This window comes from Lepisma saccharinum, chromosome 23, assembly GCF_977018435.1.
Source record: "Lepisma saccharinum chromosome 23, izLepSacc3.1, whole genome shotgun sequence".
In the NCBI taxonomy this organism is placed as follows: domain Eukaryota; kingdom Metazoa; phylum Arthropoda; class Insecta; order Zygentoma; family Lepismatidae; genus Lepisma; species Lepisma saccharinum.
This window is the reverse complement of record NC_139251.1, coordinates 4,310,875-4,382,963: the sequence shown is the minus strand read 5'-3', so window position 1 is coordinate 4,382,963 and position 72,089 is coordinate 4,310,875. Positions and strand designations below refer to the sequence as shown.

The 72,089-nt window shown below is 39.2% G+C and overlaps 1 protein-coding gene across 1 annotated transcript; it reads right to left on the bottom strand.

The window, feature by feature from the left end:
- Positions 1–29,852: 29,852 nt before the first annotated feature.
- Positions 29,853–56,565, bottom strand: LOC145977843 (uncharacterized). Its single transcript, XM_083110167.1, has 4 exons — positions 56,477–56,565; positions 53,066–54,404; positions 38,600–38,897; positions 29,853–29,872 (listed from the first exon to the last, which is right to left on the bottom strand). Exons 2-4 carry the CDS (start codon positions 54,335–54,337, stop codon positions 29,853–29,855), a joined length of 1,590 nt encoding a protein of 529 aa, XP_082966293.1. The 5' UTR covers positions 54,338–54,404; positions 56,477–56,565.
- Positions 56,566–72,089: the final 15,524 nt, after the last annotated feature.

Genomic DNA, 72,089 nt, shown 5'->3' with positions numbered 1-72,089 from the left:
TACTTTCTTTGGCCGCAAGTGTGTTTCAATGCTTTTGCGTAGCTCACGTGTTTCGTATGTGAAGATTTCGTGTACATCAACAGGTTTGTGCCCACGGATGCTGTTGTATATTTTAGTGCATTTACATTTTCAAGCCCCGTGTGAGGTACGATGCTACGATTCTTCATTACGATATGGCATTACTTTGTCTGCTGTAGTGTGCCCCGCCTCTGGGGACATACTGTCTGTCGCGTTGCCATATTGACCATCGCTCGATGCTCCGCCCCGCAATATGCTTGGCCTCCAGAGTGTACTTTGTACTGTGCAAACAATCAACAAACGCACGTGTGTTGTGCAAAGTTCTTTTCGCTGTGTTATGGTCTGTGTTTCCGGCTGTTATAGTGTCCTTCGTGTTTTATTAAAAACTAGTTTATACTTTAATACTGCACGATTCATTTATATGCCTCAAGACTTCGCTCGTTAGGGCTCCAACTATTTGAATACACAAGAGGCTTTACCCTACAGTTTAAATTTTTCTACATGTTTTGTTACAACGGTGCTTGGTGATATGAATATTTGGTGAATATTTGTGGTGTATTGGTGTTCTGCAATTTTGGATTTTTAATAAATGATAATTTTAAATCTAACCCTCTCTGACAAGGTTGATCGACCATCGCAGAATAGATCTATTGACTTAACAAGGGGAATGGAAAGATATAGTGATTTAAAATACGAGAAAACCTCGTCAAGAAATTATTTTATGCTTGTTTATTCACTGGAGTTGTCCGACCAGCGAGCAATCTTAAGAATGCGCAAACTTCGTAACTTCCTCGAAGCATTGACTGAGAGGCAAATAAGTGATCCAGCGTGCTCGAAAGGTGTAATAACCTTTCGAGGCAGAAGATTATAAAAGCAAGCTCGTCCTGGAGCTAGCTCTCATTTCTCTTATTTTACTCATACACTTTACAACGAACAAACTACAACGACGGTGTACGAAGTTTACGGCTGCATCAGCCTGTAGCCATTCGTGCGGGAATGCTCGGAATAGTGAGTCAAGGGTCACACTTTCGAACGTTGACATCAGTCACAATTCGGTCTGAAAGAAGCATCTGGACAAGAACATCATTCACCTGCCAGGTATAAACAAGCGTAAATAACCTTAAATTCAATCTTCGATATCTCCTTTCTCTTAGTCGGAGAAGGTTCAACTCACAAATATATTTAAGCTCTACCTAAATGTGTTATTGAAGCATCCCTGTGACCTCAGATCACTGATAAGATGGGATTACAACAATAGAGAGAAGAGGAAAGAAGCAGATAAGACTTGTAGAGCTAATAAAAGACAGTTTGAGGGAAAGAGAATAGAAGAGTTAGATGAAATGAAATGTAGAAATTAGATACGAAAGTTTTATGAGAAAACAACAGATTTGAAGAGAGGATACCAACCTAGAGCAGTTTTCTTCAAGGATAAAGAAGAAAACCTCATTGGAGACAAAAAAGAAAAAGATGATGGAAAGTTGTCACGAGTATTTCTGTAAATTACTTAACGCAACCAATGAGGAGGATCGGGAAGAGGGAAAAAGTGATGAAGAAGAGGTAGAAATAATTGAGCAAGGGGAGGAAGGGATAATACCAAATTTAGAAGAAGTAAAAAATGCAATAAAGTCTCTAAAGAATAGTAAAGCGTCAGGAGAAGATGCCATAGAATCGGAGCTGTTGAAATATGGTAGAGAGGCAGTGAAGAAGGCCATATATGAAGTGATAAAAAACGTTTGAACAAAAAAATAACACAGAAAAGCACAAATGTATTTAAAATATGACAACCTTGTTTAGCGTATTAAATACAGCCTGTTTCTATCCTAAGCAAAATCTATATAATCTTTTCAATCCCTACCAACTTAATTTATGGTTATCTCAATATTATCCCACATGCTCCGTCTTGGTCTTTCTACTGGTCTCTTACCATCACGTTTCAAAAGAACAATCCTGTAAACTCTTCTTTCCTCTCCATTGTTGGCCACATGGCATTCCCATCTAAGTCTTCTTGATTTAAAAATTCTAATACTATCTGGACATGAATTAAAATTACGTAATTCTAAATTATGTAACCTTCTCCACTCACATGTCTCCACATCCCTTTTAAGCCCAAATATTTTCCCAAGGATCCTATTTTAAAATACTGTCAATGTACGTTCCTTTTTCAATGCAAGGGACCAAGTTTCGCATCCATATAATATTACAGGCAAAATTACTTTTTTATATATTTTCATCTTTAGTTTCTTAAATATGAAACTAAACGACCAAGGTTTATGAAGATAAAAGTAACATGCATTTTCTGAATTAAGCCTCCTAGTTATTTCCTTTTTAATATCATTTTTATTTGTTAGTATTATTCTTAAGTACGGTATGCGCCAAAATATACAGTACGCATGTGCGTTTGTCGATGGGGCATAGCTCCAGCCGCTCGTGTTCTCAGCAGTGAAAAGGAAATTATAACTCGCTAATACTGTGTATGTAGTGTTTCTTTCAGGATAAATAAACTCACAGATGACAACAATGTAATGCTCTTCTTTTAATTTCAGTACTGTACATTTTGGCGCATACTGTACTTGAATTTCGATTCTGGTTCAAACAAGCCGTTACCAATAGTTAGATTTTGATTATTACCTAACATTTGATTACGGCCTTTAAGCATATATTAATTATTATATTTGCTAACTTCCAATCCTATCTCTTTTGCTGCTTTGAAAAATATTTTAGCATTATTCTTCGCTCTATTTGCATCATCTCCCAGTAAACTACATCATCTGGATATACTAACAGCTGAATGTAATTTTAGTCCTTCGTTAGTTTATTTTACCTTCTTAACAGCGAGTTCTTAGGCATAGCCGGAGAAGGAAATTCAAGTAATAAAAAATATTAAAATGAAAAAGTGTCTATCATGGACATGATTAGCACGAAGCTCACTAATTTTATTGTGAACGATACGAAAGGCATGAGATTTTTTGTTGAAATTATAAACAGGCTTCCACCGAAAATCTGGAACGTGGCTAAAGGTAAAGGTTACCTCAATGAAGTTGCCAATAAATTGACATTTCAATTACATGTACCAGGATATCAGCATTGCGGTCGTGTCACCAAACTCGATAGAAGATTAGAGAGAGGAGATCAACGTGTGAATCCACTGGATGCAGCATGCAAAACAACATGACAGCGCTTAACCTTTAGACTACCGACCTGGTTTTCGAAAGTAACCCCTCTCAGGCCGCGGCCTATGTAAGTGATTTATAAAACTAATTTCAGAGACTATTTGAGCATTCTACTTCTGGTAACTTTTGTTTGTAAACAAAAACATCGGAGCACGCGATGCCCAAGTGAGAAAAAGGGGGTTGTGAGGGGTTAAGTCCCCAAATGTCGATGAAAAATAAAAATCTGGGATTCTCCTCCTCTTCTCCCGCTAGTTTGGGAAAAGGATGCAAACTTTTGATTTATTTTCAAAGAATAGACCTTTTGCAACAAAGTGAAAGTTGTTTCAAGTCCGTAGTCCGCACAGAGGCTGAAATATGACGCAATATGTACAATTCTGCATTTTGGCAAAAACATATAGCTAAGTTGCATATTAGAGAATAAATATGTATTACTCGGAGATTACTTGGGCAATATACTTCAAGTAACCTTTTTTTGTAAGCAAAAACATCCGAGCACGCGATCGTATACGATTCAGAATGGCCAAGTGAGAAAAAGGGGGTTGGGAGGGGCTAAATGAAATAAAAATAAAAGTCTGGCTTTCTCCCCCTCTTCTCCAGCTATTTTGGGGAAAGGGTGCAAACGTTTGCATTATTTTCAAAGAATGAACCTTTTGCAACAAAGTGAAACTTTTTTCATGGTCTTTGCTTCATAGAAAGTTTAGAATGACGCAATATTTGCAACAACACAATGTCAAAAATATCCCATTCGGTTACATATGCGAGCTAACAGTACGAAAAATAGAAATGGTAAATAATGTCGCACAGCAAAATAACTATTATTATGTAATATATGTATTCACCACCTAATCGCGCACGTGAAAAGCCTTGAAGCAAAGGTATAGACACAGTGCAACTTTGCAAACTCTGCACTCATAGGATGTTCTATTTGTTTTGTTGTTTCGGTAACAAACCTTGCACCTTTTTCGTGACGTAGTCAATATAGGCCAATGCCAGTTAGCCGAAGCTTCTCTTCTCACCAACTCGAGAGGTGGTGCGAGATCGGCAACATGGCAAAGGCCCAGATAGACCAGCCTGCTCCGCTTTCCTCCGTTCAGCCAGGTTCTCGATCAAACTTATACGGAAATGACGATGTGAGTGATTTCGGGAGAAGTGTTTGAGGAGGATGTTTGCGTTCAGGATGGACTGGTTTACAATATAGAAGAAGAGTGTGTTCGTCCACTTGATTGTCCGTCTGCCAGTCAAATATGTACATGTCATCCTCTCAGCTTTGCCCAAGTAACCCATATGTCTATTATAGTTGAGCATAATGGTCAATTATTTAGGTTATAATGGGTTACCTTGGTCGTCAATAAAACTTCCTTGTACGGGGGTTGTGGTAATTCGTCAGCACAAGGAAGTCACATTTGTCGCGCCACCGTTCATCTGTCAAGTATATCTTCGTACGTACGTCCAGCTCACCACATTTTGTCATGCTTGTCTTGAAGTCAATGGCCATGGAACGCCGATTCTTATTGACAGTCCCACAACATCGCACGTGCTTTGTTGCGAGATCATCAAAAAGGTTGGGGGATGTGATGTAATCGTCCATAAACAATTTATGGCCAAATACTTGCACTTTCCTAATTAGTTCCATGACCAGGGCATCGGTTGGTGTCACAGTTCCAGTCTGTCTTGCTGTGTCCTTTCCAAGATAAACTAGAATATCAAACGTATATCCAAAAGAGTCATAGAGCAAGTATAACTTGATGCCAAATCGCTTATGCTTCTTTGGAATATATTGTTTGAACAGCATTTCACCCTTTTAAAGAACAATAGCCTCGTCAATGGATACGTGTTCAGTAGGATGGAACAAGTCAAGATAACGTTGTCTGAAATGTTCTAAAACCTGTCTCAGTTTCCACGGTCGGCCCCTGTTATCTGTCGCAGGAAGAGGAGATGAATTGTTGGAAAAATGAAGGACACGAAGGATGTGATGGAAACGGTTCCGGAAAAGAAGATAGCCGACCCAGGGGCTTTGCAAAAGTTTTTTTCTGCCAGTAAGATGCAATATAATCATGACAATTGTGTCCAAAGTATAGCCAGAGGGAAAAGAAAAGGAAAAGTTCGACAAGGGTGATGAGGGGCTGTACCCTGGATGGATGACTATTGTCCACACAGTGCTGGTAGTATCTGTTAGATTCTACTAGAAGAATGTGGAAAAGAGCATCCGTCCAGAATAGTCGGAATGAATCAAAAGGCGAAGGGTTGGCAGTGAGATCAGCAGTTATGTGTCCAGGCCGGCCAGTTAAAGGGAAAGTAGTTGGAATCGGAACACGAGGGGTTCGCCGTCCCCAGGTTGACGAAGTTGAAGTCGATGCTGATGATGTTGACGGGGTAAGAGCATCATCTTCTTCCGAAGGAAAATAGGATAAATCCTCCTAATCAACATCATCAGCTCCGAACCCATCTTCGGCACCCTCTGGTCCTACAGTCTCATCTTCGTCATCCGTGTTGTCCACGAAATCACATATCTCCCTCTCGCTCATTCGCTTCTTTCCGGACATTTTGATCCAAGACCTGAATAAACAGAAGAAAGTGGAATTGCAGAATAAAAGATGCAAGGACTTACCAAAATAAAGAAAAGCACAATCAGCCAACGTGCAATGAACCAAGAACAATGCCACGAATCACGGAGCACACAGACACACAAGTTTCAACTGCTGCTAGAGACCTGCCTCAACATGTGCGACTGACAAATACGCTATTGAATACGCGAGAAGAGAAGGACAGGAATGCAGCATTTCATCAACAGAGACAGCAGAGCGCCACATTTCCTTTCCAGAATGCTCCTTCTTTTGTTGCAGTCAGGTGCGACCGTGCATTTTGGCGTCCCTGGTTCTATTTGTAGCCTACCGTCACCAACTTTGGCCTTTAAACACATCACCCAAGACGCTGAAGAAAGACAGCTGCGATTACCCACGCTGGGACACAGAAAACAAGTTCGTAAGTCTCATCTATTGCCTTGCATTTCCTTCCCAGCTGCCAAAACAATGCATGGAAAACGTGACAGGGAATGACAGAAAAGTGGGGGGGGGGGGTACTGGGTGGGTGGGTTTTCTTCCATATAAAATTTCAGTTTCATCTGTACATCTATCAGAGTTTAAAACTTCACATACAAGTATGAAGGCTCTAAAAGCACATGAATTGTTTAATTAGCACGATGGTCCGTGAGTGTGCCATCGGGCGACTCTGGCTATATTGTGGATGGAACACTCATAGACCATTGGGAAAGTAAAGCTTAAGATTAAATGAAGAGTTCGATAATAGACAAGGAGCAGATAAAATTTGAGAAAATGCAATATTTTGGAGTTTTGTCAATGGAAATTCGTCATTAGGTGAATGTGTAGCAATTCTGGGGACAACGAATGCAACAAATAACGAAGAAAAATTAGGATGGGTCTAGAAATAATTAATTCCTCCTTAAAAGAACATGAAACCGAAATGTATTTAGTATCACGTGCTTTATCAAAATCTGAAAGTTTTATTATTTTAAAATTTTACTCTAAAATAGCAGCCAGAAATAAAATAACAATGTATGCTCAACGGACATGGAATAAAGATACTATTAAGCACACACCAATAAATACGCTGGTAGAAAATAAGAAAGAATTTGTTACGGTTTTATTTTGTTACGGTGTTATTCTTATGCAAAATGTTGAAAAATGTAACGCGGTTGTATTTCGTATTTAATATTCCTCCAACCAGCGCTCATATGAAGAGAGCGTTTAACCTGTATATAATAAGATGCATCAACTGATAACTGGAACGTCCAAATTATAAATTTCTGCTCTTTGTGAAGCAAGATAAAATAAAGAAACATTTTATAACTCAAGTTTTAAAATTGTATAATGATCAATGAACATAAGTATAAAAAACTTAAAAACATGAAACTGTATTATGATTTGAAAAATATGTAATCGTCGGGGGTTCGAGAGTAATACCCTATGTACAAGAAAAGCGAGAAATTTGGGTAATACAGGAGCACTTCCTGTGTTGAATAGGAAGGAGACTACCTGTGTAGAAAAGGCTATAGGGACTACTCTTCCTATGTTGAATAAGAAAAAAAAACACTTGTTTTGAACAGGTTTTAGCTTTACTCTTCCTGTATTGAATAGGAAGAAGACAACCTGTGTTGAACAGGTTTAACTTTGCACTTCCTGTGTTGAACAGGTTTAACTTTGCACTTCCTGTGTTGAACAGGTTTAACTTTGCACTTCCTGTGTTGAACAGGTTTAACTTTGCACTTCCTGTGTTGAACAGGTTTAACTTTGCACTTCCTGTGTTGAATAGGAATGAGACCGTCGGTGTAGAACAGGATTCAGACAGATTTCCAAAAACTCGAAACACAAAATTTAGTAATTCCTGAACTTCAAAATTGAGGTTTACTGATCAATCCGGTCTTACTACAAACTGTATTAAATTTTGGCAATTTAACAGTCAAACCCATTAATGATGTTCAGTGTTTCCATGATACAGAGATGACTTCAGTGAAGGTCTGAAGAGTCTTAAGGTAAAAAGCATAGGGTACAACTATAAATACGAACGCAACAGTTGTTTTTAGCGCACTAACGTGGGGGCCGACAGTTTATGACTTTTGATCACCCTAGATCCATGACGCAGTAGTTTGACACACCAGTGTGCTGACACGACAAAGAAGCAGACGTGTGACGTAGTAGAGAATATTTATAAAAAATGTACAGAAGGTGTATCCAGCTAGGAAGCCGACAGAACAGTTAAAGCATTTACTGAGAAGTTCGTTTTAACGTCAGATTTGTGATTGTGCAAACAATACTAAAATAAATTTTACTTAATATCTGTTGGTTCCAAGATAAAATAAATATTGTATATTTTAAATTTTAATATGCGTCATTTAAGTTCATGTAGATTATACTTGATCTATTATTGGGGAAAAAAAGTCATAAGACTACGGTATGCGCCCAAATATACAGTACTGAAACGGTTGTTCATCTTTTCATTTCGTTACTGTATATTTTGGCGCATACTGTACTTATAGGTCTAGGTAGGAATAATAATGTCAAAGAAACGCAAAAAAGTGAACCTAAGAAATCCGCCATGTCTGACGTAACTTGTTCTTCAGATAGAAGTAAATCTAAAGATCAAATTCTAAAATGTATTGAATCCGAGAAACTGTTTCATATTGAATGCACGGAGTTAATAACTTCTATAACAGCGGGAATGGATACCAAATCTAACATTTGCTTTGGAAAAACGAGAATCTCCACAAATGTCAAATTGGTTCATGCTTTTCTTGCATGAAAGCAAGAAAGAGTGAAAGAGAAATTGGAGGAAGAAGATAAAATAAAGCAAGAGGAAATAGATGAAGGGGAAAAAGGAAGCAAGATAAATTTGAAGAAGAAGAGAGGAGATAGAAAGAAAAAAATGAGGAAGAAAGGATGATACTAGAAAGAGAGGAGAAGCTAGCGAAAGAGAGATTGGAGGAAGAAGAAAAAGAAATAACGAGACATTGGAGGAAGAAGACAGAAAAAGCAAGATAAATTGGAGGTGACAGGATGGATAGAAATGATGCAAGGAAAATAAAGATTTATTATATATTCTTATAGAATATATCGGTAAGAAAACACAAAATGAATTGGCTAAATTTGGGCAAGAGCTTCGAAAGAGGTAGAAGAACAAAAAAAAGTGGACCAAGATAGAGTACAGAAGGTGATAGAAAAGGCGATGAGACTTAGGGAAGCCAAAGGCGCAGAATTAGTTGGTCTGATCTGTAAATTTATTGTCGAAACCAACAAAATGCAAACAGAAATAGGAGAAGAAAACGAATTATGGATAAGAGGTAGACGATGAAATGAAGGAAGTACACAGGCAATTCCACAAAACAAATGAGAAATCGAATCTCTAAATTTGAAATTTGGACAACTAACCATGCAAAAAGACAGCCAAAGAGGAAGGGAGAGAGGAGATGTGCCTCTGATTTCAAGGCTGGAGCAAAAAAGAAGTTTCGAAGAAATATATAGTGTTTCGTCCTGTCGATCAGTTTCTTCTGACGAATCAGAACCGATCTCAAAAAAGAAATATAAGCGGATGAAAATAATTCTGAATAACTACAGTGGTCACTCGGATGATAACTACCAAGTAAATTTAGATAAGAAGAAATCTTCCGATACATTTACAGAAACTTAAGTATGTCTGATGTAAATTTTTTGGCCAAGTTTTCTTGTGAGATAAATACAGTTTTGGCAGAAAGATGTATTGAATATTTATGCAGTTATATGGACATGATGAATATTTCACCAACATACAGGCTTGTCATTTTGAAATATATGATATATAGAAAATTTCCTCCAATCCTCATTTTGTAAATTTATATTTGTTTTCTGCGAGGGAAACATATTACGGTTTTATTTTGTTAAGGCTTGAGTAGTGTAATTTGACCTATAACCATTTCGAGAAAGTATGAACCCCCCTCAAGCAGATTTGCCTACACTTAAAACAAGCTCATATGAGCTCAAGTGTGGAACCCTGTCTAATCCCAGATTTTTGTAAAAATGCCCTCGAGAATTTCCTGAGAAAGTATGACCCCCCTCAGATTGATTTGCCTACACTTATAAAAGGCACTTCTGTGAGATTGTTGTTAAAAAACTTGTCAAAAATATGCTCCTCTTGATATTTTTTTTTGGCCACACTTAAAACTAGGCCAAGATACACCCACCCACACCCACCCACACCCACACACACACCCACCCACACACACACACACACACACACACATATTGACCTTGACCTTGACCTTGATCTTGACCTTGACCCTGACGTTGACGTTGACGTTGACGTTGACGTTGACGTTGACGTTGACGTTGATCTTGACCTTGACCCTGACGTTGACGTTGACGTTGACGTTGACGTTGACGTTGACGTTGACGTTGACCTTGACCTTGACCTTGACCTTGACCACACCCACCCACATACACACCTATACCCACCTACACCCACCCACATACACACCTACACCCACCCACACCCACACAGATGTTTTCAATGCGGTCCGTGCTTAGGGTATATAAAGAGATTTTGTATTGCATATCAGCCAGTATTGTAAGAGCTGTTGAAGAGTAAGGTTGTATTGTTCCAGTGCTGCTTATATTTTTTAAACACAAAAATATTGCAGATTTGTATAAATTGAATTACAAATCTATTTAATTTAATTAACAACCTATCATAAATTTATTAAGCATAGAGTTTTGATTTGAACCCCAAGAAATTTTATATAAATACCAAAGCCAAAAATATTAACACACATACACACATACACACATACACACACACACACAAATCACACTGCTGAACCCAACTGATATTTTTTATTAAGCATAGAGTTTTGATTTGAACCCCAAGAAATTTTATATAAATACCAAAGCCAAAAATATTAACACACATACACACATACACATACACACACATACACACATACACACATACACACACACACACACACACACACAAATCACACTGCTGAACCCAACTGATATTTTTTATTAAGCATAGAGTTTTGATTTGAACCCCAAGAAATTTTATATAAATACCAAAGCCAAAAATATTAACACACATACACACATACACACATACACACACACACACACACACACAAATCACACTGCTGAACCCAACTGATATTTTTTATTAAGCATAGAATTTTGATTTGAATCCCAAGAAATTGTATATAATAAACAACAACAAAAATGAAAAGTCAAAAACATTGTAATCAATGCAATAAAAATATATCCAGCACCAATTGGGCTAAGCACCAAAAGATTTGTAATCCAGACAAATACAGAACTCCCACAAAAATATGCCCCAAATGCCATGGAAAATATAGCATGGAATATTTCACATATAAACATAAAGATACTTGCTCTGCACAGTCATCAACATTGCCCCCGCAACCATCTACATCTGGTCTGAAAAGGAAGCATGAAGCACCTCTTAATGCTGGACCTGCAAAGCAGCCACGCTATGCACCAATCCATAGCAGTTTTAATGCCCAACTTAGGGATTACCGGTTTGTATCAGAGCCAAGATGTGACATTAAGAATTTTTTGAACAGTGCAAATCCTGATGTGCAGGCAATTCTTAATGCACAAAATGGCTCTTATAAGCTCTCCCTCAAATTGTTTGCACAATATAAGAAACCAAATGGCACAAAATTTACACAGCCCCACATAACAGAAACTGTACCTGTATATTCAAATGCAAATTCAGACACAATAATAAGCAGGTTGATGGATCAATTGAATATTAAACACTCTGAATTTGCAGCAAAAGAGTCAGGATGGAGCCTATGCGGATCTCCACACAAGTTATATGTTAATATTTCTGAATTCAGCCCATTACAAGGATCTACATATCTGCCATTACCTGCCAATATTAAAAACAAAACATGCGTGGTTAATATAAAAAATAATGATGATAAATGCTTTTTGTGGTGTATTTTAGCTGCTTTGTTTCCAGTTTCAAGGAATCCTGAGAGAATAACTTATTACAAACAACATGAGCACGATTTTGATGAGGCAATGAAGGGTTTAGAATATCCAATGTCTATTCAGAATATTGATAAATTTGAAAAAAAGGCCAGGAATATCAATGATAAACAATTATCTATTAATGTATTTATTTGTTCCACTGGCCGAGGCAATTGCTTGATAGCACCTCTCAGAATCAGTACATTTGTTGATGATTCTGCTGTTCCGATTGATCTGCTCTTAATTGAAAGGGATGGCACATATCATTACACTCTGATACATAATCTTGAAGCTTTAGTGAGAACGCAACTAGACAAATCCAATACAATATTGAAGTTGTGCAGAAGATGTTTAAGTGTATTTGATGGTAGAAAAATGGTGAAAGGGGTTCCTGAAAAAAATACAGAAATTGCCAAAAACAAGTTAATTGAGCATCTGAAATACTGTGGCAACTATAAACCTGTTCATATGGTGATGCCAATGCCAAGTGAAAATGCAAAATTCAATAAGTTTGAAGCCTTGTTGGAACACCCAGCATATATTGTCTGTGATTTTGAATCAAATCTCAAACCTCTTGCATTCTGCAATCCAGATCCTGAAGAATCTTCAATTGCACCATACCAGCTACATGAACCTTCCAGCTTTTATTATGTGATTGTACAGGATGGTGTTGTTTCTAAAAAAGATTCATACTTGGGGCCAGATGCCATCAAAATATTTGCACATAGAATAGAAAATGAGTGCCATAACATAGCATGTAACATCTTATTAAAATCAAAACCCATGTTGCCTTTAACAGAGAAACAGATTGAAGATTTCAACAATGCAGAAAAATGCCCGGTATGTAAATCTGAATTTTCAGATACAAAAATCAAGGTGAAACACCATTCTCATACAGATGGTAAATTCAAAATGGCCCTGTGTAATAGCTGTAATATTAAGATCAAGAGACCAAAATTTGTCCCCATATTTTGCCATGGAGCATCCAATTATGATTTCCATCATCTGATCAGATATGAGGGGTTTGACAAGCAGAATTTAAATATTTTAGCTGAAAATGATGAAAAATATATTGCTATTAGCAAAATAATTAAAGTTAATGGTGTTCCTTTTCACATAAGGTTTCTTGATTCCTACAGAATTTTATCTGCTACCCTGGCCACACTGGCCACTCAATTATCTGATGATCAATTCAAAATCACATGTGCTTTGTTTCCAAATCAGGACCTGAAATTAATTAGGCGTGAGGGTGTATATCCATATGATTATGTTACAGATTTTTCTAAATTTGATGAGTGTTTTTTGCCACCACAAGAAGAGTTTTACAGCAAAATCAGAGGATCTGGAATCACTGATGATGATTATCACCATGCCCAATTGATGTGGAACAATTTAAAATGCCAGACATTTGGTGATTATCACATGGCATATTTAAAACTTGATGTGACCCTCTTAGCTGATATACTTCAAGCATTCAGAAAATCTTCAATGCAAAATTATGAACTGGATCCATTATATTTTTACAGTGCCCCAGGCCTAGCATGGGCTGCAATGTTTTTAAGCACTAACATACAATTGGATCTTATCCAAGATCAAGACATGTACCTGTTTATGGAGCAATGTATAAGAGGAGGCATGGTGCAATGTTCTCAGAGATATGCCAGAGCAAATAACAAATATATTCGTGATTATAATCCAGCACGGCCATCAAATTATATACTGTATGTGGATGCAAACAGCCTGTATGGTTATGCCATGAAGGATAAACTGCCATATGCAGGGCTTGAATGGGTTGAAGATTTCAATATTGAAGATCTTAAGGATTTTGATGACAGTGACTATGGCCTCTTCTTAGAGGTTGATCTGACAATTCCAGATAATTTACACAACATATTTTCTGATCTGCCTCCAATTCCTGAGGTTCAGTACTCACCTGTCTCTAAACAGAAGAAATTGATGATGACTCTGGAGCCAAAACAGGGTTATGTCATATATTACAAAAACCTCCAGTTCCTGATGCATCATGGTGTTCAAGTGACCAAAATTGGAAAAGTTTTCAGGTTCAGGCACTCAAGATGGTTGAATCCATATATTAATACAAATACAGTGCTTCGAACATCTGCAAACAGCCAATTTGATAAGGCCTTGTTTAAATTGATGGTCAATTCTGTGTATGGCAAAACTATTGAAAATGTCAGAAAACATACCGATGTTAAAATAATTACTGACCCCAGCCTGAGCAAAAAATTGGTTGCAAAGCCTAATTTCAATTATAGAAGAATTTATGATGAAAATATGGCACTTTTCAGCATGAAAAAAACAAAGATTAAGTTTGATAAACCTATTTATGTAGGGGCTGTGATATTGGAATTGGCCAAATTACACATGTTAAAATTGTATTATGATGTGTTGAAGCCTTTTTATAAGGATCGTGTAAAATTGATGTACATGGACACGGATAGTTTTGTTCTTGATATTAAAACAGAAAATGTTTATCAAGATATAGCACAGCCTGAATTGTTTAAATACTTTGATACCAGTGAACATACAGAGATTCAACACCACAACAAAAAGGTGCCTGGCAAGTTAAAAGATGAGACACTTGGTGATGTTATTGTGGCATTTGCTGGGTTAAGAGCCAAGATGTACAGTTTTGAAACACGTAGTGGTGTTGCTGCCAAAAAGGCCAAGGGCATTGGCAAAGTAACTGTGGAAAAAGAGCTTGAATTTGAAGATTATAAAAATTGCCTCAAATCATGTAGCACAATCAAAACATCAGAATCCAGAATTCAGAGTGTGGATCACTTATTGACTAGCAATATTGTAAGAAAAGTGGCTCTGGACCCACATGATAATAAGAGATGCATTTTATCATGTGGCATACATACTCTACCATGGGGTCATTGTGATTTGAAAAATGGCAATCAATGCCCAAACAAAGAGCATGATTTGAAATAAATAAACATGCCTATGAACTTATTTGGGTTCAAAAAACAGGCAATTATGGAGCTGCCAACACCACAACCCTCTTCTGATATGATATCTAAACTGAGTGGCTTGTTAATTATTCATCTGAACAGCATACTTACAGATATTGATGATGAAACAGGCAAAACATTGTACATATTTAACAATAATTTAAATCATTACCAATTACCTGTAGGTGGGCAATTGCAATTTATTACAACCCCTGAGGGCAATGTCAAGATTTCAATAGGGAGAAATATTTATAGAATTAAGCACTCAAACATGATTTCTGGCACTGTTTATACTGTTTCTGCTGGTGACTGCTTATATATTGAGGTCCCGGGATTCTATGACAAGCTTATACCCTTTTTTATAGAATTAAGAATCAGATACTCTATAATAAATAACCACTAAAACAAAAATGCCCAATGATATATTTGGCCATACAAGACATGAAGATCACAGTGATGAGATTCTGATGCTTGATGTCAGAGTCAAGAAATTAAGAAGTGATTTACAAGCTTTACAAACAACACTCAATGCCAGTCTTCAATTAGAAATTACAAATTTGCAATCACAATGCATGGACCCTCTTCTTAAAATTGATTCTGAACTCAAATTGCTGCTTCAGAAATATACTGACCTGGCCACATTGGATAATTTTCAAAGTTTAGAAGAAGCTGTAGTAGCTCTTCAAGCCAAATTTAAGACCCAGGCCACCAATTCTGAGCAATTGAAACAGCAATTGGAATAGCAAATAAATAATGTCCATACACAGCTCCAAACAATTGTCAAAAGCATAAAATCACAAGAAGATTTTGATCTAGTGATTTCCACTCTAAAGGAACAGATTCAATCACTCCAAATACCTAATCTGGATCCTCTGCACAATGCCATAGCCGAGGTTAAAGAAAAAATTGAGACACTTGAAAATTTTATGAACAATTTGCCATCTTCTGATGCTTTGAATGCAATAACTCGGAGTGTAGCAAATATTAAGCTGCAACTTGAAACATATGAAGATTTTGGAAAAATTCAAAGTACCATAACCCATCTTGAAGGTACAATAGCAGCAGTGCAAAGTGATTTGGCAAATGTACAAGAAACTCTAGAATCTCGCCTGCCCGGTATTGTAGATACCCTTGTTAGTGTCCAGCACCAAATCACAAAGCTTGAAAACCTCAACACTGAATCTGAGCTATCCCATTTTCATCACTTGATTGATGATATTATTATATTTATAATTATAAATATAATAATAATAATTATATTATATAATTATAATATATAATATAATTTATATTATTATATTTATGATATATGATATTATTTTTTATTATATCAGCTTTGTATTTAAGAGCATAACTGGCTTCATATTCAACAACTGGGATTCTTAGCTCCATAGTCTGAATAAGACATTTGCCCTCATCAGGTAGGGTATCAGGCAGAGCTTCCCCTGTAGAGTTTATTGCACTGTACCTCATCAAAGCATTATTATCATTGGCAGCTCTTCTAAATGTGATTCTTAAACCACCCTTCCACATAATATCTTTGTAATCTGAAACGAATCCTGGCAATAGGCGCATGGGGAACAGCACTGTGTGGTTTTTAGATAATATCTTATCACCAGCCTCAAATCCACCTATTTTGTAGTAAGAAGCCTCGGTTTTGGATAATTTTAATGTGGCCAAAGCTGTGGAGGTAATGCCGGGATAATCCACTCTGTTTATAACAACGCCATGCTTTCTGATCTCAATTTCAGAGAATAGATGCGGCACAAAATTGTCTACAAGTCTTATATTTGAATTTGCCGGATAATCGGTACCATCGAGCTTTACAACATCAAATTTGATGTATAAATCTGCTCTGTGGGGGTGTATAAAGCCATCCCCTACATCAAGATCAACCTCAATCTCTGTGTTGGGTTGATTTAAATTTGCAAATGTCCTCCTGTTTGGAGGGAATGATTGTAGCTCATAACTCTCAATATTTTCCATTTTTTTCTTGTATGTATTTTTATTTAAATATTAATCTCTATGATAGCAGTTGTTGTGTCTCCAGCAAAATCAACTAATTCTTCTTTTTCATTAGTGACCATCAACTCAATATAATCTATTCTATTATGGCACACAGGAAAATATAATGTTGTTGATGGATTGTAGATGATTGGCTTCATGAATTCAGAATTAGGTTTGAATGTTGCAATGATGCCAGTTTGTTTGTGAGTGCCTATGCCATTTGATTTGGTGATCATACCCTCAGCCACATTACAGTGAATATTCAGTCTCTATGGCTAAGAATTTAGGTATATTAATAGCAGTGTGTTTGATGCCTGGTTCAAGTTTTGTGTTGTTCTCAAATCCTAACAGCTCTCCTATAGTACCCAGATCCACTGTTTCTGTGGCAGATACAATTTCTACTCTGTGAGTGACAGAATTTTGACTTAAAACTACACCTCTGGGTAATTGAGCATTTAGAGTGGACAGATTATATTGCCCTGGAGTGATGACAATTTTTTGATCCCCTACTGCAATTTTGTTGTTGTGGTGTGTAATATTAGGGATCAAGTACATGCCATAAAATGCTCTGAGAGCTATTGTTTTGGGATACACTATGTCATCATGTAATTTGAGTTTCAATATTGAATTTTGGCTGGTGAGATGGAATACCCCCATGATGTTTTAAATACCACAAGGCTTTTTGAAAATTTTCAATTGATGGTTTATTTATTTGAGACATATATCTAAGAACAGATAAACACAAATGTCCGCAATTAACATCTTTGAAATTTTGAACACGGGCATTATTGTAATAAAGATTAGGTGATTTTAGGTATTTTATTAAATTTTCAGGTGGAACACCTCCAAATGAATCAAACACAAATGCCTCATTTTTTAAATATTTAAGATAACAGATCCAGTGAGTGCCCTGATTTTTGTACTTATCCAAATTAACAATGCCACACTCTTTGTTGAGTGGTTGTTCTGGCAAAGAATCAGACATGTACACACCTCTAAAATGTTTGATGCCCAGTGGCTTGATTAAAGCTTCAATATCTTGGTTTGTAAGCGGCTCTTGTTTTTTTAAAACTTATTCATGGCTCTCTTAACACCTTTGCCTTGTTTCTCCATGGCCAGGTTGTGGCGCTTCTGCTCATCTAATTCTGCCCTATTCTTCTTGGCATCTATTACTGTTTTTGCTATGGCAGCTGATCCCCCAGCCAAGCTCCCAACAGCCCCGAGAGCAGCTAAGATGGCCGGGATGGTAAATATGAATCCCCCCACATGTGATTTTTTTCTTGATTTCTGTAATTTTTTTAATTGGGGGGTACTAAGTAACAATTTCATACCATGTCCTTTTGCAATACAAGAATTTTTTTTTTGCGCTGCTTTTTGGTCAAAAGGCTATCAATAGGCCCAAGAGATTTGAGACCTGCATAAAGTATTTGATACATAACACCCTTGGCCTTCATTGTAGGTTTATTATATACATATTCTCAACCCCCACCCCAGTTTTTGTTTGGTGCTCATAGCTATGGTGGTTCCCAATGCTGCTATTTTTTCACTTAAAGAAGCATCTTTGCTTACAAATCTACCAAATGCAGCCTCTTCTAATTTCTTGTCTGCAACATGTCTCTTGTCAAGATCGGAATGTGTGTTGTATGCTATGTCATGGACTCTACAAGCAGCATCTAGGGGATTAACACCAGGATCACCTCTGTTTAATCTATGGTCCAATTTTGTACCGGGACCACAATACTGATAACCTGGAATGTGTAGTTCAAATGGCAGCTTGTTTATAATTGTCATTAACAAGGCCCCGACACTCAGAAATATTCCAAAATTTAGGGGGTAGAGTATTATCAAGCAAATTTGATAACTGCAACATCAAGTACATATATCTTAAAAATGGCAGAAATGAGGTATTTCCTAGAGAAAATTACAATTTAGACATGTCCAAGGATGATTTCCTCAAATTATATGAGGCATTTACAGCATACAAAAGAGTCACTACAGGCAATACTGACATGTATTACACACCAGATGAATTCAAAGCACAGAGACCCATGTTTGTAATTAACACTTCAAAAAGGAAACAAGTTGTGGTGAATGACAGGACAAACATTAAAATTATCTGTGAATTCCATGAGGCATTACCTGATGACACCATATGTAGTGTTAATCTTATAGGTGAAAAATCATATGTTTATGATGTAAGAAATGAGAGAGTCACGGAGCAATTCTAGAGGGGCTCTGCATATTATATTGTTTTAATATTAGATAAACAAATTGAAGCTGGTATCCAATTGAACTTAAACCGGAAGTAAATATGTGTGTGTGTGTGTGTGTGGGTGGGTGTATCTTGGCCTAGTTTTAAGTGTGGCCAAAAAAAATATCAAGTTGAGCATATTTTTGACAAGTTTATGGACAACAATCTCACAGAAGTGCCTTTTATAAGTGTAGGCAAATCAATCTGAGGGGGTCATACTTTCTCAGGAAATTCTCGAGGGCATTTTTACAGAAATCTTGGATTAGACAGGGTTCCACACTTGAGCAAAAAGCTCATATGCTCATGTTGAGCTTGTTTTAAGTGTAGGCAAATCTGCCTGAGGGGGGTTCATACTTTCTCGAAATGGTTATAGGTCAAATTACACTACTGGCTTGATTCTTATGCAATATGGTGAAATATGTAACGCGGTTGTATTACGCATTTATTGTTCCGTCAATCAGTGCTCAGATGAAGAGAGCGTTTAACCTGTATATAACCAGATGCATAAACTGATAACTGCAAGTTGTAAAATATAAATTTTACTCTTTGTGAATCAAGATAAAAGAAAAAAAACATATTATAACTCAACTTTTAAAATTGTATAATGGTCAATGAACATATGTATATAAAACGTAAAAACATGAAACTGTATTATGATATGACAAATATGTAATCGCCGGTGGTTTGAGAGTAAACCCTTGGGTATAACAACGAAAAATGTGGGTAATTTGGGAGCACTTCTTATGTTGAATAGGAAGAAGACTTTACTCTTCCTTTATTGAATAGGAAGAAGACAACGTGTGTTGAACAGGTTTAACTTTGCACTTCCTGTGTTGAATAGGAATGAGACCGCCGCCTGTGTGGAACAGGATTTAGACAGATTTCCAAAAACTCTAAACATAAAATTTAGTATTTCCTGAACTTCAAAATTGAGGTTTACTCATCAATCCTGTCTTACTACAAACTGTATTAAATTTTGGCAATTTAACAGTCAAACCCATTAATGGTGTTCAGTGTTTCCATGTTCCAGAGATTTTTTCAGTACAGGACTGAAGAGTCTTAAACCCGACAGAAAGAGCATAGGGTAACAACAACAAAAAAAAGAAACGTAACAAAATTCACATAGTGGAGGATTTATTTGTATTATCCCGGCTATATAAGCAGCTTGTAGTGGTGTGGGATGTTTGGCAGCGGGTAGTCAGTCCTGCGATTGCTAAAACTGTCATCGACATATAGAAAAATAAAGCTGAATTGGCAGAACAGAAACTTTGTAACATGGCCATGGAGAAAAAAAAGTAGGTCGTGGGATGAAATTCAAAACATTGAGAAAGTTTAAGACATTGAGAAAATTTTAAAAAAAGAAGTAGCGTTCAAGAACCAAGCCATTAAAATGTAGTTAACAGATTTCAGATTCGATATTTTAGAGGCGTCTTCATGTCCGTTTCTTTGCGTCGACATGATCACTCGTCGCAAGAATGTGGTGTCGTGAATCTGGGTGTGGATCTGCTGGATCTGCTATTACAAGCAAAACAACATTGCCTTAAATATCGATTCTTTCTGTGATCTATATGAATATGATGGTTTGATCTTTAATTCTACATTCAATTTCTTATATTTCTCGTTGAGTTTTTTTTAATTCTGCACTGAAAACAGCAAACGTCGATTCCTGCGAGGTAGCATTGGATTCGAAAGTTCCAACTTGTTCTCTGACAATGCCAATAGTTTGCTGAAGACTCTCCACAATATTTGTTTAGAATTTTGGTCGGTGAGATCGTTCACTAGGGTTTTCATTTCCTTAACCTGGGCATGTTGGTCGGACACGATTTCGGTTGTAAGATAAGTTTTCACCATGATGCAAAACGTGGCAATTTCATTTCTTCGTTCGTCGCTTCTGATTCACGTTGCTTCAGTATGTGCACTGCTCCTTTTGATAGTATGCTTTTCGTGAAATTAGTAAGATTACTTACTATGGTCTCGAGTGTAGTAAAAGAAAATTTGATGCTTTCTACATCGCTAGGCTAGGATAATGCCGACACGGGTGTTTTCAATTGCGCTAAATCATTTGGGATTGGAACTCTAATATTATCTAAAACTTGATGAAAATTTGGGAGATGTGTTTTCACATTCAAAGTCTTCTAATTAAACAATTGTTTGCTGAATCGAACCTACAAATTCTTGACTATTGATCAACATAGGGAACTGAACTTGGAAGGTTTCTATGAAAGCATTAATATTTTTAATTTCGTCGTTCATTGCGATCGTTGCTTTTACAAGTCCGAAATCCTCTAACGTTTCCAATTGCAGTTTAATATTCGCCACACTCTTACTGATCACTTTCAGTTCTTCGGAGGAGAGTAAATTGGTAACGGTGTCTTCTAATGTTTGTAACTTTTTTCAAAATTTCTGTGATAGTACTGTGAACTTCTTCCGTTTGAAGTTCCTCTTTTATTATTTCTAACGTCAGAGTGCTTTTCTGGTAAGATTCAAGTTCCTCAAGTTCCTAGCATTGGCATTATTCACTGTTCGACAAAAATATTTTTTTTTAATATTTTTCATCAAATTTTGGAGTTCCGACTAGTTAATCTGTATGTTGTAAGTTTGTTCTTAAAATTCAAGTTTCAATCGCTCGATATTTTTAAATTGGTTTGAAGCTGCTGCAGTTTGACTTACTCTCTCTGTAGCGATCCTAAACTAAAATGAATATCTTCAACGCTTTCTAAGGATGCTAAATTAACGTAATTCTGTAACAAAGATTTCAGTTCAGCTTCAATATTCAATATGGGGTTGATCAATTGGAATTGAAGTTTGGTAATCTCAGTCTGTGTACTAAAATGTAACGTATTCTACGAAGTTTGCATTCAAAGTTTCCTCACACGTTCGTCCAATCTAGGGAGTTCGCCGCTGTTGTCTGTCATCTATTGACACCCCGTATTTACGAAAATATCGTTAAGCATTATAATAGTTGTGTATTTCTATTTTGATAGCACTTACGTGAGACTCAGAAGAGTATAAACAATTTGAAACTCGATTAGAAGAGCAAGCACTTTGTTATATTTGCCCACCATGTCGTCAAACAAATACTCATATGCTTTCACATTGTATGTGGTGTTAGAATCGATGTCAGAATGTGTGATTCTGTACAAATTATAACCCACGTGCACAGTCCCGCATCCGAAGTCGACAGGAACTTAGTAATAATTCTCATTGTTATTGAATACATACAGTGTCTTACATTTTTCGTTATCTACTTGCTGCAAGATGTTGTTTAAATGATCGGCGATCAAGCAGATCAGTTTACGACGCATTTCTCTGATCAAAACCATGTTCATTGAACTTTAAACCGTCTGAAGAATGTTATGCTGCTTCGTGAATCGAAAAACATTCATAGGCGTTTTTTTATATTTTAACAAAGCCAACCTTTTTAGAACAGTTTGCGCTAGCCTCAACTTTAAAATAATCGCAACGAAATATCAGGATAGTTGCGAGAAATCAAAATATGGGAGGGAGGGTAGGGTCACATCTAGGATAATGGTTATATTCAAACATGATCGTGAAGAGACATACACTTTTTGTAATAAAATTCTTTCATGATTATGGCTACAAAAATGCTTATTTCGGGATATGTGTTCTTAAAACCAAGAAACTTAATGGTAATATCAACTTTTTGAAAGGCAAAATAACTTTAGGTTTATTAAAAAAAGTGAAATGTTGTCATGGTTGCAGCTTGAAAAGTTCAAGTTTCGAGGTGTTAGGCTTTCAAAACAATAAACACTTATGGAAATTACCTCATTATAGACGGGAATATCAAATCCAGTAAGAGGGCCTCCCACATGCCGCAGTGGTAGCGTCATTGCCTTGTAATCGAGGGGTCCCGGGTTCGATACCCGGTGGGGGCACAAGTGGTTCGGATCCCACTTTAAACTGTAGGTCCAGTCCCGATTAGCCTTACTGTGCATAAAGTGGACTTAAAACACCAAATCACAAATCCAGTAAGAAATATGTAACCATTAAAAATTCATATATTCATGATATTAGCTACATATTCCCTTATGCATATTAGGGGGGATCGAAAAAAACATTTTTTTTATGATGCTTTTGGGGTAGAGCGGAAAAGTTGCCTCTATACATAACTTCTGTTCAAAATTTCACCACCCTAGGATAATGTCTTCTGTTCTGGCAAGGGACGTGAAATTTCAAAAATTTAGTAAAATCGGCAATTTTTTTTTTATTTATTTTTTTTTTCAAATTTCACAGCACTTTGCGGTAGTGTGCAAAAGTTGCACCTATGTATGGTTAATTACAGTGCAAAATTTGGCGCCCCACGGACAATATGTTCTGTTCTGGCAAGGAGCCTGAAAATCGACAAATACACTGTTTTTTCATTATACTTTTAGATATAAATATGATTTATTAACAATTATGTTAGCAGCAGATTTTCCAGATTATCATTAACCACTAATTAATGATTATTAATTAATGATTATTAATTATTAATCTTTTTTTGTTACAGGTCGTGAACTGAGCTAGCAGTGAGCAACAAAACATGGCAAAATCTTCAAAATTTTCAAAGCGAGGAGCATTAGACTGCCCAATTTTCGGATCACCGACAGATTTTGCTGGGATGCTTCCAACAAAAGAGGATGTTATTAAATGCTGCATTTACGAAAGGTGGCGTCTTGGATCTGAAACAACTGGTAACAAGAACCCGCATTTTCTTACATCTCAGAGCAAGTTTGTGTAAAGCTGCAAATGCTGTATTCTGATGCTTCCATTCCGACAGTTTCAAAGAAACGTGTCCTTGATATGATTCATGCATATCACAAGAAATATATCGATATCAAGGCTGTTTATAAAATAATAGAGAAAAGCATGGCAACTAAAGCAAGGGTGGAGAAGTTTAAAGAAGAATCATGCTTTATTTTCGATATAGCAGCTGGTAAGTGCTCCACGTTTACAGACTGCAATTGCCCGAAGGAATCCAAGGTCCCCTTTAAGGAACAGACATTTCTTGCTGATCAGAGAACAAAGCGCCTAATGTGCATTGGATCGCTCGATTTGCAAGAAACCAAAAAGCTCCAAGCACGTGCTGAAAGGAAGACAAAAAAATTCCTTCGTAGTTCTAAATCTACTGCGTCCTGCTCATCGCAGCCTGATGGTGATGAGCTCTCATCAACATCAACGTTATTAGAAGATGATGAGGCAATGGATGAGGATATGGAACCTGAACCTGATGACTACGACTACAATCCCGGACCGTCGACTTCATCCTCTTCGCAAATGCGAAAGAAACTTTCAAATACCGCCTTAATAAGCCAAAGATTTGGGGTATCGCTTCAATCCACGGCTGCCATAGCTTCTAGCGTTCTGCACGACGTAGGCCTAGTCTCTGAATCGGATACATCTTTAGTGATTGATAAGAACAAAATTGCTAGAGAAAGGTATCGAACCATGCAAGAGCTTAAAAGTGAGAGTTCGGACATTGACAATGATCATTTAACAGGTCTTTACTTCGATGGTCGACGTGACAAAACATTGTCAACAGAAAAGGAGGATGATAAATACTACCAAAGAACAATTGTAGAGGAACACTATTCCTTGGTGAAACAACCAGGATCTAGCTACGTTGGTCATGTTACACCAGCTTCAGGATCAAGTCTGGCCATTGCTGAAAGTATTTACGACTATATCACAGCAGAAGTGCCCGGAGGTTTAAACCATATTCTTGTTCTAGGGTGTGATGGAACGGTCGTAAATACTGGAGTTCACAATGGGGTACTGCGTCGTCTTGAACTGAAGATCGGGAGAGCTGTGCAATGGGCTGTTTGTCAACCACATTTCAACAAATTGCCTCTCCGCCACTTGTTCGAGTCCCTCGATGGTCCCACCTCCGGACCCAATTCCTACACTGGTTGCATTGGAAAATCTTTGAAGGCGTGTGAGCTGCTTCCAGTGGTAACATTTGAGCCAGTTAACTGCACCTTGCCATCAGATGATATATCCACTTTGAGTAAGGACCAGAAGTATCTGAGGGATATTGCTCTCGCCGTTAGCTCAGGCATGTGTCCTCCAGGTCTTGCTAAGCGCGATCCAGGTCCCCTAAACATGTCCCGCTGGTTGACAACAGCCTACTGGATAGTAAGACTGTATGTTTCCACCACGGAACCATCAGACAACTTACGTACCATAGTAGAGTTCGTTATCAGGGTGTATGTGCCATCTTGGTTCCGCATCAAAATCCATCATTCAATTAAGGATGGAGCTCGGCATCTTTACCATTTCATTCTGTCATCCAGATACTTGGATCATGTTAACCGCAACGTCATCGACCCAGTGATTTCTCGGAATGCTTACTTCGCATCTCCTGAAAACATTCTGCTCGCGATGCTGACTGATAAGAGAACACATATCAGAGCCCTTGGCATTCGAAGAGTCATAAAAGCACGAGAATCATGTGAGACGGTTGGACACGTTGGGATTAGAAAGTTCGATATTCCAAAAATAAACTTCGAAGCAAACGACTATATCGAACTAATTGACTGGTCGTCCAGCGAAGTAACTCCACCACCAATACTGAATGATGTGACTACAGAAGATTTGAAAAGTATGCTGAAAGAACCAATACCAATTGACTGGACTTTTACAAAGTTCCCATGCCACACACAAGCTGTGGAAAGAACAGTAAAATTGGTTACGGAGGCCTCAAAGAAAGTGTGTGGTCATAAAAAACGGGATGGATTTATTCGCTGCACTCTGAAATCGAGAAAGGCCATGCCTCAATTTAGGTGCTGTGACGTTTTTTTCTACGCATTTGTATTTTCGCGTGGAAAAACGTCACAATTTCTCATTTTCTTCGTACGCCTTGCGTCTTGTTTGTTTTCTCTCTTAATTATCATAGTCACGCTAGAGGTCTCCACCGACCCCTCGCTCCGTGCTCGCTTCCGGAGCAGAAAGCAACAGCAATTCCGATCCTGTAACCTTCGCGATAAGAACGACGTGACTTTGGGTCACGAGTGGGGGAGAGAATTTTCCGTGCGCCGCATGGTTAAGTGTGCAAGTTGCCTCGCTGGCGAGACTTAACCTCATTCTGATTTCTTCTTTTTTTTTGCACGCACCATAAAGTAGTTTTCTCTCTCTACGAATATTGGACATTATATCGCGAAGCAGTATTCATTCCTTTCTCTGATTAGTTTTATACGTTATATGGAAGGCTGCGTTTGACGAATGTACGAAGCTGATCGCTGCCCAGTTTGATTTGGGTGTTTTCTTCCATAACGCGAATCAGTATCCATGTTGATGACTGAATACGAATTGAGAGACGTTCCTATGTGTGACGCCAATACCCTGAAGACGAGACGTGAAGGAAGCCACGATTTCTAGTGACTTACCGTCCCTGGTAGTGAGGGATTGCTGTCTGGTACTCTATGTGAAATCTAATGGAGGTATGTACAGTGTTGTTTTCTCCCTCCTTTGTGATTGCAAAAAATGCAAAGTTTGTGGACAGTGATAGATTGGAATATGTTTAATTTGACCGAATCGAAAATCTAAAGGAAGAGTGTAATTGAATTAAACGACGAATCGACGAAAACACTAGTTGTTTCAAAATCGTTATTACAGTACTTTATCTCACCCATAGCGTCAAACTACCTTTTTTGATTGCGTGTTAATAATAACGCGAATGAACTTGGGGCATTTTTGTCTGAATTGTTAGCGTAAACCAAGGCGTACGCGGGCTACTTGCTATGTATAATTGCGATTTCCTAAAAAAATGTAAAAATAAGATTCATGCGAGATTGGCACTAATAGACAAGTAAATACTGGGAGCATCAAATAGTTATAGGAATTATAAAATTGCTTATTGTCAAAAGGAAATGGAAATGATATGTGGTAAAAGTGTTTAATATATCGATAAATTGTAATGTTCGAATTTCTTGATATGCTCAGTTTTTTTAGAAGCATCAATTAAAGGAGTTCTATTGGAACTCGTGCATGTACTAGCATTCGTTAGAACTTTTTGTAATTTGCGTAAATGCGTGTACATATTACTGCCATGGCTAGTGACAAAACAAAGAACAACAGTAAGAATTGTTGATGTTGTAGTTTGAGGGAAATTCTAAAAGGATACGTAAAACTAGAATTGTACGCCATAAAACTATCCTTTATATTGTTGTTATTGGAGAAGTCAACTGTTTCTTGTTCATGATTGGATATAAATAAATTTTGTTACTTAAAAGTATTCTTCGAAACTTTCATACTATTCTGTGCCTCTCCTTTTGTTTATAAACTTTGCGTAAAGTCAACGCTGAAATAACGAATCTATTATTGATAACAAAAAAGAACTAGTGTCGAAGCATGTAGTAAAGTATGTAGATTGTTACATGTAGTTATTTTGTTAGTGTGATAATTTTTCTGAGTTGCAGCAGTGTAATTTTGCACGATATTTTGTGATCATTTATGTTTGCCTATAATTCCTCTCTTGATTGGTGAATGGGGAACAATTAACCCTCGCGTTATATTTAAGTTCGCACGATAATAGGCATTGGTTCTGTTTTGAGACTGAGGGGGTAGCCCTAAAGGCTGGCCGTAACCTTCAACAATTCGAATTTGTAGCTGTTGGTTGTAGCTTTACTTTAAGCGCGTGCATTAAATTGACCCCGGACCTTTTCACGCTTCCCACGAGGTTAATTTGTTCTTTTTCTTCACGCACGCAACCAGCAGGTTACAGTGCAAGAGACAGTACAAAACCTAAAGACACATATTTTACATTATTATTACCTACAAAACACACATTTTCGTACTTTTAATTTTGAATACTTATTTCTTAATTCTTATATCTAATAGTATGCCAGTGTATGACAATTCTGGTTTATGTTTAATAAATGTTAGTTAAATAATGAAAAAACAGTGTATTTGTCGATTTTTGGGTAATTTCAGGCTCCTTGCCAGAACAGAACATATGGTCCGTGGGGCGCCAAATTTTTCACTGTAATTAACCATACATAGGTGCAACTTTTGCACACTACCGCAAAGTGCTGTGAAATTTGAAAAAAATTTCAAAAAAAAAAAATTGCCGATTTTACTAAATTTTTGAAATTTCACGTCCCTTGCCAGAACAGAAGACATTATCCTAGGGTGGTGAAATTTTGAACAGAAGTTACTTATGTATAGAGGCAACTTTTCCGCTCTACCCCAAAAGCATCATAAAAAATTTGCTTTTTTCGATACCCCCTAATGCATAAATCGTTTGTGAATATCTGATGATGCAGTGGAAGCGTCATCGCCTTGACATCAAGCTGTCCCACATTCGATATTCGATGGAGACACTTATTCGTTCACATCCCACTTATACTCTAGGTCGAGTCCCGGTTTGCCTTACTGTGCATAAAGTAGACATAAAACACAAATTCAATCAATCAATCAATGTATATATAGTTTATAGGTAATATCACAAAATAATTAAAATATAGTTTTATGATGTACCGCTATAGCACTCTACAGATTTTGGTATTTCGCCCAAAAAACATTGGAACGATGAGTGACTGATGAGCAGAACGTACATTTAATGAATGCACTTAGCGGTTCGTAGGATTTACGAGAGATGCAGAGCACAACTGCGTTTGATAATTTGTTTTTACTTCCGGAAAATAATCAAAGTATATTGTTTGATAAACAAATTTTTCATTATCGTTCATAAGAATTCGTTAATAGTGGTTGTTGATCCCACGCATCGTTGTTTTACTCGTTTTGCAACTTCATTATTAACATTGCCTTGGTGTGAGTAATTTAAACAATCGGCCAGATGCGAGTCCGCGGTGATAGAGAGCTCGGCAGACCATTTCATGAAAGTTGCGTTCTGCTGATGCTACACTTTTATTTTAAAAGCGTATCTTGGAATAAAGATCCAAATGTTCTTTATAATTTAAGTTTGAAAACATGATGGAACGTTTGATTGGTTTAACATGTGATTCCTTGGTTATTGTGTTTAAGAAATTTTAATCGATCCTGAACCGATGTTCGATTCGAGATGGAAGTTATCGACTTTTGTGCTCGGTGATCGGATGGGACTTCAGGTGGAAAAGATGGAGTGATCAAAGCGAAGATATTGTAGTCAAGGAAATTGTCATTGTTTCCAGTTGTTTCTGGGGAAACCACTACGCCGCGGAGGTCGACGCGATATGGACCCAATACTTGGTGAGAAAACCATGCTATTCGGGTAATTTCTCCATAGGATTCCACCTTTTCATCTCTACTTCCGAAATTTCAATGTCGCTTCTTTCGAATTGCATTCGTTCATTGGATAGTGTCTCCACGCTGTGCACATATTGCTCACAGAATATAAGTAATGATTATGTGCGTAATTTATTGAAGATCATTGAAGGTCGTACTTTCTGGAAGGTAATTTCTTTCAACCCTAAATGATCATCGTACTGCTTCTTCAATTAACATAGCGTTAGAAATACCTTTCCAGGAGGTTCACTTTCTTCTAAGTTGGCAAGTCAGGACTCTCCCATACGAACAACACTGCTGGGATGTTGACGACAAGACAACAGAACAGTCCCTATAGAAGACAAAAGTTGCATAATGAATGTCCATCTGGAAAATTCAGGACAAGCTGAACATTCTAGCAACGAGAGCCATAGAACAGATTTCAGCAACACAGAAATCATAGACAACACTTCAAACTACTGGGACAGCATTTTATAGGACCAAATATACTTTCATGAAGAAAGATAATATCTTAATCGCGACATGGTACTCGAACTCGACACATTCATTCATTGATTCATTTGTTAGGTTTGAAGGGGTGTAAGTTTTGTCACGTATAACATGCCTTTTCATATGTGATGTAATGGAGATGTGTTTGGAACAGGTTTGTTGGGTTTGAACTTTTGTATCAAGTGTTCCCTTCAGCAACTGAAACAGAAGGGAGAAAATGTTTAACGGAAATAATCTTAGATAATAACACATTTTCTTAAAAAGGGAATAGACACAGACAGGCTAGCTAATTAACCAGAACAGCGGACACAGCAGACACTGCACCCGATTGGTCCGCCATCTTCACCGGGACAACCCATCTAGGAACGTATATATGCCGGGTTGAAACTCAGGATTTCACATCTACCCTCACGATGAGAGCGACGTTAGCTACAGATATTTTGAAATTATTCCACAACTTATCTGGTCGATAGCCCAAGAGAATCTTTTCATAATTCGTCTCCATGACAGCTTCAAGTCTTACTTCGACACTTACCATATTCAATATTCACTTTCTAAACATGACATTTTGGACGAAATTAGAACAATTAATATTAATATTATTTCGCTTAATAATAACGCTGCAGAAATTAAGAAAGATAATAACCTCAGAAGACTTCTAAAAATGGAAGATAATATGGAGTGCAACTCATAAATTTTGGAACGCCACAAGAGCAAATATCTTCATTATGCCTTTAGCAACACTCAGACAGATGAATACTGCATAGCAACGCAATCAACAAACTCCGGTTATATAAGCAGCGACATTTCTCAGACACAAGGTTACATACTGGGTATTTACCCGGGTACTGTCTACCCCAGCTGTCCAGCCAACTGTGTATTATTCGTTGGATGAAACCTTCGTGTATGAAGATTCGTACTGGAACTTGGAATTGGCAGAGGCATTTACATAAACCTGACCAGGAACTCTCGTTTGTTCATAGCCAGCTTCGTCAGAAGTTAAGGCAACTCAGGGCATTCACTCGGGTTGCTACTTCTCACCGATAACATGCCATTTAGTTTATTGATAGAAATCAGCAGCATTGATAAGTTAATCAAGCTATACGTTAATGAAGTGTGTTTCCTGGAATATTCGGTGCAATATGAGCTGGTCACGTGAAGATACCAAACAAATCTCAAGGGCTGTGAATCAATACAAAATAATTATCGATAATAATTTGACGATCCAACATAAATCTGCTCGGTAAGAGACCAGATATATTTTGTCGTGAAACTTCTGCCAACGGAAAAGGTGTTACCTTCAGCCTTGAAACATTATTCCTCTAGAAAAGGCAACCATACCTGTGGTGTGGAAAGGAGCCGGACACGGGTACATAACAGGGAACGAATTTTTGGCTAGAGAACCGAATGATGCAGTGAGTTTAAAGGACAGATCAGATCAAGTGAAATTAAAACCGAACATATCCAAAACGACCAATCAGATCTGCCAGGGATGAAATCTATATGTGCTTTAGAAGCTCTAGCAAGGCAGTAAATGCCACAAAACTTGATATTTTTCAACGTGAGCACATTAATCTAGATCTGGTTTAATACTCTAAATGTGAAGTGAAAAATCGCAGAACACCTGACTTGGAGGTACAAAGTGCAGAATAATTAATTTGCATTCATTCCTACACAAATTGAAGGCAGCAATTTAGATTAGTGATCTGAAAAATACAAAGACTATAGAAGACGGTGATCATTTAGGAAGTCTTACATTAATTCATTGAAAAATGTCAATAACTGACTAACTCTCTAACCCTCTTAAACACGAAGGATCAAGCTGCAGCAACACAGGACTTCCATCTGTCTCTATCTGAGTAAGATCTATATACTCTTTTCCATCCCTACCGATTTCCCTTAGGTCCACCTCAACGTTATCCCTCCATCTTTGTCTTAGCCTTCCTACAGATCTCTTACCATCAGGTTTCCAACATGACCTGCCCATCTAAGTATTCTTGATTTATTCATTCTAATATTACACACACACACGGATACAAATCTTGTAGTTATAAATTATGTAACCTTCTCCACTCACCTGTCTCCTTATCCCTTTTAGGTTCAAATATTTAACCTAATGATCTTATTTACAAATACTATTAATTTATGTTCCTGTTTCAATGTAAAGGACCAAGTTTCGCATCCAAATAATATTACAGGCAATATTACTATTTTGTATATTTTAAATTTTAGTTTGTTTGATATTAAACCAGATGACTCAAGTTTATGAAGAGAAAAGTAACATGCATTTCCTGAATTAAGCCAGCTTTTTATTTCCCCTTTAATATCATTTTCATTTGTTAATATTACTCCTAAGTACTTGAATTTGGAAACTGGTTCAAACGTGTTGTTATCGATAATTACATTCTTATTATTACCTAACACTTGGTTTCGGCCTGTAAGCATATATTTAGTTTTCTCTTCGTAAGTTCCAAACCTATCTCTTTAGCTGCTTTGAAATATATTTCAGCATTACTCTTAATTGTTTTTTATATCATCCCCTAATAAGTCTACATCATCTGCATATGCTAACAACTGAGTCACACCTTTTTAATTTTAGTCCTTCGTTAGTTTATTTTACCATCCTAACAGCATATTCTAATGCAAAATTAAAAAAAACAATAGAGATAATGCATCTACTCGTACTTGATATAACCCATCACGAATTGTAAATTTGTTTTAGGCACATTAATACCCACACGAATTTTACTTTCTGTTTGACTAGTTCATACTTTTATGATATTTATCTCTTTTGACTGAAAAATATGCTTCTTTGAAATCAATGAATAGCTGATGGACACTAATTATATTCCCCTATTTTTCTCAAGTGTCTGTCTGATGAGTAAAAAATTGATCTGTTACTTTTAAATCCACACTGAAAATCACCTATAATTTCAATAGCATATGGGGTTAGTCTTGTTAAAATAATGTTAGATAATATTTTATATGTTGTTGAGGGTAGAGAAATTCCACGTCATTATTGCAGTTCACTTTATCACATTTTTTTTAAACACGGGAACAATTATGGATCCTCTTTACCGTTGAGGGATTTCTTCTTTATTCCATATTAAACAAATTAATTTATGAATCTGACATATTATCGAATTTCTACCATATTTAATTAATTCAGCTGGTATTAAATCATTGCCAGGTGCTTTGTTATTCTTTAACCTTTTAATAGAATCCTTAACGTCAGTCAATTAAGGTTCTGGAACTTGTGTGTACTTCATTTCCTTCTGATTTATCTCCTACATGGACATTTAAAAGGTCATTGAAGTAGTTATTCCATCTATTTAAAATATCGCTTGGATCGGCCATAAATCACCGTTATTAGCTTTTATCAAGTTTACTTTAGGCTGTCACACCTTACTAAATTCAGTTACACCTATACATAAATCTCTGATATTTTTTATTTTGCTTTGGTTTGAATTTCAATGTCAATTTCAATTGACAAATGAGGGGTCTAGTGAGAGAGGGAGCTATGCCACTTTGACAATAATTTGTATAACAAAGGGTAATTTTTTTTCTGAAGATATTGTTAGGTAAATTATTCAATAGTAAAAATATGAATTTCAATATAAATACCATTTATTATGAACATGTATGGTATATTGTTGTAGGATACTTATGTGGAAAAAACAATCTAGCACATCCAATACTTTGAACAAGGCTTAAATTATTTTGCCTGAGTGTAAATCATGTTCACAGGGTTACATATGATCTACATAAAGACACCTTCATATGTCTTCTGGAGGATTTTCACTGTCCATTGTTTCTGTAGATTTTAGTTTTTGGTAAACACCATGAAAAACTGGAGGAATATAGGGCACTATTGCCATGATATCTTTTAACTTGAGGGCTGATATTAAATCTAGCACCGGTTACTGCAACACAACCTCTGCCACTCCTACTGCAGACACCATCAGTAAGTGGCATAGCTCCTTCTCTCACTCAAAATGCTGATGAGGACGTATTCAAGAATTCAGAAAATCTGCTGCAGAACAAGCGGGAGCTACGCAACATGGTTTTAGTTCACATGATAGATGGCAGATGGTAGGAGAAGACTGAAAATGGCAAAAAATAAAATTTTCAAGATTTGTGGCATAGCTCCCTCTCTCACTAGACCCCTCAAATATCAATGGTGAGATAAATACGTAAAATCTCAGCAGCCAGATATTACCAATAATCTGGAAATGATGTGCATCTCTCAAGAATACACGCTAAGACTAGTACTCTTTCTAATGGTTGGTAGAACGAAATCATGGTATATAGATAAAGAGAAAAGATGCCTAACTTTGATGATTTCTACTAGAATTTCAAGAACCACCGCACGTATAGAGAAGAAAAGCTACGAGAATTACAGGTGCTACGAAACTGTAGATACCAGCGTAGTAGTAGTAGCAACAGGGCAGAATACTGTTTTGAAGTATATCCATCTTACTATAATCAAGTGGATAACGCTGACCAAATGGAGGTTGCTAATCTGATAACACGAAAACTGCCACAAAAATTGCTCCAATTTTACCCAGTTAACAATGGACGATAATATTTGTTCCTCAGCAGATATGAGGTATCTGAACTAGCAGAATGGGGAACAAACAGATTTGAAGAGTGGAATTTTGATCAACGCCGAGTCAGGCAAGCCACATTTTTAACTTCTAATACTGACAGACGCAGCACAAATAACCGCAGTCCTCAGCAAAACAATAGACGGTCAAGAAAAAATCAGAATCAGGGAAATAGACGCTACAATGAAAACCAGATCTTTCGGTGGCGTATTCAGAATACACGTTTTATATAAGATACCAGCTGCCAGAAGAAGGAAGTGTCTCCCATTTGCAGTCAACTGAATCTCTGTGCTCCTCCGTGGAAAGCCCATCGCAGGAAACAAACTAATTTAAACACGAAGAAGTTGTAGAGACCTCTTTCGGCTCTAAAACTAACAAATATCAGTCTGCGGGAGAACAGAAAGTCTCTATCCTCTCAGTAGAAGAACATTGCGGAATTCTTATTTTAAACTTTAGCACATCTCAAGTGGATGTTACTCCTAGACTTCTTTAATGAGAATACCATCAAAAGACCAGAGACACTTGTAGAGTTCTTAGGAGTAAAATAATTTATATTCTACTTTTTTATTTGTTCTTTTTGTAAGTCTATTATTTGCACAGTAAGGCTAATCGGTACTTGACCTACAGTCTAATGTTGGATCCAAACCACTCGTGCCTCCACCTGGCGTCGTACCCGGGACCCCTTTATTACAAGGCAACGACGCAACCACTGCGTAATTTGTACTCTTTACACAGGCAGTGCATTTACGATAATGAATTTTAAGGTCTGGAATCGACTAACAAAGAAACTACCAGAACTGAAATTGCAGAATTTTCCAGGAGTCAAATTGAGAGATTTTTCTGGCAAGAAGGAACGCGAAAACTACTGCAGGGTGCAGACAAATACATTTTGACATCAATTATAAATTCCAAGACATGGTGTATGTAGTAAGGAACCTGGAAACAGGACTCATCTTTGGTTACCCATTTTTTTTAAAAAAGCAAAGCTAAGTTGGACAAGTGCATACAAACTTTATCTAACCGTACAAGGTCACGAAGTAGTAGAATCGCACTTGACATTTCGTTCAGTTTGATCAGTGGATCACACCAAGGATATGGTTGCCACAATTAATTATGTCCTGGGTAAGGAATAGTCGAATGCAGATCAGTGGACGCCACGGATAAAGATACTAACCTATATTTGAGAGTAGTTTAAAATTTCATTAACGATTGGAGTGGGAAAAAATATGTCAGAAATAAAAGAATTCAAAACCCACGTTCTTCATAAAGCCTGAATTCGTTCAATGCGGAAGACAACGCAAGATGTAAACTTCCGGATGATTTTAGAGTCCTTACTTAGCATCTTGTTTGAAGCATAAAGGGATGGAATGGATTATTAATCGATGCTGCAATTCTAAGTACTTAAACCCTGTGGAGTGGCTGAAAGATCTAAACGTCAAGCAAATGCATGTAGGACATTATATAATGACGTCATGCGACCAGATGAAGTCTTTCTCAGAATAAATGAAAAGTCTGTGGTACAAGTGTTAATACAGGAGTATTGGACACCATTCCTACTACAAACCAGCCTCATGGATTCCTGTTCATAACGACACAAGGACATTATGATTCAAGAAGGCTAATTTGAGCACAATATAAGATACAATATATATATATATTACAAATAAATATAAAATATTACTTGAACATATTGAAAAGTGATAGCTCAAAATATATCCTTCCCTGCTTAACGCATTTGAAGAACAAATACACTCCATTAAGATTCAAAGAAGAAACGAACATTAACAAGTCACCCCACCAAGAGATTGGCAAAGAGAAAGTTGACAACTTAAAAAAACTGAATTGGTCTCCTTGCCGACAAGAAGATATTATTACTTAGGTGGAAACCTATGTCCAAGATGTTACCTAGATTCATTGCCTAAAATGCAGTTGTATGTGTTTTTGTTAATGTACTGTTAGAATATTATTGTGTTATTGTTAAAATATTGCATTTGCTTTGAAGGTTAAACGCTTACAAATACATAAAGATGATAAATCATGTACAAAGAAAGCGAAAATAGAAGTTTCTTCATTATCTATGTACAAAACTAACATTTAATTTTTTTAGAGGCCTCATGGCAGGTACCGTTTTGGGAGGTACACTTTCCTGTCATTGGCAATTTAAGACTCTCCTGTATTAACGCCACTTTTCTATATTCAATATTTATGATGATCCTATACAACTGCCACATTCTCAACTTGACAGTTTGGATGATATTAGATCAGCAAATATTAATAGTATTTCACTTAAGAATAACACTGCAGAAATTAAGAATGATTATAATCTCAGAAAATTTATAAAAATTAAAAAATAATTTTGTAGCATAACTTATAAATTCACTTGTTATTACTCCTCCGTTGAAGACATCACTGTTTGAGGATTATTACGAAAATTTGAAAGGGTGAAATGTATTTACGTCTAAGCTAACTCGGACTTTCGTCTGGTCATCAACAGCTTTGTCAGCAGTTAAGGCAACCCAGGTTATTAAATGAAGTACCTAATTCTCACCGCTAAGAGGCCATATAATTTATTCACAGAAATCAGCAGCATCCATAATTTAATCAAACTATACGTTGATGATGTCTGTTTCCCGGACCTTCAAGATACGAAATAAATCCTAAGGGCGGTGACTCGATACAGCATTATTGTGTATAATAATTTGAGAATTGTCCATAAAACTGTTGTATGAGATAACGGATATATTAAGAACTGTAACTTCTGGCAACGGTCAAGGTGTTACATTCAACCTTAGAAAATTAGTACGATAAAGGTAGCGATACCAGCGATACCTGTAGTGTCCAAAGGAGCCGGACACGGGTACTTACAAGTGGATAATATTGTGTGACAAGAAATCTTAATATCCAAAAGCGAATATTTTTTTATATAAATGTTTAATTAATTTATTTCTTTATTGAAGAAGGGTTATTATTCAGGAATCTACGATGACATTCATTCAGCATGTGCTGATTTTCCGATGTATTTCCCCGCTCTGCATCTTAAATCTTATTTTGATTTGATATTTGTTATTTTCTTCGCTTTTCTTGCACTCTTGCCTAATCACGAAAAGATGAGGATAAATTATTCAATCTGAGGAAGGAACACTCTCAACGCACACCAATGACGAGGCCGGGTATCGAAACCGGGTCTCTCTTTGAATGTCGACGTAGCGGTTACCTTGTTCTAGGGGAAGTGTATAATTGGACCACAACCCTCTACCTTTCTGGCTTTGAAATAAATATGAGCTTTTCACCAAGTGAAAGAATTGAGGCAGTTTCTTTGTAATTGAGGACTAAAAGTGGCAAACGTTGTAAGTGCCAAAAGCGAAAGTGTTGGGAAATCTCATCGTTCCGCACATAAGCCCGTAAGAACGTTCACACTAGTGACCTCTTTACACGCCTCTTGAACTACTTAGAGGGCAAGCAGCCAGTTATCAAGTTTACCACATTATAAAGCACAGCACATTTCACAGTTTAATTTCAATTATTACAGCGTTTACAAAATTTTAGTATTCAATGAGTAAAGCTTAATTAGTAGATTTTCCCAGATATTTTCCTCTGCCGTTTGAATATATATTTGGACTCTGCATTGGGTTACTAATTACAGTGTAAGAATTTTTAGTTACCGTTTCATCTTACTAGGCAAATCAGAAAATTCCATGGAAGTGGTGAAAATGCATTGTGATGAGCGACACTGTAGGGTGCTGTTTCAAGCAATTACGTCAGGTGTACTGGCAAGGTCTATCGACTCCGAAGCTGAGGTTTAACCCAAAAGAATGTGCCACTTTATGTGAAGAGGAGTGTACAAAGTTTTATAAAAACCAAATCATAAGCATGTACAATATTTATATAAATAGCACTTCTCTATTTAAATAGGTGGCAAGGTACTTGAGAAAGGAACAGAAACAAAAAAATATGTCAAAAATTCCAAAATGTTGAATTAAGTTTTTTACTTGTAGATATTCACTACCGTGTTATTATAATGTGGTATAACTACAACATAACTTTCATATGTTAGTTAACGTAAAGTTCACATGTTTAAAACAACTTTCATTCCAATTCTATCCCAATAATTTCAAAATTGAATAACCTTTATAGACAGAATTGTGTTTGCTTTGTTCGATATTGTGTAACTCAAAGAACAACTTTTTTTCGTTTATGTTATCGGTTGCAGAATCTGCATAACTATCTGCAATGATAAACGGTAACACAGTTGCGATTCAACTATATTATGCAAATATAACTACGTTTGCCAAAGAAACATTTATGTTATGACTCTCACCTGTTTTGTACCCAACCTGAATGTCTGTACAGTTGCACAATCGAAGCTTGTATTCCACTATGCACTGACTTATACAAGCTGAAAAACTGTAGTGTCTGAAAGCCCACAATCCCTCCGTCTCCTCGGGGAGCTTACACTTTCTGGACACCAGAGGGAGCTTTCTGATACCCTCATCTACGTCTCCTTGCAAAACTAATAACTTAGTGTACGATTTAAAACCTTGAGCAGAATGAACCTTTACATAGCTGGACCCAATGGCATAACGAATTGGAACTTCATACTTCGAAAGGAAGTGGATCTGTCGAAAAATATAAACCACAGTTACTAAATTTTTACATGAGAACAACGATTTATCTATGTATTTTGCATATGATATCCCATTAAATTTCTTTATTTGATCTAGAAAATATTGAATGATGAATTGGGCGATTTGACAAACACAATGATGCACCCATGCATAACAGAATTATAATGTCATATCTCTGACTTCGTAACAATTTACATAGACATCTACATCACAGAGAATGACTATGGTAATTTATGATCACATGTAACGTTCTAAATAGGAGTTAGTGTATATTTCATCTTTCAAATGCAACATGGTCAAATTTTATTTCTTTAACCAAATGTTTAAAAATTAATTGAGAGATAATCGCTCTTTAATCCTTCAATCCTTCTTCCGTTGAAAACTGCCGATTGAACTGAGAAATCACAATGGACTAGTGATTTCATAACAATTTGTGTGAACACAACTACACTACCTTGATATTAATTTATATTTTTTCTAATATTTATACTTTTTCTAAGAAAATGACATAAGTAATTTTTTTACAAAATGATTTGGAAAGAAATGCACATCAGAAATCTTTATTTCTGTACAATAAATTGTTCCCTGGCAAAACACTACATGGTGTACCTTACTTTCAAGAAGTAACTTGTGAAACATGGCAGTTCCATTGTCTATTGCAAGTGGAAAAGTACAAAATTTTACTTGTTTCTTTATTGTCAGTGATTCCGAAATCTTCTACAATCTCAGAAAAATGCATGTTTTATATGAATACAATTGTCCGAGTGGACGAAAGTGGACCAATATCTAAAGAAATTCTCAAACTGAAGGCAGGAGTCAGGGAACAATCGAAGTCGTAGATCAACTAAATGTTAACTAAATCTGTAGAACACCATATGGAACATCGAATTCTTGAATGTAAACAAAACGTATTGGAGTGTAATTGAACATGTCACAGTTCTATATACAATAGTGTAAATTCTATTTTGGATATATTAAATTGTTTAGCAGATGCGCATCAAGAAAGCTAGTAGTGCAGTGGCACGGGTTCTGCGCCCGAAAATGAGGTATAGTGAGGTACACAGTGTTGCCAACCTCTTACTCGAAAAAATAACCAAGGTTTTTCTTTTTCGGTCTAACCTAACCTCAAACAAGGAGCTGGCAACCTTGCTTGAGGCTTTTCTCGCAGTGTTGCCAGCTGGGGCTCGGTGGGGCTCAGTGCCAACCTCTTACTCGAAAAGTTACCAAGGTTTTTATTTCTTGGGCTAATCTAACCTAACGCGAGGAGCTGGCAATCTTGCTTGAGGCTTTTCTCGCAGTGTTGCCAGCTGGGGCTCGGTGGGGCTCGCAGTGTTGCCAACCTCTTACTCGAAAAAAATGACCAAGGTTTTTATCTTGGTCTAACCTAACCTCAAGCAAGGAGCTGGCAATACTGCTTGAGGCTTGTCTTGCAGTGTTGCCAATATTTTACTCGAAAAGTTACCAAGGTTTTTATTTTGGTCTAACCTAACCTAAGGCAAGGAGCTGGCAATCTTGCTTGAGGCTTGAGGCTTGCTTTAATTAATTGCATAAATCAAGGTTGCCAACCTACTGGTATTTCTACCATGGTTTTTTTTACAAAAAAAAGAGAGAGGGGGAAGAGTTAAACAACCGACAATGCTGCCAACACCTACCTATAGTTTTTCTTACTTGATAAGGGTTTAGCCAATTTATACACTGGCGTAACATACACACACTGTGCAATAGAGCCGGCAACAAATATATACTGCCGTAAAAGAGAGATGGCAACACAGTATGTGTGTGCGTGTGTGCGTGTATAATATGTAGCATTATTAACTAGAGTGTGTTGGCAACCTACCTGCAATTAAAAAAAAAACTAGAGACGTCAATGTTGCCGTAAGATAAAGAGGGAGACTAAGCTGGCAACAGTGGTGAGCGAATATGCCTTATTTCCAAGTTCTGGGCGTCAATGTATATCGGGATTTTTGTAAAAACCTTATCGCGGGAACGATGTGCTGCACATGCATATGCGCGCACCTGTATTGTGACGCAAACAAACAAATAAATAATTGTTGTTTTTTAGGATTCCTGGCCCCTAACCCCGCCAGGGTGCGTGGTGCCCAACCCAAAAAGGTTCTAACGGCTGCGACTCTAGATAGTCGCACCTCTGTAGGGTTTCACGTGTTTTTTTTTTTCCCCCCAAACTTCCATGAAACCCTACAGAGGACCTCCGTAATGCATGCAACGTGTACTAACGACTCTAGTGTTATTTTGATGTTGTAATATTTTTGGATATAGAGTTTTATTGTGAGATATAGATAAAAATAATTATGTTTATTATAATATTTTTTTGATGAAGATGGATAATGTATGTGTGTGTGTTACAAATAAAGTTGCATGCTTTTTTTCTAGTGTGTGTGTATGTGTTTTTGATGTTTCGACAGCATCTGAAACGATAAAAAAGAATTTTATTGTTAATTTTCTCGTGTAAAAAAAAACAACAACAAATTTTTTTTGTGCAAATTTTCTGATTGTCTCTCGTGCTATAGTGCAAAAAAGATATTGTAACTGATAACTAATGAAATAGACATTTGTAACTGATCTGAACTAGTGAAATTTTCGTATTGTGCCATTGAAACTGATTGTGCTAGTACAAAAATTTCTTATTGTGCAAGAAAAAAATGTAAAAAACTTGTTAAAACTGCTCTGTGACCCTCTCGTTCTTCACGTCGTGGACGAAGGACTTCTCTGCAATCAGGATAACGCTGCATACGGTGTCCTCGGGCAGCGCGTCGTGGAACTCGCAGACGACCTTGATGTTGGTTCGATCGTTGACCACCACCTGCTTCCTCTTCGTGGTATTGATGACGAACATGGGTCTGCGGGTTTTGAATTCGCTGGGCGTGTAGTACATGTCCATGCTTCCCTCGGTCACGCGTTTGAAAGCCGTGTAAGCTTCGTAAAGTTTGAGGTAATCGTCTTTGGTCATGTCGAGGTTGTAATTCTCGCGCGGGAACACTTCGTTTCTGCCATTCTTCAGATAAACATTCTTGATCTTGCAGTCGTCGAACATGCTGGAATTTTTTTCCTGGTTGTTATCGCGCCCGGTCTGAAAGAGCACGACGACGAAATCTGGCATGTCGAACTGTATGTTGTTGAACTGCGTCGTCACGTCGAATTCCATGTGACTTCCCGACGCCATCTTCTGCACGCACTGGTAACCGTGAAAGTGAATCGGTACCTGCGGACTCTTCAAGATCTCCGCTTTGTACTTGAGGGCGTAGTTTGTTTCGTATTCTACGATCGGCATTCTCAATTCCATGCTCCGGATGACGCACTTGGCCGCTTCAGGTAATGTGTTGGCTATCGGCGTGCCGTCGGCGTTCAAGTTGGTGTATCGCATCAGTGCGTCGTTGTCGTTGGCCGCTCTTCGAAACGTGACGCGCAATCCTCCCTTCCACATGATCTCCTTGTAGTCCGAGAAGAATCCCGGCAGCAGACGCATGGGAAAAAGCACCGTGTGACTTTTAGTCGATATTTTGGTCCCCGCTTCGAATCCTCCCGCCTGGTAGTATGCTGCGTCTGTTTTGGATAATTTCAATGTTCCCACTGCCGTCGACGTGATGCCTGGATAATCTATTCTGTCTATGACGGTGTTGTGTTTCCTCACCTCCACCTGCGAGAACAGGTGAGGCACGAAGTTGTCCACGAGTATCAAATTTGCATTGGGCGGAAACGCATCTCCGCTTTCCTTCTTCACCACGTCGAATTGAAGGTAGAGGTCCGCTCTGTGAGGATGAACGAACCCATCGCCTACGTCCACGTCGTATTCGATCTCCCTGTTTGCTTCGTTGAGATTGGCGAACGTGCGACGGTTGGGAGGGAAAGATTGCAATTCGTAACTTTCGATTTGCTCCATTTTCACTATGTGTGTTATTTATTATACGTTGATCTCCACGATGGCCGTCGTAGTGGCACCTGCGAAATCCACCACGTCTCCTTTCTCGTTTGTCACCACCAACTCTATGTCGTCTATGCGGTTGCGGCATACTGGAAAATAGATCGGCGAAGAGGGTGTGTAGATGATCGGTTCCATGAATTCGGAACTGGGTTTGAACGTAGCTATGATTCCTGTCTGCTTGTGACTTCCCAGCAGCCCCCCGTCCGAGGATTTCGTGATCATGCCTTCCGCCACGTTGCAGTGAACGTTCAGAGTTTCGATGGCTAGAAATTTAGGAATATTGACTGCCGTGTGCTTGATGCCAGCTTCGAGTTTGGTGTTGTTCTCGAAACCTAGAAGTTCTCCTATGGTGCCCAGGTCCACGGTCTCCGTTGCCGATACGATTTCCACTCTGTGCGTGACCGAATTTTGAGAAAGGTACGTGCCTTTGGGTAACTGAGCTTGCAAAGTGGAAAGATTGTATTGACCTGGCGTGACGACAATGTGCTCGCTTCCGACGCTAATTTTGTTGTTGTGCTGCGTGACGTTAGGTATGAGGTACATGCTGTAGAATGCACGCAGAGCCACGGATTTAGGATAGACGATGTCGTCGTGCAGCGTGAGTTTCAAGATTGAAGATTCGCTCGTGAGATGGAACACGCCCATCGTATTTAAGATTCCACAATGCTTTCTGAAAATGTTCCACCGACGGGTTATTTATTTTAGACATGTATGCGAGAACAGAAAGGCATAGGTGGCCGCAGTTAACATCGGTGAAACCCTGGATGCGTTTGTCATTGTAGTAGAGGTTGGCAACACTGAGATACTTCACCAACCTGGCAGGTGGTGTGCCACCGAACGAATCGAAAACAAATGCATTGTTATCGTCAATTTTGAGGTAGCATATCCAATGTGTACCAGGATTTTTGTAACTGTCCAGGTTGACCACGCCATACTCCTTTTTCTTCACAGCAGAGGGTAGAGAATCGGACATGAAAACACCCCTGAAGTTTTTTATTCCCAACAGTTCGATCAGAGATTCAATATCGAAGTTGGACAGGGCTTCTTCTTTTTTTTATATTTCTTCAAAGCATCGAGGTTGCTTTTTTGTTTTTTGGTTATACCTTTCCCCTTCTTCTCCATAGCCAGGTTGTGACGTTTCTGTTCTTCCAACTCGGCTTTGTTCTTCTTCGAGTCGATGACGGTTTTCGCGATGGCGGCACTTCCGCCGGCCAAACTTCCAACAGCCCCCAATGCTGCCAGGATGGCTGGGATGCTGAATATGAAACCTCCGATTTTTTGCTGTTTCCGCGAACGCTGCAAGCGTCTCAATTGAGGTGTGCTGAGAAGTAATTTCATTCCGTGTCCTTTCATCAAGCAAGAACGTTTCTTCTCGCGTTGTTTTTTGGTGAGTAAACCATCGAGGGTACCTAGATTTTTCAGATTGGAGTATGGTATCTGGTACACGACACCTTTGGGCTTCATGTTGATGCTCTATATGTTATCTTCACGGTATGTTATTTATATATATGTTTTGAGATTTTTTTTGTTTTGTGTAATTTTTTTCGGTATGTTATTTATATATAAATGTTCTGAGATTTTTTTGTTCCGTGTAATTTTTTTTTTTCAAGGATATACTCCGCGCAGAGCTGTTACACAAATTCTATTACGTGCTTTGTTTTCTTACCAAGAAGTTCCTTTGTACCCTTGTACACGATTTGAGTTTTGTTCTCGATTAAAATAGCTAGCTTCTCGTCGGATAACATGTTAGCGTATCGATCTGGTAAAAATAGACTGTATTGTGCGTTGAGCAACAAACGCGCCTTGGGACCATACTGGGTAGAAACAATTGAACCGGAAGTTATCGTGTAAGGTTTGTCCACTTCTAATTCCTGAATTTTTACATACTCTACTGACAAATTTAGCATTTGTTTTAATGCTTGAAAGTCACTCATTTTTTCAGTCGTCATATTGAAGAGAAATTTTCAGTGTGTGTGTTATTTATATATCAAGTTTTCGACAGAGGAAAAAAGTTCGTGCTTCGGAAAACACGATAATGTGCGTGATAATATCTTCCGTCTCTTGTTTAGATCTACGCCAATCATCCGTGTATTGTCTTCTTCCCTGCCTCGCCTCGTGCAGTTCGTCCATCCTCTCGTTTAATTTTTCCCCTGCAGCCGAAAGAAGAGTGTCGAGATCACCGCACCTCATGCCACTGATCTCCCGAAGATAATCCTTAACAGCCATTTCACAAGGGATGCGAAATTCCGGCGTTGATCTCGCTATGATTAAAAGTTTATTAACATCTCCGTTTACTGCGTGTTTAAAAATTTTACACAACAGTTCGTGTGGCAAGACGGTTATACCAGACATGATGTGTTTTTTTTTTTTTTTTTTTACTGTATGTTATTTATATACCCCACCCAAGTTTTTGTTTTGTGTTCATGGCGAGGGTAGTGCCCAGTGCTGCAACTCTTTCTCCCAGCGAAGCGTCTCTGCTGACGAATCTTTCGAAAGCTGCGTGCTCTAACTTTCTGTCTGCTTCGTGACGTGCATCCAGTTCGGTGCGAGTGGTGTTGTAAGCGATGTCGTGATCTTTGCATGCGGCGTCCAACGGATTCACACCCCTGTCTCCTCTCTTCAATCTTTTCTCGAGTTTGGTACCTGGTCCGCAGTACTGGTAGCCGGGTAAATGCATCTCGAAAGGTAACTTGTTGATGATGTCGTTCACGAGTCCCTTTCCTTCGGCCATGTTCCAGAATCTCGGAGGCAGCGTGTTGATAATTTTAATGAGGTAACCTATGCCCTTGTCGTCGTTCACGATGAAGTTGGAAAGTTTTGTGCTGATCATGTCCACAATTCCTACCTTCTCGTTGTAGAAATTACGATTGCCTGCAGTCTCCTCTCCTGCAATAACCAACAACCTGTCTATGAGCTTGCGCACGTCGTCCACCCAAACGAATTCTTTGGGCAGGGTGTTGTAGAGTTTGACGCCGCTGCCTGTTTTCACCTGGTTCCATATCGGCTTGATGAGATTTCTGTACTTCTCGCCGCTGCTGGATTTGACCCTGTTCTGCGAGGCGTCGTTGTTTTGGTATAAGGCATCCGTCATGATCAAAATTTCCTTGTAACTCTGGTAATCTTCGTCGGTGTAATCTTTCGGCTGCTTTTTGGCAACGAGTTCCCACAGTCCCACCGTACCCGGATACCTGTTCCAACTATCCTTCTCGCCTAAATTAACTTTAATGTCGTTGCCTTCGAAGGTAACTTTCGATTTTCCAATCTTCCAAACCACACCGCCGCCTTCGTTGCTCTCCATGCTCGGATACAATCCGAAAACTTCATCCTTGTCGAATTTCGCCGTGCTCAGGTAGTCTCGTGCCAAAGGTCCCAACTCGATCTTATCCAAAGACGACGACGTGCTACCTATGGCTCGACGTCGTGGCGGTACGTCTCTTAGTTCGAACGGCGTCGAAGGAATGCTCGAAATGGGCGTGGGTACGGTGTAATTTTTAGCTGCAAGTGGTACGAGTTCGTTGATCAAATTTTTATTTTGTTCCGTGACGCCTTTAATTTCTTTACCTAGATCGCCGATGGCGTCGATCACAGGTTGATCTTGACGTTTCTTCTCTTCGTAGAATCCGCGATTCTCGGATTTCCAACCTTTGAAGCGTTTCGCGAGGTAATCGCGAAGCTTGAGATTTTCGTCTTCGATTTTTCGTTTCGTCATAGCGTTATTTATACTCATCGTTTCTCACAACGTTGCAACGTTTAGAAAGTCGTTGATTTTGTTTCTGTATTTTCCCTCGTTAGGTTTTCTCGTCATGTCGATCGTCGCGAATCCGAAATCGTCACTGTTCCAACAGTGTGAGCAGCAGCGTTCCGAAAATTGATTGTAGTTCATGTCTCCGCCTACGTAGTCATCGTACGCGTGCTTGAGGTTGGTGTGATCTTGACGAAACAAACATATGAAATTAGCGTTGTCGCGTACTAACTGTTTTGGAATTTTGGAAAACGTTTGAGCTAGGAAGAAGCAATCTATTCCTTTGTGACGACCTTGCGTGAAAAAATTGCGAATTTCATTTTGATTTTCCAGGATGACATCGTCGAACACAACGACTGAATTTTCACGACAATCGTGGAGTGGTTTTATTTCCGAAGAGAACGTTGCAATGTCCAGACCATCGTACAGTTTTATCAGTTGCTGGTATTTCGCTTGTTCGAGACTTTTCGAAAATACGTAGAGGTGCCTGTTCTTCCAATCTAACCAATTCGGTGCGAGGAGAAAATTGTCCACGAGCAGTGTTGTTTTCCCACACTCTGAAGGACCTACGATCAGACAGCGGATGCTGTCGGGAAGCAACTCACCGTTCTTTTTTTTCGTTTGACTTTCCGAATCCGGTAGACGCTTCACCACGTTCCACGTACTCACAAGATCACTTCGTTCGCGTCGATCCAACTTTTTTCCGGAAGTCCCAGCCATTTGACAAACAGTTTGTCGCCTTTCCTACGCAATACTTTCTCGATGAGGTACGTGTCGGGATGTTTTGTTTTAGAGAGTTCCTCTTCGTAAAATCTTCCTTTCAAAATCTCGCCGCTACTATCTTTTATTATATACGTGTGTCGGTTTCCGGGTAAAACTCGAACCACCGTAAAAAGTTCCGTGCTCCAATTTTTTGTGAATCCCTTCTCGAAGGTGCGTTTGAATTTGCTGATCCTCACCTGGTCTCCAATTTTGAATTTTGATTTTTTGGTAGTCGTGGGAGTGTACTTTGGACAGTAAACTGTAGAAATTAAACGCTGCTCGTCAGATTTCGTAACGTCAGCTGGCTTCATGCCTATCGTTCTGTGTACCGCATCATTATAGGTGTCGACGAGTTCCGGCAGTATGTCGACCCATTTGTAATTTCCTCGAAGCGTGAATCGTTTCCACATGTGTGTTTTCAAGGTTCGATTAAATCTTTCCACGATGCTGGCTTTGATGTGACTGAAGGTCGAATAATGTCGAATGTCATGTTTTTGAATAAACTTTTGGAATACGGCATTGTAAAATTCCTTCCCCCTGTCCGTTTGCAAAAACCAAGGCCGTCTGTCGCTTTCGCGAAAAATTGTCTTGAATGCTTCCGTGACGCATGTCCCCGTTTTGGTTTTCAAAGGTAGAGCCCATGCGAATTTCGAAAACGTGTCTATGACGGTGAGGAGGTACTTGTTGCCCTTGTTCAATTTATGCACATTTTTCAAATTGCCGCTACTCATCTCCACGAGGTCACTTTGCCAGAGGTCATCGATTCCCTTGGTTACCACCGCCAAACGTTCGTAGTTGCGACGTGCAGGTTTATGCAATTCTTCGACGATGGCTTGCCTAGACATTTTTAGAGATTACGTTTGAAGAGAAGCACCAGCGTGATGGGATTCAAAGAGGGTGGCACTTCGCTCGTGTTTTGAACGATCAGCTTATCGCCGGCACTCACGTCAAAAACGGTAAGATCTTCGTCTTCGTGTATTTCATATATGTTGCGCGTTTCGTTCCAACGTGCCAGAGGAATGTTTCCTGCTTTCTGGACACCACGATTCGATATCAAGGTCATGGTGGGAACGCTAGCTTTTCTGCCGTGAGACCAGTACGAAAATTCATTTATCTGAATCGTGCCATCGAGGAGAAACTTGTAGTACGGATGATAAGGATGTAACATGTACAGTTTGTTACCTTCGACGAACGTGGAGATTCTCTGTTGATTGGGTACGCTGTTGATTTCGATGGCTTGCAGAGAATGCAGTTTAGCGAATTTAGTATCGACGCTAACGAGGTTGCTGTGAAGCTGTCCCAGTGTATTTTGTACGGGCAACAAATGTTCGACGATGGTATCCGTTACTGTAGAAAATGACGGCTTGATTTTCACTTCCACGTTCAACTGCTTGAAGTTTTCGTTGAGTTCTTGTAATTTGGCACCGAAAGAGGCCAGCGTCGATTCCTGCGTGGATTCCAACACTCCAACTTGATCTCTGATGTTGACGACGATACTCTGAAGGTTCTCGACTTGATTCAATTTCGAACTTTTCTCGGTGAGATCGTTCACGATGCTTCGCATCTCGGTAAACTGCGTGTGAAGGTCGGCGACGCTCTGCGAAGTGGGCAGCGTCGACACCAGCGAAGCAAGTTCGTCTCGAATCTGTTCCACGTTCGCCGTTTCCGTTTCTAGTCGTTTCAGCATACGTGATATGCTCCTTTTCAAAGCGTGTAATTCTTTTGAGGTGGGGAGATTGGCCACCCTACTCTCGAGATCGCTCAATGAACTTTTGATGTCGCTCGAATCGGATAGTGCCGTCACCGCCGTTTTCAATTTTTCCAAATCTTCGCTCGAAGGTACGCTCGTCCGTAACGATTCCAAGTCATTCTGTATGTTGTCCAGTACGTGATGAAAATGAGCAAGGTTTGATTCGACGTTCAAATTTTCTAAATATTCGATCTTCTGCTGAACCGTGCTCAACGTGTCTTGTATGCTCGTCAACGCGTTTGCTTCAGCGTGAATATTTTTAATTTCTTCGTTGATCAACTCCAGAGATGCCTGAAGCGTAGCGATGGTGGTTTGAATGTGTTCGAAATCTTGATAAGCCTCCAATTGAATTTTTATGTTCGCGACGCTTTTGCCGATGACTTGCAGTTCGTCTGACGATGGTAGGTTCGTCATGGTATCTTCCAAAGTCTGTAACTTGGATTTAATTTCTTCCAACGTGCTGGCGAATTCTTCTTGTAATTTGGAAACAACAACATGCAAGCGTTCTACATCAATATTCTTCACGACGGTTTGAAGTTCAGAGAAATTTTTTTCGATTGCCGAAGTTCGTTCTTCGATTTCGAGTTTCAATTTTTCCAAATCTTCATTTTTCGATTGAAATTGCTGCAATTTGGCCAAATCATTTTGAAGCTTATCCACGCTCAACTGTATATTTTGAACGTTGTCGTAAGAAGGTACGTCGACATAATTTTTTATGAGCGTTTTCAGTTCGGAATCGATTTTCAGAATGGGGTCGAGACATTGCGTTTGGAGCGTAGCGATCTCGGACTCTAAACTTTTGTTTAAGGTCTCCTGCAAAGCAATCAAATCGCTCCTCAACTTTTTAATTCGGACGTCCAACATGAGAATCTCTTCTGCGTGGTCTACACGCTTGGTGTTGCCGAAAATATCGTTAGGCATTTTGGTTAACGGTTATTTATAATAGGATAGACGATTCGTAATTCTACGAAGAGAGGAATAAGTTTGTCGTAATCTCCTAGGAGTTCGACGTACAGGTAATCTCCTGCAGAAACATCGTACGTAATGTTAGAAAGCATCTTGTCGTGCTTGATTCGAAAAATGTTCTTGCCGGTAGATATTTTGATTTCGCCTACGTTTTCCGGATTCACGGTAATTTGAAGTTTTCCATCGATCGGAATTTTGTAAAAATGTAAATTGTTGTTAAAGACATAAAACATCTTGCCTACATCGTCATCCAATTTCGTCCAAATGCTGTTAAGGTGAACAATCAGTAGACCGTTGAGTTTAGTTAACATGGAAGGTAGAAATTTATGATCTGTCGTCGCGCGATGTACAGTCTCCATGTTGGTTTGTTTTCGGAAACCAAAGAGATTCATATTATGCTGGTTATTTAAAATACGGTCAAAGTTTTTTTTGTAATGACAGTCAGTGTTTTTTTTTGTAATAACTAACAAAATGATTTTTTTTGTTTTTTTTTTGTTTTTGTTTTATGAATCTTCTGTTGAAGATGGGCATATGTTGCAGGTTTTGCTTTCTGCTAAGCGATAGTGTCCCCACGGCAGTGTGTGGATTCCACATTGGAGAACACACCTCTTGTCGTCGTTGGGATCCAGGGCAATCTTCCTCACTTTGTTGGTGGTCAACACATGGTCGACGCTCTGGATGCGCTGTTCTGCTCTTAGAACCGACGACCTGGTCTTGAGGCAATCCACGAAGTCCTCGAATGTGAGATGCTCCCGAACCACCTGTCTGCCGACACCCTTGGCCTTCTTGGTAACGCTACCCTCGGCTTTGATGGTATAGGCCTTGGCGCGAAGACCTGCAAACTCGAGAATCACATCTCCGTCCTTCTCATCTTTGAGTTTGCCAGGCACCTTCTTGTTGCGGGCCAGGATACCGCTCTGGTTCGGTTGGGGATAGCCTGACGTGTCAAAGAGGTTAACCAAAGATGGAACTGTGGCTATATCCCCGTATGCGTCGGCTGTGTGAACGTGGTACACCAAGCTGTCCGTGTCCGTGTAGAGAAGCGAGATGTTGTGGCCGTAGTGTGGACGTAATATGTCGTAGTATGTCTCGAACATGTGGAGCTTGCTCAGATCCAGAACCGTGGCTCCAACGTAGATGGGCTTGGTGAGTTTCACCACACCTTGCCTCATGTGAATCAGAGCCAGCTGCTCGTTATAGATTGTTCGAGACTTGAACAATGGACTCGCGACAAGCTGACGACATCGCTCTTTCCTCGTCACCAATTTTATGTCCACGCGATTCCGTACATTCTCCATGGTCTTGCCAAACACCGCATTATTCATGAGCTTGAAGAAATCCTTATCAAGCTCGGACGTGGCTGCGGTGCGGTGTTCAGTGTTAACTTCAATATATGGACGCAACCACGGAGAATGCTCGAACTTGAGGATACGGTGAACTGCGTGGACTGTGACCCCTTGCTGCATCAACCACCGGAGATTCTGGTAGTGAAGGACGTAATTCTTTTTGGGTTCGAAATCCATGACGAGCTTCTTCTGGTTGCAATCGGGTGGACACTTGAACTCGGGTGCAGGGGGAAGATCGCAGAACGAATCCTGCACGTTCTTGGAGAACTCAAGGTCCACCTCGGCGAAGAACCCATGTTCCGAATCGTCAAAACCTTCAACGTCGAAGTTGGAAGGATCAGCCCACTCGAACCCTCTAAAGGGGAGTGGCTGCATCATGGAGTGCCCGTACAAGTTATTCACATCCGTGTGCATGATGTAGCTCGACGGTTGGGTGGAGTCGTAGCTAGTAGCCATGTGATGGTTGTTGGCGTGCGCGTGCCGTTGCGACACCTGGACCATTCCACCCCGCACGGCGCGTTCCACAAACAGCATCATGTCCACATCCGAAAGAAGCTCCAGCTTGATTTTCGTCACCAGAAACATGGCTGACCACGCCAGTCCGGGGAGACTATAGAAGTAGGCGGGATCCAGGTGGTAGATGTTCATTGCAGTCGCCCGGAACGTCTGGAACACGTCGGCGAGGAGCGTCACATCAAGTCTGAGGTAGGCGTCGTGGTAGTCTCCGAGAGTTCGACAACCCAGCTCGCACCACATGGACTGGGCGTGGTGATATTCTTCGTCGGTGATGTTCGAGCCTCGTAGCTGACTGTAGAACTTCGCCTGGGGAGGTAGCGACGTCTCCGCAAACTTGGTAGAGTCGGTGACGTATTCGTAGGGGTAGACCCCCTTACGCCTGAAGAGACCGGCGTCCAAGTTCGGAAAATTTGCAGAGGTGATGAGTATTTGCTCGTTGCTCAGCTTCCCTGCAAGGGCATCGAGGCTAGCCGGGAGGAACCTCAGGGAGTCGAGGAAGCGAAGTTCGACGGTAGAGTCTGCTCCCGGGATCGACACTAGTTTGCTCACACTGATGTAACGCTCCTCGTTCTGCGCCAGGACGTTGATTCGCTCGTTGTCGTACCCAAGATGCTTGATCAGGTGGTGAAAGTCGTACCCCGAGCCATTGTGAAAAAACACAGGGATGAAGCGTGGGTCCCGGGCCATACGGTTGCAATCGTTGCACCAAGGACCAACGTACCTACCGTTAAAGTGATCGTGGTGACGGACTTTACGGTTTTTGGTAGTGTACTCCTCGACGCAGACAGGGCAAGCGATGGCCTCGTCGTGTCTACGTTGATCGTCGGGGGACAGTGGGAGCATAGACTTGGGGGTCAACAGCACCTTCCCTATCTCGATGGCCTCGTCAACCATCCTCTCGAGGAAGTGTTTGGCTGCGTCGGGACCGCGATACACATAGGGCTCGGGGGCGATGTGTTGATCTCGTCGCACCACAACGTAAGCGAAACTGGATGCATCGTGGAGTTGGTAAGGGGTGGTGGAAGAAACTTCAGGATCGGGGTCGCAAGTGGACAGGGGTTTGAGGAAGGCCTCGAAATCCGCGATGATGATAGCAGGGTGCTCCACCATGGCACCGTGCATGTGGAAACGCTCCACGGTGCCAGGTTTGGGTAAGACTGCCACCCCCGGTTCGTTGGCTTTGCAGTAGAGCTTGTGGTTAGCGAGCTTCTCGGCAGCGATGTTGGGACCTCTGATGCGTTGATAATCCTGCCGTTTTTGATTACGAAATTTAGACAAACACCTGGGACACACCTCGACGTGGGTTTTGTCTTTGCTCAGCTGGCTTGAAACAAGCCGAGAGAGGGAACGGATGAGGGTGTAATGGTGGCGAGTTTCATCCTTGATGAGCAGAAGGTGAATTTCCTGCGCACCGTCGTCGTCTACGTCGCTCACCCGAATAGGGTACACCACATTTTCGTCGGTGGCGCCATAAACGTTGATAGCCAACCGAGGGTTGTGTGTACGGGCCTCAAACTTGCGAATGTCCGAAAGCGCCACCGGGTAGTCGATCCCAGCCATCGCATCTTCCAGCTCTGGCTCGTAGGGTAGGTAGTGGTTAACTCGGTGTGGATGGTTTTTCCGGTCGACAGGGTGTAATGCTGCAAGCACCGACCAGAGAAAGCACTTGGCGTCACTGTTTTGAATGTTCAGGACAGCCTTTTTATCCTCAATCGCTTCTGGTAAGCGGACGTAGCTGGAGGCGGAGAGAGGCACAAACTTGCAAAGTTTGACGCGCAGTTCGTGAGGCTCACCACACAGCGAACCCCCCGAGCCCTTGGCTTGATGTTCCTCCTGCTTTGCCACCAGCTCCTCGGCAAACTTGTTGTAGATGACCTCTAGGTTTTCGACATCCGCCAGATGTAGCGTCTTCGCCTTGGTGTTGTGGCAGAAGCTGTAAATTTCGTCAGACGGCTTCTTGTACCAGCAACAAAGCGATGCGTAGAATTTGGTAGAGTGCGTTGCAAGCGCATCGCCGAGAATGGAAATAATTTGGGCTTGCACGTTCTCCAAAAAGCTACGCACGTCGCATGAGTCCTCCGAAGTAAAAGGAAAGTCTTCTAACAAATGCTGGAAAGCAGACTGGTTCGCTTTCGCCACATGCTTGACACGTTTGGCGAGTGGTGCATTGATGGTGGCTGCTTCTGCCTCTCTCTTGGTGGAGGTCGAAGGCTGTGCCCCAGATGTATTTTTGCTTAGACAAGTAAGCTTATGTTTCTTGGCATACGCAATCGTAATATGTTTATTGCATCCGGAACACAGTTCAGTGGCAGCCAAATGCTTGTCTGGCACGCAGGTGCGACAATGTCTTGCAAAATTTTTGCTTAATATAGTTTTTTTGCACACAGGGCAACTTTTCATAGAGGGCATTTTTTCGGGGTATGTTTATTTATATATGGGAAGCGTTGTCTTCCTCAAATATGTGTTTTAATCAACTCTATAAAAAAATATAAAAAAATATATAAGAAAAATATGATTGTAGATGGAAAAAACACAATAAATATTGTATGTATGTGTAATTTTATTTAGCTTACTTTCGCTAGACACGAATTTTCTTCAGATTTTATTGCCCACTAGTATATTTTTCCACCAATCTAGTAGAGGTGTGAAACTATGAAAATATACTTGTTTCTATATATTTTTTTTGTTTTGGCTGATATAATAGCAAATATATATATAGTTATTTTGAAATTCTAAAACTTTCAGGTATACTTATTTTTATATGCAAACATACATCATAAAAAAATTACACAATCGTATTTTTTTCCATACACATATTTTTTATTTTCAGAAAACAAAATTATTTTCGATCTTTATTTTTTTAAAAAATTTATTTGTGTTTATAGTATTTGTCGGGCAATAGCAGATAGAGCAAGAATCGTTTTCCTACAACCCATAGTTTATAAATTACAAAACATCTTAGAAATTACATCTTGAAATTTTAATCCAAAATAACTCAAAAACAGCAGGCACTAGTCATCATCCCTCCATTAGGTTGTAGAGTACTTCTAATTTTGTATCGAATACTATTAAAATTTTCGAAATAGGGTAAAAACTAAGCCAGCAAATCAAGTTTCTCAAAAAATAAAAAAATTGTCTGTATTTCCGAAACTTGAGGGGGTGGAATTGATTTTATTTGCCAGTCGAATAGTTCTCGTCGAATCCTATCCAACAAACCTAAAATCATCATCCTAGCTCAATTAGGAGCCGAGAAAATCAATGTCTTGGAAAACATCTTAAGATTTTTGTCTTAAGAAAATTTTCTTGACAGACCGGAAGTAACATCTTGACAGACCGGAAGTCGACTTTCTTAAAGATTAAGATATTTGTCTTAAGACATTTTCCAAGACATTGATTTTCTCGGCTCCTATGGGGCCTAGAACCATGTAACTTTGGTCTATGCATATACCAGTACTTGTCCGACCCTGTGGCCGAGTGGTTAGGACATCGTGCTGCGATGCCAAGGGTCCCGGGTTCGAATCCCGTTTGGGTTTGGTTGTTTGTAAATATCCATTCATCAATTTCATCATTCACCCCCATCTTCGCAAATTAGCCAAGAGGCACAAAACGCAAAATAAAATAAACTAAATCAATCAATCAATCAATTAATATACCAGTATTTTTCCTACATGTTCACTCACCTTACAACCCACCCGATCAAAAAAAAATACTCCCTGCACGCATACACACATGTATAAATTTAAAATATAGGTTCGATATTGAAACAAAAATATTATTTTTTTTTCCTCTTCTCCTCTCTCTGGCCAAGATTGCAAATAATTGCAGAAATAATAATACCATGATATTTTTTTAGACTGTAAGTCTAAATAAATAAGATTCGAATAACTATGTACTTCTACTAGCCTTTGCGATGGCGCAGCGGTAGCATTATAATCAAAAAATCTCGGCTTCGATACCCGCACAAGTAGTTCTTAAAACTGTAGGTCCAGTCCCGATTAGCCTTACTGTGCATAAAATAGACTTAAAACATCAAATCAATCAGTACTTCCAACAGCCTCTGCGATAGCACTGCAATAGCCTTGTAATCTCGGCTTCGATACCCGCACAAGTAGTTCTTGAAACTGTAGGTCCAGTCCCGATTAGCCTTACTGTGCATAAAATAGATTTAAAAAACAACAAAATCCAATCCAGAGTATCAACAAATTCAAAAAATAGAGTTTCTCCTGTACACTTGTATAATTTTAAACTCAAAGTTCGATATCCTGCAGAGGTGGTTCGGATCTCGCTGTAGGCTCAGTTTCGATTAGCCTTACTATGCATAAAATAGACTTAAAACAACAAAATCCAATCGAGAGTATCAACAAATTCAAAAAAAATAAAATTTCCCCTGTACACTTGTATAATTGTAAACTCCAAGTTCGATACCCAGTGGAAGTGGTTCGGATCCCACTGTAGACCCAGTTTCGATTAGCCTTACTGCGTAAATTTTAGTTTTATAGCTAGTCAAGCAACTTGTGTGCGTATAACTTATGCTGATATGGTACTCACCTGACAGACCAAACTAATTCGGCTTCTATTACACTTGATATTTACACTTGGTATAGCGTACACTTTTATGCGACTACCCAGTAGCAATACTCGACTGCAACTGATGTGCGAAGAATAGCAAAAAAGCAGGCAAAAGCCTTGGCATGTATCACACCCCCCCCCCCCCCGATTCACCAGACGTTGATTGATTAATACCCGAGTGCTTCTGGCGTGCCCAGCGAGCGAAACCAACACAATATCACCGGAAGGTCTACTCCACCCAGTTGCGACCAGTTTTTTTGTGCGAGTGACCTCGGTGGGAATAATGGCGGCGAAGACAATCAGATATTATCGCCTCACGTTCCCACGCTCATCATGATTTGGATCGCTGCCTTTGGAGCTTTCTGCGTCACTGGCGTGCCCAGCAGCGAAACAAAAAAAACTGGCCGCAACTGGGTGGAGTAGACCTTCCGGTGGGGATAATGGCGAAGGAGATAATTAGATGCCGCCGCCTCACGTTCCCACGCTAACTCCTCTAGTTACTAGCAGTATTTTGCCAAATAACCAAAATATTACGACAACAATTAACCCACCCACTATTGCCGACACCACCACTACCATACAAAAAAAAAACACGTGAAACCCTACAGAGGTGCGACTATCTAGAGTCGCAGCCGTTAGAACCTTTTTGGGTTGGGCACCACGCACCCTGGCGGGGTTAGGGGCCAGGAATCCTAAAAAACAACAATTATTTATTTGTTTGTTTGCGTCACAATACAGGTGCGCGCATATGCATGTGCAGCACATCGTTCCCGCGATAAGGTTTTTACAAAAATCCCGATATACATTGACGCCCAGAACTTGGAAATAAGGCATATTCGCTCACCACTGTTGCCAGCTTAGTCTCCCTCTTTATCTTACGGCAACATTGACGTCTCTAGTTTTTTTTTTAATTGCAGGTAGGTTGCCAACACACTCTAGTTAATAATGCTACATATTATACACGCACACACGCACACACATACTGTGTTGCCATCTCTCTTTTACGGCAGTATATATTTGTTGCCGGCTCTATTGCACAGTGTGTGTATGTTACGCCAGTGTATAAATTGGCTAAACCCTTATCAAGTAAGAAAAACTATAGGTAGGTGTTGGCAGCATTGTCGGTTGTTTAACTCTTCCCCCTCTCTCTTTTTTTTGTAAAAAAAACCATGGTAGAAATACCAGTAGGTTGGCAACCTTGATTTATGCAATTAATTAAAGCAAGCCTCAAGCCTCAAGCAAGATTGCCAGCTCCTTGCCTTAGGTTAGGTTAGACCAAAATAAAAACCTTGGTAACTTTTCGAGTAAAATATTGGCAACACTGCAAGACAAGCCTCAAGCAGTATTGCCAGCTCCTTGCTTGAGGTTAGGTTAGACCAAGATAAAAACCTTGGTCATTTTTTTCGAGTAAGAGGTTGGCAACACTGCGAGCCCCACCGAGCCCCAGCTGGCAACACTGCGAGAAAAGCCTCAAGCAAGATTGCCAGCTCCTCGCGTTAGGTTAGATTAGCCCAAGAAATAAAAACCTTGGTAACTTTTCGAGTAAGAGGTTGGCACTGAGCCCCACCGAGCCCCAGCTGGCAACACTGCGAGAAAAGCCTCAAGCAAGGTTGCCAGCTCCTTGTTTGAGGTTAGGTTAGACCGAAAAAGAAAAACCTTGGTTATTTTTTCGAGTAAGAGGTTGGCAACACTGTGTACCTCACTATACCTCATTTTCGGGCGCAGAACCCGTGCCACTGCACTACTAAAGCTCTCAGATAAACACAAGCGTACACTGAAGACGTGTTCTTAATAGAGTTTGGGTCTTTAAAAATTGAACACCAGATGATTTTCCCATCAAATTCAGACATGAGGCGAATTTTGATTGGACTGTTATGGACCAGAGGTTAATAGACCTCTGTTCTATACTGTTTCCAACAACAAAAATAAAGACAGAGGAAACCGCTCCTGACCATATTTTGGGCTTAATACAAAATCATTTTACTACATCATAGTCACGATTGTTTTAACACAATTAATAGTTATGAATTGCAAATTGAATTAAAATTTCTGGGTGTGTCAGCACTTTGGTTTCTTCTACCCGTCACACTATAAGGTGTAAAGCGCTTTATCGCAACAAAAATAAAGCTTATCTGAACATTAAAATATCTTTACATTGGTTAAACGCCGAGGCTAGAAATTGGTACTCAGCAAACATAAGGACAAAATACAGGACACCATAGAATATACTGGCGATCAAGGTCCGTAGAATCAGTCTTCCTCTCTAGCTGAGAAGGTCCCTCCAGGGTATAAAGTGAGCTGCATCGCTCCGGAACTCCTTTTGTGGACGGATCTCAGTTTCTTCTGTGATATTATACACGAAAGTCCATCCTCATGTTACACCTTGTAAACAATAGATAAAGAGCAAAGAGAGCTAAAATTGTCTCTTGTCGATGGGTTGTCCGAAATTTAGAAATAAATAATATACATTTCAGTAAGTGCAATTCGTTTAAGTTCCCTAATTTTCTAATGGTCTACGAGTGTTCCATCCACAATATAGCCAGAGTCGCCCGATGGCACACTCACAGACCATCGTGCTAATTAAACATTTCATGTGCTTTTAGGGCCTTCATACTTGTATGTGAAGTTTTAAACTCTGATAGATGTACAGATAAAACTGAAATTTCATATGGAAGAAAACCCACCCACCCAGTACCCCCCCCCCCCCCACTTTTCTGTCATTCCCTGTCACGTTTTCCATGCATTGTTTTGGCAGCTGGGAAGGAAATGCAAGGCAATAGATGAGACTTACGAACTTGTTTTCTGTGTCCCAGCGTGGGTAATCGGAGCTGTCTTTCTTCAGCGTCATGGGTGGTGTGTTTAAATGCCAAAGTTGGTGACGGTAGGCTACAAATAGAACCAGGGACGCCAAAATGCACGGTCGCACCTGACTGCAACAAAAGAAGGAGCATTCTGGAAAGGAAATGTGGCGCTCTGCTGTCTCTGTTGATGAAATGCTGCATTCCTCCCCTTCCCTTCTCGCATATTCAATAGCGTATTTGTCAGTCGCACATGTTGAGGCCGGTCAGAAAAGAATCTCTAGCAGCAGTTGAAACTTGTGTGTCTGTGTGCTCCGTGGTTCGTGGCATTGTTCTTGGTTCATTGCACGTTGGCTGATTGTGCTTTTCTTTATTTTGGTAAGTCCTTGCATCTTTTATTCCACAATTCCACTTTCTTCTGTTTATTCAGGTCTTGAATCAAACATGTCCGGAAAGAAGCGAATGAGCGAGAGGCAGATATGTGATTTCCTGGACAACACGGATGACGAAGATGAGACTGTAGGACCAGAGGGTGCCGAAGATGGGTTCGGAGCTGATGGTGTTGACAAGGAGGATTCCTCCGATTCTGCTTCGGAAGAAGATGATGCTCCTACCGCATCAATATCATCAGCATCGACTTCAACTGCTTTCCCTTTCACTGGCCGGCCTGGACACAAAACTGCTGATCTCACTGCAAACCCTTCGCCTTTTGATTCATTCTCACTATTCTGGACGGATGCTCTTTTCCACATTCTTCTAGTAGAATCTACCAGATTCTACCAGCAGTTTGTGGACAATATCCATCCGTCCAGAGTAGAGCACCCCCCCCCCCCATCATCCTTGGCGAAATTTTCCTTTTCTTTGCCCTGTGGCTATACTTTGAACATAATAGACATAACTACATAGCATCGTCCTGGCCGAAAAACCTTTTCCATACCCGCTGGGTCAGCTGTCTTCTTTTCCGGAACCGTCTACAGCACATCCTTCGTTTCCCTTCATTTTGCCGACAATTCATCTCCTCCTCCTGCGACAGAGAAGAGGACCAACTGTGGAAACTGAGACAGGTTTTTGAACATTTCAGACAACGTTACCTTGACTTGTACCATCCCACTGAACACGTATCCATTGACGAGGCTATTGTTCATTACAAGGGTAAAGTGCTGTTTAAACAATATATTCCAGAGAAGCATGAGCGATTTGTCATCAAGTTATACTTGCTCTGTGACTCTTTGGGATATATGTTTGATATTCTAGTTTATCTTTGAAAGGACAGAGCAAGACAGACTGGAACTGTGACAACCACCCATGCCCTCGTCATCGAACTAATTAGGAGAGTGCAAGTGTTTGGCCATAAATTGTTTATGGACGATTACTTCACCTCCCCCGACCTTTTTGATGATATCGCAACAAAGCACTTGCGATGTTGTGGGACTGTCAATAAGAATCGGCGTTCCATGGCCATTCACTTCAAGACAAGCAGGACAAAACGTGGTGACCTGGACGTACATACGAAGGGAGACTTGACAGCTGTACGGTGGCGTGACAAAAGTGACGTTCTTTGAGCTGACAAATTACCAACAACCCCCCCCCCCCCGTGCACAAGGAAACTTTGTTGACGACAACGGTAACCCATTGAGACCCCAAATTATACTTGACTATAATAGACATATGGGTTACGTGGACAAGTCTGACTGGATGACATGTACCTATCTGACTGGCAGAAGGACAATCAAGTGGACGAACAAACTCTTCTTCTATCTTGTAAACCAGTCCATCCCGAATGCTCACATCCTCTTCAAACACTTCTCCCGAAATCTCTCACATCGAGATTTCCTGAGAAGTTTGATCGAGGACCTGGCTAAACGGGGGAAAGCGGATCAGGCTGGTCCTTCTAGGCCTTTGCCTAGTGCCGATCTTGCACCACCTCTTGAGTTGTTGAGAAGAGAATCTTCGGCTAAGAGGCACTGACTAGGTCTCGCAAAAGGTGCAAGGTTTGTTACCGAAACATGAAAACAAAGACAACATCCTATGAGTGCATAGTTTGCAAAGTTGCACTTTGTCTTTACCAGGGCCGTATCGAGGTTGGTGGAGGCCCCTGGGCAAAATGTTCTGTGGGGGGCCCCATTTTTTTAATTACTTTTTTAATACGAGCTTTATTAGCTCAATATGTTAACCACCAATTTTCAGCAGTTGAAATGATAGACCTGATTTTAGAATCAGTAGTCATTCACAATCAATCTTATCGCAGATAGGTTTATAGGGAGAATAGCTCAGTAAAATAAAGTTACAGGACGGAAATTGTAGCGCTATAGCAGCAGTAAAATTCTGCGTCTAAATGTCTACAGTATATTATGAAGAGTGAACACCGTAAGTACAATATATGGTAAATACTAAGGGGGTTCAGAAGGAAACAGAGAACTGAGCAGTAGACTGTACATACTGTACGTACATAATTTATTATTAATGATATTATTTACACTTAAGAGTAAACATGTCACTACATATGCACGGTCCATCTACTGGACAATTACCGACAGGTTCATTGTGGAAATTGTAGTAACTACACTTTCTTCAAGAAATTTCCCAATGTCTTATAGTACATACACTTTTCTTGCCTTTTCGCCGAAAATTCATCTATTATATCATCAAAGTCCAATTCACGAAGACGTTCATGTTAAATGTTTTCCTGATGTTTGACATTGATACTGCTTACTAGGTGTGCAAACTGTATCAACTCATTCTCTAGCGAGGGTTCCAGATCCTCCTCGTAGATGCTCGCGAGCTGCAGATGTAATTTGTGAGTGATGAGGTGATTTGATCAATCACTTGTAGAAAAATTTCCACTCTGAAATGTTCACTAGTCGAGAGGTGGATTTGAGGTTCATTTTCATAGTCAAGAGGCTTCAGTCTGACGTTTCTCACCTGCTTACGTGAGTGTTCCTTATTGTACTGCTCTGTGCCACTTCTTCTGGCTATCTCTTTATATTCAGAAAACGAGTTCCTTTTTTATTCTACGAACTTCTTTAAAGATCTCATAATGTTAATGGCAGACTGAAGGACTCGCCTTGGATCCTGAAGTGTTTTGCTCGTAGCATCAAATCTCTCTAAAATGTCATTCCATAAGACGGCTAACAATGCTATTTCCAGGGATGGCATCTGCCGTGAGAGCTTATTCGCTTCACTTCTTACAATACCCTTCTCTTCTTTGTCATTGCATATTTCGACATTAGCTTCAACTCATTCCGCCGTCCGTTAGCTTATGTTAGCTGGGTTCTCAAAATACCTGCTTAAAGTTAGGTGTCCCGTAGTTCACTTATGCACCGAGAGCGCATCTTCACAAATTTTTGCCCTAGAAAAACTCAGTTCTAAAACGATGTTATTATCGAAAGAAAGTTATGTACTTCGTAGGATTATTTAGTATCTTAATCGTATCTGAGAATTGATTGTTGGAATAAGTGTGCCTTATTTCCACACCACATCCAAACCATCCATGGTAAATAGTAGACCCTATATTGAGCTTCAGATATCTACAAACAGATCGGCTGAGAGCAATGCAACAATTGGATCCAGAATAGTGTAGACAAACGACAATATTGAAGTTTTTTTTAGTTTTTTTTAAAGAAATACAACTTCTTATGTAATTTTTTACAAGCATAGCCAGCTTGTTAAAATATTTGTTTGGTGGAGGCTCTTCACAGCTTCCTTTTGGTGGGATCCCTGGGGCAATTGCCTCAGTTGGCCATAGTTAATCCGGCCCTAGTCTATACCCTTTCTTTGAGGCTTTTCACGTGGGCTACTACGTGGTGAGTACATATATTACATTATAATAGTTATTTTGCTGTGCAACATTATTTACCATTTCTCTTTTTCGTACTATTTGCTCGCATATGTAACCCCACGGGATATTTTTGACATTACAGTGTGCAAATATTGCGTCATTCTAAACTTTCTATGAGAGCAAGGACCATGGAACAAGTTTCACTTTGTTGCAAAAGGTCTATTCTTTAAAAATAATGCAAAGGTTTACACCCTTTTTCCAAAATAGCGGGAAAAGAGGACGCGAACGCCAGATTTTAATTTTCGTTCATGAAAATTTGAGGACTTAGCCACTCCCAACCTCCTTTTTTTTTACTTTGGCATTCTGAATTGTATACGGTCGCGTGATCCGATGTTTTTGTTTACAAACGAAAGTTACCCGAAGTAGATTGCTCAAATAGTCTCCGAGATATAACTTTTTTTCTGAAATATGTGTAAAAATTTAAAAATCGCGCGCAAAGCCGCGGCCAGAGAGGCGTTACTTTCGAAAACCAGCTCAGGAATCTAAAGGTTAAATTGAAAACATAATTTCCTGAAGTGACAGACGCAATAGATCTTGTGTTTATAGGAAGCAATAATAATCATAATAATAATTATATAATCAATCCATTTTTCCTTTGTACGATCAATTATGAATGACGAATTGTTTTATTTTACTTGGCGCTTTTTTCCACTTTTGGCTAATTGTGAACACGAGGAAAAATGGTGTTAAGATATATATATAGTTAAAGGACAATCACAAATACATATTGAATAAAACAACACAAGCCCTCATGGAGGAAAATACTGGCCGTGGATTCAGACGCCCCTGAATAATGTAGTCCACTTAGGTTGACATTTGGGTGTCTTGAAAAGGGGTAACTCCTTACACCCCACAAATTTGGCTAATCGCGACGATGAGTAAAAATTGAAATTAATGAAGAACACGCAAGCCCAGGCCCAGAACTTCGGTGGCGATATCGAATGTCAACCACTTTAAGCGGTCTTTGTCTTTTAATATAGTATTATTAGCAGATATTGTAATATCAAGACAATTTTGCTATTCGTATTACATGTGATACAATTGACCAGCTTCCGAGAACCCTTCCGAATAAATTTCTAGATAAGTGCCTACGTCCATGCCATGCCCCTGAAATGAAATAAATGACGTAATGAATAAAATATTTTTATGTAAGTATTGAAAAATATTGACACGTCGTCGTTGTGTTCAAATGACTTTGTCAAAGCAGAGGGAAAGCTTGCTTCCGCGGTGACGTCACAAGGTTACGACCCCCCACACAGGGGCTGTTATGGGTAGACCTCTTGAAGGGAAGGGGAAAGTCTTCACGGACATTGACTGGCGATGAGGTCAGACGCCAGAGCCTCGTTAGTCTGCAAATTGCAGTCCATGGCGTCATAGGTGGAAGTGAGGTTGAGACGTTGGTGCAATATGTGGAAGGATCACCCCACCATTGAAAGTTTAACATTATGGATGTTCGCATGTGAAAACTTTAACGCGTAGTGTGGATAACTCTAAATAGAAAACTCATACCTTATGTATCTTGAAATGTAATTGGAAAGTGGTTTATATATTTGCACACACACCGTACACAGTGCACAATCTGTCACTTTACACTGCGCATTCCCATTCCAGTACAGTATTGCACTTCGAATGTAAGCGGTCAGTGAGGCAATTCTCACTTTGCCTTATTTATTTATATACGAGTATTCATGTCTCTCTGCAGGATATTCACTCACTTAACGAATGACAAACAAACTTCCTGTTCATATATTCCACAGAGATGTCATTGTGGAACTTCTATCTTCTCGAGAATAGTTTCTGTAAATCAATATCATGCCCAATACTTCAGCAGGTAGAGTGTATTAACAACGCTAAAAGTCCATCATCCGTGCGAACCATGTTTTTCCTCCTTATATCAGGATAACGATTCACAACTATGTAATTAAGGAAACCATGTTTTCATATTTGTTTCATGAAAAAAAGGAAATATTTTTACCGGTTCATTATGGGTATTTTATGGTTCCTCATACTCATCACCTGACTGCTATTTAGCTAAGGGAACCCTGCATTTTAATCTATGTATTTTTTCGTAAACGTTCTTAGACTGTCTTGAGTAGAACCATCAATGTAGAGGATGGAACAAACAGATTTCATAAGAGACTAGAAAAAGTATTTGTAGGTTCAATAACTAAGAATGGAAATCTATAATAATCTGGTGCACGAAAGAAAAAAAATGAGAATTTCGTTTTACAAGAACATTAGATGAATTGTAATAATCATGATTTGGATGTTATATTATTTAATGAAGAAACAACAGGATACTAACATGAAAGATGAAAATGGAGTATTTGAAATATATTAAAGAAACAAAGAAGTGCAAACACGGCACACGCTTGATTAACAAAAACAGAAAAAGAAAGAAAAATAATAGAAACAGAACCACCATTCATAAAGAACTATTACGCAAGATCATAAAAAAAAATCGAACCAATTTTGTAAAATTTGCACCTAAATTTTTTGAAGAGGTGGTGGTGCCAATTTTGTCCTTAGTTATTAACTTGGCCTTACTTCGAAGCTCTTGCTAACACCAGTTACGCAGTGGGTCGTGTTGAGTGTGCGTAGCGATTTTCAGCTACCGTACCATGAAGGAATTGGAAGATAAAATAATGTATTCAAATTATATGTGAAATTGCAGATAACGTTAAAAGAGACTTACACCGCATTACATTACGCGTATGGCCAGTAGTGTTCACTTAAACACAGTGTCGCAAATGCTACAGACGTCTCAGATCGGGATGAACCTTCATCGAGAACGACGAATGAGGATATCCCATGTGACAGATATATTGATCGTTAGCTTTGATTAGCAAGGGATTTTGAATTCGGAATTTGGCCACATGTTTCCATAGTAAAAGCAGCATCCTATGTTGACATATTCCGTCAGTACCTGTTCCTTTCGTTGGTTTATCCCTTCAGGATTCAGGTGGGGTGTGAAAAACCCCAAATGTTTTATTCTTGGTTTTTGCCAATAAAATATGTGTACATTTCATTTGTCAATCATTGTACCTTCAAGCTGAATAACGATGAAGAGGTTCTGTCCGTAACAACCAGGCAGTTGCCTGTTAGCATTTGTCTGTGTTGCATCAATCTCTGTTTGGGATGTGTCACACCCCACCTGAGTCATCCCGTAACTACAGAAGTGTTTTAGTGATAATTTATACAGCGAAATTATTATAGTTTGTACATTAAAAGTATTTTATTTTGCATAAGCTTAGTGTAGAATAAAACCTGTATTTCACTCGATGTCGCATGAAAATGAACAGAAATTATCCAGCCAAATATAAAGAAAAATGTAGGAGATGATGAAGAACAAGTTGGGTGTTACTTTTAACAATGCACCAAAATGCAGAAATTGATACCAGTACAGGATAATCACGAAAACAAAAAAAAAATCCAACCTTACAAAAGAGGAGTGGATGTTGCAAACCTTATATCTTCTAAATATGTCTCAAGAAATAGTAAGCCTTATCCACTGAAGGTGTTTCTTACCCCAATGGATATACTTATGGGAAATTAACACTCAGATAATTTTAAAAAGTCATTTGTAAGACGACATAGATAGGCGAACATTCCTGTAATATCAAGACATTCATGTGTAAAAGGGAAGAGTCAAACAGCTATATCGGGGTCTGAATGGAAAAGTATGAATTGTCTGCAGAGTGCCATAGAATACCTCTTTACCCTTGCAAAAATGGGCCAAGGTGTTATCTGTGTCCACACTTTAAGGGGACAGAAAGTTCAAAATTGAATTCAAATAGTGAAAGGGGATAATGTGTTTGGCGCATCTCATGACATGTTTTAGAAACTGCACGGGGGAAAGTGAATCAAAGTGACTGCTTACGTATCTTAACTCTGTATTTCATGTTTCTATGATATGTATTCTTCACAATTTTTGATAATTCCTATCGTAATGTACTATTATTACTTAATATATGAAGAAAGACAAAATGGCCTTCGTTTTTTAAAAGTTTTAAGAATGTTATCGTTCATTATTTTTATATACTCGGTAACATGCGGATACCAGTTTTTTCTTCTTACATAATGTGTAATGTGCTAATTGCAATGTAGGGTGTACCTAAATAAACACATTGTATTAATATTCACATCCCTGCTGAGGTCTTACTTAACTTTCTCAAACCCTAGGCCTGAAGGGTTAAATGTCCTTATTGCACTGTCATTTTCCTATTCATACGTAATGGACAACAAGTCTCCGATTTATTACTTTCTGACATGGAATATGATCTAGGGTATGCCCATATACAGATTTAGAATAATTTCCAAAGCAGCTGTAATAATCCACCTTATATTTTGGAGGGTGTACTAAAGTATTTCTCAGGGTATTTAACTTAGTAGTGATGCCATATACATTTCCAAACATTTCGAAATTAACTAGAGAATATACAATAGTTAATACGTAGATAATAATGTCATCAAAACCTAGAGTCCAATTTTAATACTACATTAACTTGCAAATGCCTTACGTCGATTCTGGAATAGTGGAATTTTTTGTAGTGGTAAAATATATATCTAAAAGCAACAAACGAAGATTTTCCTCATAAATGTACGTAGACATACTTCACAAATTTTGTTGAAGGTATGAAGGTATGACAATTTCTAAATTATATTGAAGGTATGTATACAACATGACACATATTATATTTTTAATTGATGGTATTTATACTGCAAATATAATACAAGTAGGCATTTTATCTTTCTTGGAATTTGATTCGTATATGTGGTATGAAGTCCCAGGGCGGGCCTAAGCTACTGGGAGGGTCGCAGGTGGCGGATAGCGAATGTCCATCAGATATGATGGTTAGCTGCGAATAAGGCATAGCAAAATAAGCAGTCCCGGACCGAGGTGGCAGTGCTATCAGGGTCTGGAGGGAGTGATCTGTGGCAGGATCACACCCATTAAAACCCAGAAATGCCCAAAGACAGCACTGTGACATGGCGAAGAAGTGCCGCCATTAAATAAGCACAGCCCCTGCTGCCTTGCAGGGAGGGGAGGGATCCCCAAAGGCTAAGGGAAGGATACCCTGACAGAAAACCAAGGGGTAGTAAGGGCTCCGAAGGCAAAGCAACACCAACCTACCTAGGGGAGTAAACCTTAAATAAATCCTGGTCCTCCAGGTTGGGGGTTGGGCGTAGGGTTAACTCACCTACCCCGTCAAAAGAACTTGTTACGGATACCAAAAGATTGCCTCGGAGGAGATCGGATAATTTGTTGACGACCCGGCGAAAAAAAGGCTAATGAGAAGGAAAACCGATATAATGCTCGCAACCTGGAATGTAAGAACATTGAAGAGACCAGGAAAGCTGAGAGAAATCAGAGAAGAAATAGAAAAGTATGGAGGGAAAGTGTTAGCATTACAAGAAACATGCTGGAAAGGACAAGGAATGATAAAGTCTGGAAAACATATAGTGATGTATAGTGGAGGAGAAACTGGTATAGCTCGACCACAAGGAAAAAACCTTCCGTCCAAAGCGTTCGCGCAACTTCCCTGCCGTTATCGGTGTTCGGGGCAGTGTTGCCAGCTCAGGTTTGAAAAATTCGGGAGATTGTTCCTCGGGAAACCAGAAGATCTGCTACTAAATCCGATTATCGATTAATTGTAGCGGATGAACGACGTTCTTGGGGGCGGAGGGGCGGCATAGACGTGCGCACTGGGGGGGAGGCAAGGGGAGTGGCGCGATTGTTTACGGTGTAAACGTCACAGATACTTTTGTAACAATGGTGCTAAACCCAGAACATTGTGTTTGGCGAAAATATACCGAAGATCTCCATTTCACGAGTGGACATGTTTCAAACAAAAGAAAGTAAACCGCCCGAGGGAAGTGACCAACATCTTTTATCTCTTCCGCATTTTCCGGTTAGAGGGTGCGTGGAAAACACCCTCAAATTTGCCCTTTCTCAGCACCGACACAAGGGCTTTGCGATGCCTCTATTATCGCAAGGAATTTTTATGACAGGAAATGGTTGAAAGTTGTGTTCACAGATGAAGCTAACGTGCCGTTGTCGGCGATTTTCCACAATCTTTCAAGTCGAATGCTAACAATAACAAATCAATTTGCCTTCTGCTGGTGTTCGGTGTACAGCTATCGATAGGGGTGGACACGCGTCCTGCACCATAATGAGAAAATGCATTACGTATGTGAAATATATTTGGTGAATTAGACAGCATGTCTTTCTCAATAATTCAAGATAGCAACGCTTATGCTAGGGTGCCACCCATCCTCCCCATCTGCTAGAAATACACACACACACACACCCACAAACACATACATGTATAACATAATTTGCTCACGCTACGAAGTCAGTATTTCTACCTCGTAAGGCAAGGACGTTTCACTGTGTTTGTGTCACTTTATCCATTTCATCAGTTTTCCATTCATCCATATTGTCGTACTTACCCGTAGAGGCACAAAAGCGACGTAAGATAACTAAAATAGAAATAGAGTTTAGGGTGGGATAAAATACAGCCATCTAAAAATAGTAATGTAGTAAAAGTATATAATAAAATAATGTCCTAGCACAATTGAGTAGCGTTTGACATAATTTCACAGTTCAAACAGCACTTTTCACGGCTGAGTGGAGTTCCACTCCACATCTCCCTTCCATGTTCAAGTAAGATGAGCAGGAAACGTGTTTTTAAGCTGGCCGTTGGAGGTTCCATAGCAATAGTTTATTAAGGAATTCTCCCGAGAAATCAATAGGCCTGGCAACGCTGACGTGAGCCAGCTGAATGTTCCTTCCCCCCTGCCCTTTCCCGCACCCGCCGGCGCGATGTGCTTCTGCGCAGGTTGTTTTGCTTGTGGTTCCACTATAATAATGGTACAGGTTTCCTAATCCAAAAGTCTATCAAACCAAGTATTTTTATCTTTACAGCAATTAATGATAGGATGTGCTCAGTCAGAGTTAGAGCCAAATTCTTCAATATCACAATGTTGTGTGTGTATGCCCCCACAGATGAAATAGAGGAGGAGAAGAAAGATGTTTTTTACTCAAAGTAGAAGAAGAAATAAATCATGTACAAAGACACGATGTAAAAATCATACTAGGGGACTTAAACGTCAAAATAGGAAGAGAAGAGATGTACAGAAGCATAATTGGCAAAGAAAGCCTGCATGAAGTAAGCAATGATAACGGAATGAGATTGATAGACTTTGCAAGCAGTAAGGAAATGGTAATTAAAAGTACTTGGCTTCCACGAAAAGACATAAAAAAGGAGACCTGGGTGTCTCCAGACGGCCGCACACACAAAAAAAATAGATCATGTTGTAATAGACAGGAGACATGCCACAGATATTATGGAGATCGGTAGTTGTAGAGGTGTTGATGGAGACACAGACCACCATCTAGTGAGAATCAAGTATAGACAGAAAATTGATGTGAAAAGATCAAAAAAGGAAAGTAAGAACATGAAACATAATATAGAGGAACTCAGGAATGCCAGAGTAAGAGAGGGATACCAATAAAAACTTATGGAGGCACTAGAAAGAAAAAAGGATATATGGGCGAAAGGAGAAATACAATGTAAGTGGGAAATACTAAAAACAGTAATAGGTAATGTAGCAGAGGATACATTGGGAAATAAACAAAACAAGAAGAGAGAACAATGGTTTGATGAAGAATGCTCAGTATTAATACAGGAGAGAAACGATGCCAGAAAAAGGATGCTTCAACGGAGAACAAGACAAGTAGTGGAAGAATATAGAGAAAAGAAGAGAGAAGCAGATAAGACATGTAGAGCCAAGAAAAGACAGTTTGAGAGAAATAAAATAGAAGAGTTAGATGAAATGAAAGATAGAAATGAGGTACGAAAGTTTTATGACAGAACAAGATATCTGAAGAAAGGATACCAACCCAGAGCAGTTTTCTACAAGGATAAAGAAGGAAACCCCAATGGAGACAAAAGAAAGATGATGTAAAGATTTCAGGAGTATTTCTGTGAATTACTTAACGGATCCAATGAGGAGGATAAAGAAGAGGGGAAAAGTGATGAAGAAGAGGAAGAAATTAGTGAAGAATAGGAGGAAGAGATAATACCAACTTTAAAGGAAATAAAAGATGCAATAAAAGTCTCTAAAGAATAATAAAGCGCCATTAGAAGATGGCATAGAATTTGAGGTGTTGAAATATGGTCGAGAGGGAGGGAAGAAGGCCATATATGAAGTGATAGAAGAAGTTTGGATAAAATAAGAAATGCCCAGAGACTGGACAGTAGGAATAATATGCCCGATACATAAGAAAGGGGATAAAACTAAGTGTGAAAACTACCGTGGAATAACACTACTGGATGGAACTTATTAAGTATTTGGTAAAATTTTAGCAACACGATTGGAAGATTGGATGGAAAGAATCATGGGAGATTACCAAGCAGGATTTAGAAAAATTTGCTCCACAATGGACCAGATATTTTTACTGCGCCAAGTGCTGTTGAAGTTCTATGACTAGAACAAATAACTTCAACAACTATATGTCGATTTTAAACAAGCATATGACAGCTTGGAAAGAAATAAGATCTACAGTATAATGAAAGAGTTTGGAATCCCAAGGAAATTGAAAAGACTGACAAAAATGACAAAGAAAACAACGGAATGTAAAGTCAGAGTTGAACAGGAAATGACAAACATGTTTAAAGTAGAGAAAGGACTGAGACAGGGAGATGTACTTTCTACAATACTATTTAATTTAATATTGGAAAAAGTATTCCGACAACCACCAATCAACCCTGGAGGAACAATATTAAATAGACTAACACAAATAGTAGCATATGCAGATGATGTAGCTTTAATAGCAAGGAATAAGCAAGCTATGGAAGCGAGTTACCAAGTATTAGAAGAGAAAGCTCAAGAACTAGGACTGGAAGTAAACACAAATAAAATTAAATATATGAAGATGGGAAATCCAGAA

Coding starts and splice junctions, on each gene's coding strand:
- LOC145977843 (XM_083110167.1), bottom strand. CDS start 54,337: ATGCCCTCTATGAAAAGTTGCCCTGTGTGCAAAAAAACTATATTAAGC. Junction 38,898..53,065: donor TCTTACCCAAACCTGGCACC/GTGGAGCGTTTC, acceptor ATTTTTCGACAG/ATCCACTTCCTTTCGAAGTA. Junction 29,873..38,599: donor TCAGGTTGGGTACAAAACAG/GTGAGAGTCATA, acceptor CTTCTGTTTCAG/TTGCTGAAGGGAACACTTGA.